General features: G+C 41.4%; 1 protein-coding gene across 1 annotated transcript; it reads left to right on the top strand.

Moving 5' to 3' along the window:
* The first annotated feature begins 11,300 nt into the window (after nucleotides 1–11,300).
* On the top strand, nucleotides 11,301–36,703 carry LOC109878055 (dual specificity protein phosphatase 7). Its single transcript, XM_020470280.2, has 3 exons — nucleotides 11,301–12,194; nucleotides 23,337–23,768; nucleotides 35,610–36,703. The coding sequence occupies exons 1-3, from the start codon at nucleotides 11,786–11,788 to the stop codon at nucleotides 35,918–35,920; spliced, it is 1,152 nt and encodes a 383-aa protein (XP_020325869.1). The 5' UTR covers nucleotides 11,301–11,785; the 3' UTR covers nucleotides 35,921–36,703.
* Nucleotides 36,704–69,016: the final 32,313 nt, after the last annotated feature.

Below are 69,016 nucleotides of genomic sequence, written 5' to 3'. Positions count from 1 at the left end.
GTCCGACCAGACCCCCGGACAGGGCACACCAGGCAGGATATAATCCCACCCACTTTGCCAAATCACAGCCCACACACCATTAGAAGGGTATCAACAGACAACCAACTTACTATCTTGAGACAGGCTGAGTATAGCCCACAAAGATCTCCCCCATCACACGAGCCCGTGGGGGCGCACGACCGAACAGGAAGTGACTTAAAACGTCTTATGGGCAGGTGGGACAGTAGCGTCCCACCGCGACAACATCTGGTGAAATTGCAGGGCGCAAAATTCAGAATACAGAAATACTCATAATAAACATAAACAGATTTAATTTAATTAAATAAACATTCATAAAACATACATTGGCTTAAAGATGAACTTCTTGTTAATCGCTGTGTCAGATTTCAAAATGTTACACATTAAATGTTTGTTTTGTTCGATTAAGTCCTTCTTTATATCCCCAAAAAAACGTTGTTTTGTTGGCGAGTTTTTGTTCAGTAATTAATCTACACGGACAAGTCTCTGTTTTTTGTTTTAGAAATCAGTTTGTCTCTGTGGATTGTTTGTCCTCTGACACATCCACGGTAAGTTTCCGGTGTTCCTCAAGGTTCTGTTGTAAAGTAACATCATAGTCAACACAGCTAATAGAACTAATGCGTTATTAAACCCGCTACAATCCTGCAGTAACATTACAGTGAACAGTCAGTAAATACACTGGGGGGCCCCGGTGGCAATAAGTTTGACTTCTTAAGGTATAGGGGGCAGCATTTGGGGGGCAGCACTCTGCATTTTCCCTGGCAATTGGCCAAGTGGGACATTTGCGTCCCCCTATCCCAGAGAGGTAAACCAAAAGCTTACCTTGACTTGGAAAAGTTTCTCTCTCTATGAGTCAACTACTCACCACATTTTATGCACTGCAGTGCTAGCTAGCTGTAGCTTATGCTTTCAGTACTAGAATAATTATCTGATCCTTTGATTGGGTGGACAACATGTCAGTTCATGCTGCAAGAGCTCTTATAGGTTGGAGGGCGTCCTCAAGTTGTCATAATTACTGTGTAAGTCTAGGGAATGGGGTGAGAACCATGAGCCTCCTAGGTTTGGTACTGAAGTCAATGTATCCAGAGGAGGACGGAAGCTAGCTGTCCTCCGGCTACACCATGGTGCTACCCTACAGAGTGCTGTTGAGGCTACTGTAGACATTCATTGCAAAATAGTGTGCTTTAATCATTTATTTCGTGAAGTGATTATATTTAATATAGTTTTATCTAAAAATACTTTTTAAATGTTTTAAAATGATAATTTTCATGAGATTCACTGAGGACGATGGTCCTCCTCTTCCTCCTCTGAGGAGCCTTCACTGAGGACGATGGTCCTCCTCTTCCTCCTCTGAGGAGCCTTCACTGAGGACGATGGTCCTCCTCTTCCTCCTCTGAGGAGCCTTCACTGAGGACGATGGTCCTCCTCTTCCTCCTCTGAGGAGCCTTCACTGAGGACGATGGTCCTCCCCTTCCTCCTCTGAGGAGCCTTCACTGAGGACGATGGTCCTCCTCTTCCTCCTCTGAGGAGCCTTCACTGAGGACGATGGTCCTCCCCTTCCTCCTCTGAGGAGCCTTCACTGAGGACGATGGTCCTCCCCTTCCTCCTCTGAGGAGCCTTCACTGAGGACGATGGTCCTCCCCCTTCCTCCTCTGAGGAGCCTTCACTGCTCTCTGTCCCTCTCTCTGTATCTCTTTCTCTCTCGCTCTTTCCCTCTCTCCTCGTGTCTCGGTCTTTTTCCTCTCTGACTTTTTTTTGACAATTGAGAGATAACTATGGAGGTGAGCTGGTTTCTAACACCATGTGGTTCCAAGGCTACAACTCAGCAGTATTGTGTATCTATAGCCTCCCTGCTACCAGTGATAGAAATGGACTGGGTCAACACTGTTATTCTCCTGCTCTTTCGTTTTTTGACAACAACGAAAACATCCTCACTAGACTAAAGACTAGAGAAAATGTTCTGTGTGGAATATGTTTCATGTCCGTTTAGTTTAAATGAACTGGGGTTGACCCCATCTGTCTCTGCTGCGTGATGACCAGCCCGGGCTCCATACACCAAGGAATACACCAAGGAATACACCAAGGAATACACCAAGGAATACACCAAGGAATACACCAAGGAATACACCAAGGAATGCACCAAGGAATGCACCAAGGAATACACCAAGGAATACACCAAGGAATACACCAAGGAATACACCAAGGAATGCACCAAGGAATACACCAAGGAATACACCAAGGAATACACCAAGGAATACACCAAGGAATACACCAAGGAATGCACCAAGGAATACACCAAGGAATGCACCAAGGAATACACCAAGGAATACACCAAGGAATACACCAAGGAATACACCAAGGAATGTTGTTTATGTAATGGAGGCTCTTCCTTCACTGGTGAAGTGGTCAGAGAAACGCATCACAAGTCTGCTCAGTATTACAATTCTGATATACAATCCCAACCTTCCCCTGGACCGGTCTCCCTCTCTCCATCCCTCTCTCCATCCCTCTCTCCACCCCCTCTCTCCATCCCTCTGTTCATCCCTCTCTCCATCCCTCTCTCCATCCCTCTCTCCATCCCTCTCTCCATCCCTCTGTTCATCCCTCTCTCCATCCCTCTCTCCATCCCTCTCTCCATCCCTCTCTCCCATCCCTCTGTTCATCCCTCTCTCCATCCCTCTCTCCATCCCTCTCTCCATCCCTCTCTCCATCCCTCTGTTCATCCCTCTCTCCATCCCTCTCTCCATCCCTCTCTCCATCCCTCTCTCCATCCCTCTGTTCATCCCTCTCTCCATCCCTCTCTCCATCCCTCTCTCCATCCCTCTCTCCATCCCTCTCTCCACCCCTCTCTCCACCCCTCTCTCCATCCCTCTCTCCATCCCTCTCTCCATCCCTCTCTCCATCCCTCTCTCCATCCCTCTCTCCATCCCTCTCTCCATCCCTCTCTCCTCCTCTGTCATCTATATCTATGGAGACCTGCTCAATGTATTTCCAGAGGAGTCTATGGCAGTTAGGACTAAAACCCCGCTGAAACTACCAACACATCCAGGGGGCCTTCACAGCCAGTCAGCTTGTCCTGGTGTACCAAGCATGTCGCCCGCTTTGTGTAAGGATTAGGTTTGGTTAGGTAAGGGTTAGGTTTTGGTTAGGTAAGGGTTAGGTTTGGTTAGGTAAGGGTTAGGTAAGGGTTAGGTTTGGTTAGGTAAGGGTTAGGTTTGGTTAGATAAGGGTTAGGTTAAGTTATTGTTAGGTTAGGCTTAGGTAACGGTTATGGTTAGATAAAGGTTAGGTTAGGGTTAGGTAACATTTAGGGTTAGGTAATTGTTAGGTAGGGGTTAGGTGAGGTGAGGTTATTAGGTTAGGGTTAGGTTATTGTTAGATTAGGTTAGGGTTAGGTATGGCTTAGTATGTAGTGACTATGACTGTGATATGTGGTTGTCTCACCCAGCTATCTGAAGATGAATGTACTAACAGAAATCGCTCTGGATAAATTACTAAAATGTAAAAATGTTAGGTAGGGATAAGGGAGGTTGAAATAATTGAATTATTTCACTACTCTAATAGTATCATGAAATTTTGTCAGATATAATAAATAATTAATTTAATAATAATTTAATAATAATTTATTATTGCGTAATTTGCGTAATTTAAATACATGTAATAATTGTTTTGCTTACGATTTTAACCTGAGCTCTGCTGCACAAGGGAGAGTGGCTCTCTATTTCTGTAGCTACAGATGGGCCATGTATGGGCCATGTAATCTCAGGGCAGACACTCTAACCACAAGGCCACTGTGTTGCGCTAGGCTGTAATCTCAGGGTAGACACAACTAACCACAAGGCCACTGTGTTGCGCTAGGCTGTAATCTCAGGGCAGACACTCTAACCACAAGGCCACTGTGTTGCGCTAGGCTGTAATCTCAGGGTAGACACAACTAACCACAAGGCCACTGTGTTGCGCTAGGCTGTAATCTCAGGGCAGACACTCTAACCACAAAGCCACTGAGTCGGTCTAGGCTGTAATCTCAGGGCAGACACTCTAGCCACAAGGCCACAAAGTTGGTTTAGGCTGTAATCTCAGGGCAGACACTCTAACCACAAGGCCACTGAGTCGGTCTAGGCTGTTTAGTTTAGTATTGTGTAGTTCCTTATTCTTTTTGTTCAGTTTAGTCACATGATATATCAATTTGAAGTACGTTTGCCAATCGGTTGTGCTGCCAGATTTATTTGCCTTTTGCCTCATCCCTCTCAACCATACCATTTTTCAATTCCTCATCAATCCACAGGGATTCAACAGTTTTTACAGTCATTTTCTTAATGGGAGCATGCTCATTATTAAATGGAATAAGAAATTTCATAAATGTATCAAGTGCAGCGTCTGGTTGCTCCTCATTACACATCACAGGCCAGCAGCGTCTGGTTGCTCCTCATTACAAACCACAGGCCAGCAGATAATATTTACAAAACATATTGTATGACCTCTTACACACATTATTAGGCCTTTGGAACTGTGGTTTTCCTAGATATGGTGATATATTGTGATGGATCTGGATGCTGCTTTAAAGCACATTTCTGCAGCATTAGTAAAGATGTGATCAATACATGATGATTTCATTCCTTCACACCAGAATGGGCTTTAGGTGAGGCAGATGAACCTGTAGCCATATTACTTCAACAGTATTTAACATGAGATCCTCTCTAATCTTTACAGGAATGTGGTTCTGAATATCCACCATAATTTGCAAATAAATTCATTAAAAATCCTACAACAATGTGATTTTCTGGATTTTTTTTTCTTCTAATTTTGTCTGTCATAGTTGAAGTGTACCTATGATGAAAATTGCAGGCCTCTCTCATCTTTTTAAGTGGGAGAACTTGCACAATTGGTGGCTGACTAAATACTGTTTTGCCCCAATTAGCCTATCTGAAGCTTCTAAAGCCATGACATCATTTTCTGGTATTTTCCAAGCTGTTCAAAGGCACAGTCAACTTAGTGTATGTAAACTTCTGACCCACTGGAATTGTGATACAGTGAATTATAAGTGAAATAATCTGTCTGTAAACAATTGTTGGAAAAATTACTTGTGTCATGCACAAAGTAGATGTCCTAACAGACTTGCCAAAACTATAGTTTGTTAACAAGAAATGTGTGGAGTGGTAGTTAGTTTTAATGACTCCAACCTAAGTGTGTGTAAACTTCCGACTTCAACTGTATCGAAGCAGCAATTGATTAGTAGGACTTCCTCAGTCCACAATTCCCAGATTTAACAGTATTTCAGAAAGACAACATTCACTAAATCAAGCAATCTCATGTTGAATGAGTATTCTGGGTCACGGAGAGAACAAAGTGCGACAAGGAAGATCATGGAAGTTCATTGTAACGTTCATTAAAATTGGAATAATTCCATACTATCTGATCACCGATTCACAGCGACTAAGTACTGCTTTTTCTTTGGACAAAACATGGACATAGATAATGATTAATAATGATACAACAAGGATAATAGATAATGATTAATAATGATACAACACGGATAATAGATAATGATTAATAATGATACAACAAGGATAATAGATCATGATTAATAATGATACAACACAGATAATAGATAATGATTCATAATGATACAACACGGATAATAGATAATGATTAATAATGACCAGAACAGACGCTCTGAGAAATGAAATCCCTGCCTGGTATTACAGCTCTTTAAAATACACTTAGAGTATATGTATTGCATACAGCACCCTATTGCCTATATAGTGCACTACTTTTGAACAGGGCCCATATGACTGGTCAAAAGTAGTGCACTACATAGGGAATAGGCTGACATTTTGGATCCAACCCTAAACTAGCCAGAAACTCACAGCCACTGTTGAATAATTCACATATGAACCCTGAATACTGGAAAATGCTGTGCTTGCTTCTTTTAATCTCTCTCTCTCTCTCTCTCTCTCTCTCTCTCTCTCTCTCTCTCTCTCTCTCTCTCTCTCTCTCTCTCTCTCTCTCTCTCTCTCTCTCTCTCTCTCTCTCTCTTTCTCTCTCTCTCTCTCTCTCTCTCTCTCTCTACCTCTCTCTCTCTACCTCTCTCTCTCTACCTCTCTACCTCTCTACCTCTCTCTCTCTACCTCTCTACCTCTCTACCTCTCTCTACCTCTCTCTACCTCTCTCTCTCTCTCTCTCTCTCTCTCTCTCTCTCTCTCTCTCTACCTCTCTCTCTCTACCTCTCTCTACCTCTCTCTACCTCTCTCTACCTCTCTCTACCTCTCTACCTCTCTCTACCTCTCTCTACCTCTCTCTACCTCTCTCTACCTCTCTACCTCTCTACCTCTCTACCTCTCTACCTCTCTACCTCTCTACCTCTCTACCTCTCTACCTCCCTACCTCTCTACCTCTCTACCTCTACCTCTACCTCTACCACTGAGGCAGCAGCATCAGTCTGGGACTATCCCTCAGTCCCCCTCCTAAGACATGCCTCATAATATAGAGTAAAAGGTTCAGATTTTAAACAATGTTTTCAAAATTCTTACTATCTCCGAAATAAAAATAGTAGCTATTTTTAATTAATAGGCGAAAGTGCATTTTTGCTATGGGATTTTTGGGGGCCGGTGGGGGGGGGAACAATTGGCTGGCTGCAATTTTATCTTTCTTCTTTTCATGAATTTATATTTTGCCAAAAGCCGACTATTACCTGCTAGCGGAAACCCTGACTCTCACACTGAAGTACACACACACACACACACACCACACACACACACACACACACACACACACACACACACACACACACACACACACACACACACACACACACACACGCACACACACGCACAGACACACACAGACACACACAGACACGCACACGCACACACGCACACACGCACAGACACACATACGCGCACCTGCGCACACGCGCACACACACACGCACAGACACACAGACACACAGACACACACACACATACACAGACACATACACAGACACATACACAGACACACACACACACACACACACTCAGAGCTATACACACAGGTCCATTCTGACCTGTTCACTGACATTTGCACCATATAAACCATACAACTCTCCTTCCGTGGCCTCCAACTGCTCTTAAACGCTAGCAAAACCAAATGCATGCTTTTCAACCGTTCGCTGCCCGCACCCGCCTGCTTGACTAGCATCACTACCCTGGACGGTTCTGACAGAATATGTGGACTACAAATACCTGGGTGTCTGGTTAGACAAATACCTGGTTAGACTGTAAACTGTCGTGGAAATGTCCTCTATTTACCAAATCATGAGAGCAAACCACACACAAGTCAGAGTTAGTTATCACAAAGTCCATCTTTAATTATATGAGCTCTATCACAACCCTGTGATTCTCAGATCAATTCAGTGTCTATCAATGAATTCTCTGAGAGAGTCCCTCACACAAAACTCTCCTTCCAGACCCACATTAAGCATCTCCAATCCAAAATCAAATCTAGATTTGGCATTCTATTTAGCAACAAACTCACTCACGCCGCAAAACTTACCCTCGTAAAACTGACTATCCTATCGATCCTCGACTTCGGCGATGTCATTTACAAAATAGCCTCCAACACTCAACTCAGCAAACTGGATGTAGTCTATCACAGTGCCATCCTCTTTGTTACTAAAGCACCTTATACCACCCACCACTGCGACCTGTATGCTCTAATCGGCTGGCCCTCGCTGCATATTCGTCGCGAGAACCACTAGCTCCAGGTCATCTATAAGTCTGTGCTATGTAAAGCTGCGCCTTATCTTAGCTCACTGGTCACCATAGCAACACACACCCGTAGCACGGGATCCAGCAGGTGTATCTCACTGGTCATCCCCAAAGCCAACACCTCATTTGGCCGCCTTTCCTTCCAGTTCTCTGCTGCCTGTGACTGAAACGAATTGCAAAAATCACTGAAGCTGGAGACTTACATTTCCCTCATCAACTTTAAACATCATCTATCTGAGCAGCTAACCAATCGCTGCAGCTGTACATAGTCCATCTGTAAATAGCCCAACCAATCGACCCACATCATCCCCATATTGTTTTTATTTACTTTGCTGCCCTTTTGCACACCAGTATTTCTACTTGCACATCATCATCTGCTCATCTATCACTCCAGTGTTAATGCTAAATTGTAATTACTTTGATACTATTGGCCTATTTATTGCCTTACCTCCTAATGCCATTTGCACACACTGTATATAGACATTTTTGTTTTCTATTGTACTATTGACTGTATGTTTGTTTATTCCATGTGTAACTCTGTGTTGTTGTTTCTGTCGCACTGCTTTGCTTTGTCTTGGCCAGGTTGCAGTTGTAAATGAGAACTTGTTCTCAACTAGCCTACCTGGTTAAATAAAGGTGTTCTCAACTGGCCTACCTGGTTAAATAAAGGTGACATATTTATTTTATTTTAAAAAGGTGATATAACAGTGGTGATTTTGACAATGAGGAATGCAGTAAACACACACACCATGAAGGGAATGTGTTCTTCTCAGAGCGTGGCCATGTCCTGTCCTGATTTAACCCCAATCTCAGATTACTTCTCAGCTACTCCTGACCCAACGTCTGGTTGTTCCTGATTAATCGGGAATTCCTGTTCTTTTGACATAATAATAATTTGTTTATTCATACATCATTGACATCATTGACATCATTGACACTGACAAACCAATACCTAACTTCTCCTGATTTTCTACACTCGCTGTCAAGGCATCGTCCTTCTGATCCTTTTCTTATTAAGCCTCTATCCATCTCTTCCTCCATCTCCTCCCCCATCTCCTCCTCCATCTCCTCCTCCATCTCCTCCTCCATCTCCTCCTCCATCTCCTCTTCCATCTCCTCCATCTCCTCCTCCATCTCCTCCTCCATCTCCTCCCCCATCTCCTCCCCCATCTCCTCCTCCATCTCCTCTCTCCTCCTCCATCTCCTCCCCCATCTCCTCTATCTCCTCCTCCATCTCCTCCTACGTCTCCTCCTCCGTCTCCTCCCCATCTCCTCCTCCATCTCCTCCCCCATCTCCTCTATCTCCTCCTCCATCTCCTCCTCCGTCTCCTCCTCCGTCTCCTCCCCATCTCCTCCTCCATCTCCTCCCCCATCTCCTCACCCGTCTCCTCCCCATCTCCTCCATCTCCTCCATCTCCTCCATCTCCTCCATCTCCTCCCCCATCTCCTCCCCCATCTCCTCCCCCATCTCCTCCCCCACCTCCTCCTCCATCTCCTCCCCCATCTCCTCCTCCATCTCCTCCCCCATCTCCTCACCCGTCTCCTCCTACGTCTCCTCCTCCGTCTCCTCCATCTCCTCCTCCATCTCCTCCATCTCCTCCTCCATATACTGTTAAATGGGATAGTCAGTCCAACTGCAGGGACTTTACTGTTAAATGGGATAGTCAGTCCAACTGCAGGGACTTCACTGTTAAAGGGTCTTGTCAGTCCAACTGCAGGGACTTCACTGTTAAATGGGATAGTCAGTCCAACTGCAGGGACTTCACTGTTAAATGGGATAGTCAGTCCAACTGCAGGGACTTCACTGTTAAAGGGTCTTGTCAGTCCAACTGCAGGGACTTCACTGTTAAATGGGATAGTCAGTCCAACTGCAGGGACTTCACTGTTAAATGGGATAGTCAGTCCAACTGCAGGGACTTCACTGTTAAAGGGGATAGTCAGTCCAACTGCAGGGACTTCAATGTTCAAGGGGATAGTCAGTCCAACTGCAGGGACTTCACTGTTAAAGGGTCTTGTCAGTCCAACTGCAGGGACTTCACTGTTAAATGGGATAGTCAGTCCAACTGCAGGGACTTCACTGTTCAAGGGGCTAGTCAGTCCAACTGTAGGGACTTTACTGTTGAAGGGGCTAGTCAGTCCAACTGTAGGGACTTTACTGTTGAAGGGGCTAGTCAGTCCAACTGCAGGCAGAGGAACTTCCAGTGAAGTTGTGGGATCTGTGTTTGGTTTTCTGTAGGGGTGTACATTAGTTAATGTATTACCCAAACCCAGATTTGTCTGTCAGACTGCCAGATGGTGAAGCGTGATTCGTCATTCCATCACGCGTTTCCACTGAGTCCACTGAGCTTTAAACCACTCCAGCCGACACTTGGTATTGCGCATGGTGATCTTAGGCTTGTGTGCGGCTGCTCGGCCATGGAAACCCATTTCATGAAGCTCCACGATGAAAAGTTATTGTGCTGGCGTTGCTTCCAGAGGCAGTTTGGAACTCAGTAGTGAGTGTTGCAACCGAGGACAGACATTTGTTATGAGCTACACGTTACAGCACTCGGTGAACAAGATTCTGTACAATTATTCTTGGTCTGTACATTTAGCCAGGGCTAAATCTGTAACTTACTGTTGAGATGCTAACAGTAGCTAGTAGCGAGAGGGGAGGGAGGGGGTGAGTGAGATGGGAGGGAGGGAGGGGGGTGAGAGAGAAAGCGGAGGGAGGGGTGAGTGAGAGGGGAGGGAGGGAGGGGTGAGAGAGAGAGGGGAGGGAGGGAGGGGTGAGAGAAAGGGGAGGGAGGGGGTGATAGAGAAAGGGGAAGTGAGGGGTGAGTGAGAGGGGAGGGAGGGGGTGAGAGAGAGAGAGAGGGGAGGGAGGGGGTGAGAGAGAGGGGAGGGAAGGGGTGAGAGTGAGGAGAGGGAGGGGGTGAGAGAGAGGGGAGGGAGGGGGTGTGAGAGAGGGGAGGGAGAGTGGTGTGAGAGAGAGGGGAGGGAGGGGGGAGAGAGATAGGGGGAGGGAGGGGGTGAGAGAGGGGAGGCAGGGGGTGAGAGACAGAGGGAGGGAGGGGGAGAGAGAGAGGGAGTGAGAGAGAGGGGGAGGGAGGGGTGAGAGAGAGAGGGCAGGGAGGGGGTGAGAGACCGAGGGAGGGAGGGGGTGAGAGATAGAGGGGAGGGGAGGGGGGGTGAGTCAATTACCCGTCCTTTGTTTCTAATCCCATTATTATAGGCCTATTGCAATCTGAAAGGCATGTATGTGAATGTTTAGAAGGGACAATCTTAGCTAATTGTATTGTTATGGTCCAGTGTCCAGCCTAACCAATCATGGATGGTACATTGGCATGGAATAATAGTCTCTGTGCCAGAGGTTGCCCGAAATGTTTCTCTACGCAATTATGCAAATTATGCATTTGGAGATCCCAAGAGACTTCTCCAGTTTCCCCGGAATCCGAACAGGTTGAATTAAGTATCAGTCACATATTTTAGGCCATTTTGTGTGTTATTCAAGTGGCGAGAGACATAGAGGGAACATGATGTCCGAAAAACTTTCCACTCCGCTCCGCTGTGCGCTGCGTCTTTAACTGTTCCCCAACTCCTCCTTCTCGTTCAGTGACATGCCCTCCGGTCTGCATACTCCTTTTACTTCGGTCTGCCTCTCATAGCGGTTACTGGAAATGACACACGGGAGGCGGTCGAAAGGCAAATTTCCAAAAATAATGTGCTGTAGTTATGATTCACCTGGAAGCCACATTTTGATCAGATTTATAAAACCAGACAACACTTAGCCTATAGGGTCTTTTCAGTAATGGGACGCAGTATCAAACGGTCTGAGAGAATATCGTTAATGTGTTGAAGCCTGGTGGTGTGTTGATTCCGTCTACCAGTCCGGGTGAGCTGCTGCTGTATCGTGGGACGACCGGGATCAGAGCGGACGGACGTGGTTCTGTCCATATCCACACGAGTAGAAGTTTAGCGCCGTGATTATTTTTTTTTGGCCCGCGCGTTAGTGCAAAGAGCCGCATCTATATTTCCCTAATGAAAATTACTCTTTGGAAGGGTTCCCGGGTCGTGACAGAGATGATGTCGAGTAAAAGTGTGGAATGGCTTCAAGAGGAACTTGAGTCCGGGCTCGGGGTGAGCTCGCTACTGCTGCTGGACTGCCGATCGCACGAGCTCTACGAATCTTCACACATAGAGTCGGCCATCAATCTGGCGATTCCCGGTTTGATGCTGCGGAGACTAAAGAAGGGGAATCTACCGATCCGGTCCATCATTCCCAACAACGAGGATAAGGAGAAATTCGTAAAGCGGTGCAAAACGGACATGATTCTTCTCTACGACGAGGCCACTACGGACTGGCAGGAGACCGGGCTGGTGAGCTCTGTCCTCGGCTTGCTGCTGCAAAAGCTCCGGGATGACGGCTCCAAGGCGTTTTACCTGGAAGGTGAGAGTTAGCTTCTTTGCTCTTTAATTGTGATATTTCCGTATTCTATTCTACACTCTTGGAAAAAAGGTGCAGTCTAGAACAAAATGATTTTTCGTTATTCCCAAAGGATAACCCTTTAGAGAATCCTTTTGGTTCCAGATAAATCCCCTTTGGGTTCCATGTTGAACCTTTTTTAAAGAGGGTTCTACATGGAAAGAAAAAGTGTTCTCCTATGGGGACAGCCAAATAACCCTTTTATAACCCTTTATGTTCTAAGAGTGTATAATATATTCTGTTCTAGACTACCTGTTAGCCTACGAATCCACTATAGCCCAAACTATGTTCTATTTCTCAGCCTGGTCTCATAGACTAGACGTAACATACTAAATTCAGTGTCTGGATTTACATTTCCTATGATATATTATGTTTGGTATGGTTACATAAGACAAGAGGTTGCTAAAGGCAAAAATGAACGGAGGGTGGTTGGTCGGGTAGATAACGTCTAGCAACCCAAAGGTTGTGTGTTCGAATCTCATCACATGCAATATTAGCTACTTTGCAACTTCTTAGCGTGTTAGCTAACCTTTCTCCTAACTCTAACCTTAACCCTTTTAGTTAACCCTAACCCTAACCCTTTAACCTAATTCCTAACCTTTGTCTTAAATAACCAGGGATGCAAACTAGTCAACTTTCAGTGAAATTCGCCATTTTGAACCCAAAATAGGTGACCTACGTGATTTGTGTAGATCCAATGATAACACTTTTGGGGTAGGGGGCGGAGCAATACTGTCTGTGTCCAAGGCTCAGCCAATCGTTCACATAACAACAGAATGCAGCGCAGCTGAAGAAAGAAGAGGCAACCAACTGACTAGTTACAGCATCAGCGAGCCTCTGGAAAGGCAGCTTGTCAGTTACAACAGCGCGTCCCCTGAACGATAACAACGAGGTAACGTTAGGTGAGAAGGTTACAACAGCACGTCCCCTGAACGATAATGAACAGGTAACGTTAGGTGAGAAGGTTACAACAGCGCGTCCCCTGAACGATAATGAACAGGTAACGTTAGGTGAGAAGGTTACAACAGCGCGTCCCCTGAACGATAATGAACAGGTAACGTTAGGTGAGAAGGTTACAACAGCGCGTCCCCTGAACGATAATGAACAGGTAACGTTAGGGGAGAAGGTTACAACAGCGCGTCCCCTGAACGATAATGAACAGGTAACGTTAGGTGAGAAGGTTACAACAGCGCGTCCCCTGAACGATAATGAACAGGTAACGTTAGGTGAGAAGGTTACAACAGCGCGTCCCCTGAACGATAATGAACAGGTAACGTTAGGGGAGAAGGTTACAACAGCGCGTCCCCTGAACGATAATGAACAGGTAACGTTAGGTGAGAAGGTTACAACAGCGCGTCCCCTGAACGATAATGAACAGGTAACGTTAGGTGAGAAGGTTACAACAGCGCGTCCCCTGAACGATAATGAACAGGTAACGTTAGGGGAGAAGGTTACAACAGCGCGTCCCCTGAACGATAATGAACAGGTAACGTTAGGTGAGAAGGTTACAACACCGCGTCCCCTGAACGATAATGAACAGGTAACGTTAGGTGAGAAGGTTACAACAGCGCGTCCCCTGAACGATAATGAACAGGTAACGTTAGGTGAGAAGGTTACAACAGCGCGTCCCCTGAACGATAACGACGAGGTAACCGTAGAGGAGAAGCCAGACCACGGAGACGGGGGTGAGAAGGTGATGATGCGTACTTCATGAGCTGTAACCGAAAAACAACTGACATCTGGAAAGTTTGAGGTGAGGGAGAAAGTGTGGTGGAACGAGTATTTTAAGTATCTTGCTAGCTGGATCAAATTCTCCGCTAGCTAGCCAGAGAAATGTTGAGCAACATTAGCCAACTTTACTGATCAAATAATTGAGTTTATGGTGTGAAAATTTGCTTGCTAATAAAGTCCGACAGCTAATGTTAGCTAGCTAACGTTACAACATGAAATGAGCAAACATTAGTAACCTAACTAATTTTCCATAGTATTAACTGGTAAATGACTCCTTGCCGTTCCTCAAGTTATAACACGTTAATTGCTTACTAAACCCCGGCAATCTGTGTGAAAATAAGAATTTGTTCTTAACTGCCTAGTTAAATAAAGGTAAAAAAATATATATATTGTTAACTAATGTTTTCCCTCTACACTATGTGGTTTATTTTCAGAATGAGAGAATTAGGTGAAAATGAGGCGTTGCTTGTTAAACAGGTGGATTAAGGGACCAAGTGTAGCTGGAGCCTCGCCTGGTTTAAGCTGGATGCCTCTATAGAGGTGAATGGAACAACACACACGTTCCCTCTTTCTCACTTCTTCAATACAGTGGATAAAAGGGTTGTCAGGTGTTACTCTCTGCCTGAAAGAGATCAATTATGCCAACAAAGGGTCTTATGCTCTGCTGGCACATTGTAGAACAGATGTCCACAGGCAGAAATTGTACAATGTAATAATGTGTAGCCCAAAGATATTGCTTTTGTTGTGTTGAAATTGACAGTAACACGTGTGTGTTTGTGTGTGTGTGTGTGTGTGTGTGTGTGTGTGTGTGTGTGTGTGTGTGTGTGTGTGTGTGTGTGTGTGTGTGTGTGTGTGTGTGTGTGTGTGTGTGTGAGGGCGAGGGGGAGATTATTAAAAAAAAAATACTCAGTGAATGTTATTTTTGCACACATGTAGCCTTGCTCAATGTCTACTATAGTGGCCACTATAATAGAGTAACAATAGAAAGCCAGTTTGTTTCATTATATTTCTACTTTAAGATGGTTTTTCCCCTCCAAGTGCAATATCTAGATGTGTGTGGTCACAAGCGTTCTATTATAAAGGCTGTCATGGTAACTCCAATATTAGTGGATTGTATTTTCTCAAGACTTGTGTCATTTGCAGTAAAGTTTAGGCAACAAATAACATTGGATTGCTTTCTTTACATGTTTTAGCTGTGAGTTCGGTTCACATTAACCACTTTATATTTTACACACAGAGACGGATCATGTAGATTATATTCTGTGTTTAATTAGTTAACCTGCATTTCCCCCTAGCAGGGATTTACATGTTTTAGCTGTGAGTTCGGTTCACATTAACCACTTTATATTTTACACACAGAGACGGATCATGTAGATTATATTCTGTGTTTAATTAGTTAACCTGCATTTCCCCCTAGCAGGGATTTACATGTTTTAGCTGTGAGTTCGGTTCACATTAACCACTTTATATTTTACACACAGAGACGGATCATGTAGATTATATTCTGTGTTTAATTAGTTAACCTGCATTTCCCCCTAGCAGGGATTTACATGTTTTAGCTGTGAGTTCGGTTCACATTAACCACTTTATATTTTACACACAGAGACGGATCATGTAGATTATATTCTGTGTTTAATTAGTTAACCTGCATTTCCCCCTAGCAGGGATTTACATGTTTTAGCTGTGAGTTCGGTTCACATTAACCACTTTATATTTTACACACAGAGACGGATCATGTAGATTATATTCTGTGTTTAATTAGTTAAAACCTGCATTTCCCCCTAGCAGGGATTTACATGTTTTAGCTGTGAGTTCGGTTCACATTAACCACTTTATATTTTACACACAGAGACGGATCATGTAGATTATATTCTGTGTTTAATTAGTTAACCTGCATTTCCCCCTAGCAGGGATTTACATGTTTTAGCTGTGAGTTCGGTTCACATTAACCACTTTATATTTTACACACAGAGACGGATCATGTAGATTATATTCTGTGTTTAATTAGTTAACCTGCATTTCCCCCTAGCAGGGATTTACATGTTTTAGCTGTGAGTTCGGTTCACATTAACCACTTTATATTTTACACACAGAGACGGATCATGTAGATTATATTCTGTGTTTAATTAGTTAACCTGCATTTCCCCCTAGCAGGGATTTACATGTTTTAGCTGTGAGTTCGGTTCACATTAACCACTTTATATTTTACACACAGAGACGGATCATGTAGATTATATTCTGTGTTTAATTAGTTAACCTGCATTTCCCCCTAGCAGGGATTTACATGTTTTAGCTGTGAGTTCGGTTCACATTAACCACTTTATATTTTACACACAGAGACGGATCATGTAGATTATATTCTGTGTTTAATTAGTTAAAACCTGCATTTCCCCCTAGCAGGGATTTACATGTTTTAGCTGTGAGTTCGGTTCACATTAACCACTTTATATTTTACACACAGAGACGGATCATGTAGATTATATTCTGTGTTTAATTAGTTAAAACCTGCATTTCCCCCTAGCAGGGATTTACATGTTTTAGCTGTGAGTTCGGTTCACATTAACCACTTTATATTTTACACACAGAGACGGATCATGTAGATTATATTCTGTGTTTAATTAGTTAACCTGCATTTCCCCCTAGCAGGGATTTACATGTTTTAGCTGTGAGTTCGGTTCACATTAACCACTTTATATTTTACACACAGAGACGGATCATGTAGATTATATTCTGTGTTTAATTAGTTAACCTGCATTTCCCCCTAGCAGGGATTTACATGTTTTAGCTGTGAGTTCGGTTCACATTAACCACTTTATATTTTACACACAGAGACTGATCATGTAGATTATATTCTGTGTTTAATTAGTTAACCTGCATTTCCCCCTAGCAGGGATTTACATGTTTTAGCTGTGAGTTCGGTTCACATTAACCACTTTATATTTTACACACAGAGACGGATCATGTAGATTATATTCTGTGTTTAATTAGTTAACCTGCATTTCCCCCTAGCAGGGATTTACATGTTTTAGCTGTGAGTTCGGTTCACATTAACCACTTTATATTTTACACACAGAGACGGATCATGTAGATTATATTCTGTGTTTAATTAGTTAAAACCTGCATTTCCCCCTAGCAGGGATTTACATGTTTTAGCTGTGAGTTCGGTTCACATTAACCACTTTATATTTTACACACAGAGACGGATCATGTAGATTATATTCTGTGTTTAATTAGTTAAAACCTGCATTTCCCCCTAGCAGGGATTTACATGTTTTAGCTGTGAGTTCGGTTCACATTAACCACTTTATATTTTACACACAGAGACGGATCATGTAGATTATATTCTGTGTTTAATTAGTTAACCTGCATTTCCCCCTAGCAGGGATTTACATGTTTTAGCTGTGAGTTCGGTTCACATTAACCACTTTATATTTTACACACAGAGACGGATCATGTAGATTATATTCTGTGTTTAATTAGTTAAAACCTGCATTTCCCCCTAGCAGGGATTTACATGTTTTAGCTGTGAGTTCGGTTCACATTAACCACTTTATATTTTACACACAGAGACGGATCATGTAGATTATATTCTGTGTTTAATTAGTTAAAACCTGCATTTCCCCCTAGCAGGGATTTACATGTTTTAGCTGTGAGTTCGGTTCACATTAACCACTTTATATTTTACACACAGAGACGGATCATGTAGATTATATTCTGTGTTTAATTAGTTAACCTGCATTTCCCCCTAGCAGGGATTTACATGTTTTAGCTGTGAGTTCGGTTCACATTAACCACTTTATATTTTACACACAGAGACGGATCATGTAGATTATATTCTGTGTTTAATTAGTTAACCTGCATTTCCCCCTAGCAGGGATTTACATGTTTTAGCTGTGAGTTCGGTTCACATTAACCACTTTATATTTTACACACAGAGACGGATCATGTAGATTATATTCTGTGTTTAATTAGTTAAAACCTGCATTTCCCCCTAGCAGGGATTTACATGTTTTAGCTGTGAGTTCGGTTCACATTAACCACTTTATATTTTACACACAGAGACGGATCATGTAGATTATATTCTGTGTTTAATTAGTTAACCTGCATTTCCCCCTAGCAGGGATTTACATGTTTTAGCTGTGAGTTCGGTTCACATTAACCACTTTATATTTTACACACAGAGACGGATCATGTAGATTATATTCTGTGTTTAATTAGTTAACCTGCATTTCCCCCTAGCAGGGATTTACATGTTTTAGCTGTGAGTTCGGTTCACATTAACCACTTTATATTTCACACACATAGACTGATCATGTAGGTTATATATATTTGTTGTTTAATTAGTTAAAACCTGTATTTCCCCCTAGCAGGGATTTATTGTATGTTTCAGTGCAACAAAAAAGTGTCACCTTTCTGGGCCCTCAGCAGTTGGCATCCCTGCCTAACACCTAGACTAGCTAACGTTAGCAACAACTAATTGGAATTCGTAACATATCATACGTTCTCCAAATCCGTAACATAGTGTACAAGTTGCAATTCGTAACATATCATACGTTCTCCAAATCCGTTACATAGTGTACGAGTTGCAATTCGTAACATATCATACGTTCTCCAAATCCGTTACATAGTGTACGAGTTGCAATTCGTAACATATCATACGTTCTCCAAATCCGTTACATAGTGTACAAGTTGCAATTCGTAACATATCATACGTTCTCCAAATCCGTTACATAGTGTACGAGTTGCAATTCGTAACATATCATACGTTCTCCAAATCCGTTACATAGTGTACGAGTTGCAATTCGTAACATATCATACGTTCTCCAAATCCGTTACATAGTGTACGAGTTGCAATTCGTAACATATCATACGTTCTCCAAATCCGTTACATAGTGTACGAGTTGCAATTCGTAACATATCATACGTTCTCCAAATCCGTTACATAGTGTACGAGTTGCAATTCGTAACATACTGTATCATATGAATTGTAATTGGTAACATATCATACGAATTGGATGATGGACATCCACAAATTAATACATACCATAAAAAACGTAACATATCGTACTAAATGGAGTGTTATGTAATTTACATACAGAATAATACGAAATGCTGTGAAACCAGGTTGCAGCCATTCCTAAGGGGCGGTAGGTATAGCCTAGTGGTTTGAGCGTTGGAATCCCCGAGCAGACGAGGTACGAAAATCTGCCGTTCTGCCATTGAACAAGGCAGTTAACCCACTGTTCCTAGGCCGTTCTGCCATTGAACAAGGCAGTTAATCCACTGTTCCTAGGCCGTTCTGCCATTGAACAAGGCAGTTAACCCACTGTTCCTAGGCCGTTCTGCCATTGAACAAGGCAGTTAATCGACTGTTCCTAGGCCGTTCTGCCATTGAACAAGGCAGTTAACCCACTGTTCCTAGGCCGTCATTGTAATTAAGAATCTGTTCTTAACTGACTTGCCTCGTTAAATAAAGGTAAAATAAAATGAATAAAACTAATGTTACCACTGGATTACAGCCCAAGTTATATAGTCGCTAAATCAACTGTATGATACTAATCATCTATTTGTTTCCCTTTCAACAAGTTACACTATTCTTTTCCATTCTAGTCTGTATCATATTAAAGTTGTAAAATAATTGTTGTCTGAATGAAAAGTCAATGGATGGCAGCCATGTTTCCTCTGCCATAATATACAGTATTAGGATATTTAAAAAATACTGCTCTTTATTTTCTCAAACGCTTCAAAATAAACCAGTTATATTTTGATTTAGTGGTTGGTTTAGTTTTTGTATTATCTAGCTGTTTAACCTGTCTAGGGTTTTTGTATATCTATGGGGTTTTGGTCATGTCTAGGTATATGTAGGTCTATGGTGGCCTGATTGGAATCAATCTGTAGGCAGTGTTGGGAATGATCCATTCTTCTTCTATTGTCTTAATAGACGCTTATTTCTTACTCTGTCAAAGTAGTAAGAATCACAATGGTTCAAGCCCTTTAAACTTTCGACTGTTAGACCAATCTAATCGAGTAAACATGTTATATGTGTCACTTCCTGTCCTTAGTTATCTTTGTTTTCTTTATTATGTTGGTTAGGTCAGGATGTGACATGGGTGGTTGGTTTGGTTTTTGAATTGTCTAGGGTTTTTGAATATCTATGGGGTTTGGGTCATGTCTAGGTATATGTAGGTCTATGTTGGCCTGAATTGGTTCCCAATCAGAGACAGCTGTTTATCGTGGTCTCTGATTGGGGATCCAATTTAGGTTGCCATTTTCCATTTGGGTTTTGTGGGTTATTGTCTATGTGTAGTTGTCTGGCAGCACTCGTGTTATTAGTGCACGGTCGTTTTGTATAGTTTGTTCAGTGTTTATTCTTCATTTAAAGAAGTATGTATTCATCTCATGCTGCGCCTTGGTCTCATCGTTATGACGAACGTGACAATATTAATTATTTAAGGGTTTTGGAAAGAATGTGGAATGAACCAAATATGTTTTCTATTAATGGTCTAAAATGGTTCACGAAAGTACTTTCATTTCATAAATTCATAGGGCCTCGTCTCCGAGTTGGGATGTAGGTCTAACTTAAAGGATTCTGATGAGCCACACCCATTGCTGACAGGTCTATAAAATCCTGCACAAAGCCATGCAATCTCCATGGACAAACATTGGCAGTAGAATGGCCTTCCTGAATAGCTCAGTGACTTTCAACGTGGCACCGTCAAAGGATGTCACCTTTCCAACACGTCAGCACGTAAAATTTCTGCCTTGCTAGAGCTTCCCCGGTCGACTGTAAGGGCTGTTATTGTGAAGTGGAAACTTCTAGGAGCAACAACAGCTCAACCGCGAAGTGGTAGGCCACAGAAGCTCACCCCCGAGTGCTGAAGCGCGTAAAAATTGTCTGTCCTCTGTTGCAACACTCACTACTGAGTTCCAAACTGCCTCTGGAAGCAACCTCAGTAAACTAGCTGTTTGTTGGGAGCTTCATGAAATGGGTTTACATGGCCGAGCAGTCGCACACAAGCCTAAGATCACCATGGGCCATGCCAAGTGTCGGCTGAAGTGGTGTAAAGCCCGTCGCCATTGGACTCTGGAGCAGTAGATGTGCATTCTTTGGAGTGATGAATCACGCTTCACCATCTGGCAGTCCGATGGACAAATCTGGGTTTTGGTGGATGCCAGGAGAACACTACCTGCCCCAATGCATAGTGCCAACTGTAAAGTTTGGTGGATGAGGAATAATTGTTTGGGGCTGTTTTTCATGGTTCGGGCTAACACTATTGCATACAATGACATTGTAGACGATTCTGTGCTTCCAACTTGGTAGCAACAGTTTGGAGAAGGCCCTTACCTGTTTCAGCATGACAATGCCCCCTGTGCACAAAGCGAGGTCCATACAGAAGTGGTTTGTCGAGATCGGTGTGGAAGAACTTGACTGGCCTGCACAGAGTCCTGACTTTAACCCTATTGAACACCTTTGGGATGAATTGGAACGTTGACTGTGAGTCAGGACTTATCACCCAACATCAGTGCCCGACCTCACAATTACTTGTGGTTGAATGGAAGCAAGTGCCCCCCCAGCATTGTTCCAACATCTAGTGGAAAGCCTTCTCAGAAGAGTGGAGGCTGTTATAGCAGCAAAGGGGGGACCAACTCCATATTAAAGCCTTCTCAGAAGAGTGGAGGCTGTTATAGGGGGGGACCAACTCCATATTAAAGCCTTCCTAGAAGAGTGGAGGCTGTTATAGCAGCAAAGGGGGGACCAACTCCATATTAAAGCCTTCCCAGAAGAGTGGAGGCTGTTATAGCAGCAAAGGGGGGGACCAACCCCATAATAATGCCTATGATTCCATCGGCAGGTGCCCACATTCTTTTGGTTATGTAGACAGCACACAGTGTAGAAGTAGTTCCATATCTTGGCCCCGTTTCCCAGGGCGATGGAATGTAGGCTCATTGGTGTTTTTAACGATGCTTCTTTCGTACGACGACCGAATATGTAACATGCGTTTCTCAAAACACCGTTCAGAAAGAACATTCGTCAAAGCTGTATCGTTGAGGCACGTTGTTTTAATAGTGATAGAATCGATAGAAAGACAGCTCTGCTCTCGGATCAGTTTTCTCCATTTAAATCTTACCGTAACATTATAATTATTCCACAATACTGACGACGGATCAGTTCCTAGAAAGATATTATCACGTATGATTGCATATATTCATGCGGCTTATTCTAATGCTTACCCTATAATAATGAAAATAAAATCTAAATTTGGCACATTATTGCGCACGTTAGGCTAAATTTTCATAAAATATATTGAGACAAATTACAGACAGTAGCCTACAAGTAGCAATGTAGAACTCAATTGATTTAACATGCAATGTAATTCAATATGATTTAAATGTATAGGCCTATAGCCTACTGTATTTACATGTTAATGCTTTCATCTCAGGTCTATTCATTTGAAGCATCCTTTTTATACGTGGCTTGTTTGTATTAATTGCAAAGACTTGGGCAACTTTCAATTGGTTGTCAACTTTGTTCTAAAGTTATGGCGGTCATAGCGGATAAACCGTGTGATTCCACGTTTAGCTGAGATGTTCCGTGTATTAAGTGACGCGCGGCGGAGATACATTTTAACGATACATTTAGCTGTTCTACCAGAGGTCTGACGCGGGCGTTAGATTACGAGCGTTTTCAAGTGCAACGTTAATAACCAGGCTTTTTGGGAAACAGCTCGGAGATTTAACGATGCTCCTACGAACTTTCTAACGATTAACTTAACCTTAAGATGTTTTTAGGGAACCGGGCCTATGAAATGTGGAAGGAGTGGAAACATGGGATGTATAGTAATCCCATTCCCAAAACATCAGTGTTTGAGATGGGTTTATTATTGTGTTATAGGGTTTAATGTGCTAACGTATCAGTATACATTTATTTTACCGTCATGTAGGAAGTAGGCCCGTTTCCGTTTCCTGTCTAGCACATATAAATAGTATCTGGTTGTTCTTGGAGTTTGTTTCGCCATTTTGAATTGGTACATGCTGTTCACACCTTTCGCTCAGTATTCTGGTAGATCTCTGTTCATGCTATCATTTATCACACACACAGACGATATTCCAATTTGCACATTGGACAATAAAGCTATAATCTATTCTAATTTCTCTGTATTGTATTTATAGAATCGCTGGAATGACGTGTCACAGAACCTTTCTCATATTGTGATTCTGACCCATCTGTGTTCCTGTTCTTTCCAGCAGTTCTCTTCTGTTCTATTTGATTATATTATATTTGATTATATTCTAAAACGTCTCTTTTGTTCTTTCCAGCAGTTCTCTTCTGTTTTATTTGATTCTATTCTAAAACGCCTCCATTGTTGTTTCCAGGTGGATTCAACAAGTTCCAGACAGACTACCCAGAACACTGTGAGATCAACCTTGACTGTTCCTGCCCCAGCAGTTCCCCGCCTGCGTCTGTCCTGGGGCTGGGGGGGCTGAGGATCAGCTCTGACTGTTCTGATGGGGAGTCATCGGACAGAGAACCGGTCAGCGCCACCGAGTCCGAGGGCAGCCCTCTCCCCAACAACCAGCCTGCCTTCCCGGTCCAGATCTTACCGTACCTCTACCTGGGCTGTGCCAAAGACTCCACCAATCTGGACATCCTGGGGAAGTATAATATTAAGTACATCCTGAACGTCACGCCCAACCTGCCCAACATGTTTGAACACGACGGAGACTTCAAGTACAAACAGATCCCCATCTCCGATCACTGGAGCCAAAACCTCTCGCAGTTTTTCCCAGAGGCCATTTCTTTCATTGGTGAGTTGTGGCAGTAGCCTGCTCATTTGAATGTTGTTCAATCACAGATCAGTTGGAGTTCAGAGTCTTTTCATTCTTGTCTCGTGTTGTAATGTTCGTTTGCGTAATGTTTTATGAACCCAGGTCAGAGTTGATTCATTTGAAAAATTGTTTCCTCAGCTCATCCCACCAGCATTCAGGTTATATAACTATAAAACTAAATTAGGCAGCGATAGATTCATTAAGTTGTTGGCTGAGTCAAACGAGCTGTCTTTTTGCTTAAAACATTTATTTATAAGTACAATAACAAAGCTTATAACTCAAAACATATATAGTAGGCCAGGTCATTTAGAGAAGCACTGTGAATGAAGTAGGCCAGGTCATTTAGAGAACCACTGTGAATGAAGTAGACGTATGAGTCAGCAACTTCAGCTAACAAGCCTCAGATGCATCATCCTTTAACAAACAACTCTGATTGATCTCTTTCTGAGCGGTTTGTGGTATTTCCTGCTACACGCCTCATTTCACACCACGAACGCTATGAGTCATGACTTGATCTGAGTCGCTCTAGCGTTGGAGGGATTATATCATCAAATCACAGTGTGGGCCTTTAATTAACTCATCAAAGTTGGCCAACAGGTTTCTAGCACACTCATTATACAACAGAAGGGAATCTGTGAATGAAGTAGGCCAGGTCATTTAGAGAAGCACTGTGAATGAAGTAGGCCAGGTCATTTAGAGAACCACTGTGAATGAGGTAGGCCAGGTCATTTAGAGAAGCACTGTGAATGAAGTAGACCAGGTCATTTAGAGAAGCACTGTGAATGAAGTAGGCCAGGTCATTTAGAGAACCACTGTGAATGAGGTAGGCCAGGTCATTTAGAGAACCACTGTGAATGAGGTAGGCCAGGACATTTAGAGAACCACTGTGAATGAAGTAGGCCAGGTCATTTAGAGAACCACTGTGAATGATGTAGGCCAGGACATTTAGAGAACCACTGTGAATGAAGTAGGCCAGGACATTTAGAGAACCACTGTGAATGAGGTAGGCCAGGTCATTTAGAGAACCACTGTGAATGAAGTAGGCCAGGTCATTTAGAGAACCACTGTGAATGAAGTAGGCCAGGTCATTTAGAGAACCACTGTGAATGAAGTAGGCCAGGTCATTTAGAGAACCACTGTGAATGAAGTAGGCCAGGTCATTTAGAGAACCACTGTGAATGAAGTAGGCCAGGTCATTTAGAGAGACATTGAGAATTAAGTAGGACAGGTCATCTTGAACACTGTGAAGACTGAAGAATGAAGGATAGACTTACTTGTTGACCACACCACCCACCCACTACCGCCCTCGCATGTGCGAGCGTTGCAAAATTAACACAAACGTTATTCTATTCGATTTGAAAAAACACAAAAAATACACCTTATGGAACAGCAGAATTGTGAAGCAACACAAACATAGACATAGACACATGCATACAAACACACGATAACATACACACATGGATCTTGTGTAATAGATATGTGGTAGTAGAGTAGAGGCCCGAGGGCACACACTTAGTCTGTTAGGAATGTAATGTTATTGATCTGCCTTAATTTTGCTGGATCCCAGGAAGAGTAGCTGCTGCCTTGGCAGGAACTAAAGTAGATCCATAATAAACCCCAGGAAGAGTAGCTGCTGCCTGGCAGGAACTAATGGGGATCCATAAACCCCAGGAAGAGTAGCTGCTGCCTTGGCAGGAACTAATGGGGATCCAAAATAAACCACAGGAAGAGTAGCTGCTGCCTTGGCAGGAACTAATGGGGATCCATAATAAACCCCAGGAAGAGTAGCTGTTGCTTTGGCAGGAACTAATGGGAATCCATAATAAACCCCAGGAACTAATGGGGATCCATAATAAACCCCAGGAAGAGTAGCTGCTGCCTTGGCAGGAACTAATGGGGATCCATAATAAACCACAGGAAGAGTAGCTGCTTCCTTGGCAGGAACTAATGGGGATCCATAATAAACCCCAGGAAGAGAAGCTGCTGCCTTGGCAGGAACTAATGGGGATCCCTAATAAACCACAGGATGAATAGCTGCTGCCTTGGCAGGAACTAATGGCGATCCATAATTAATACAATTGTTACACCCACGCTACTCGCATGCGTCAACGAGCGTCTACTTAGCCAGGCGCAAAAATAGAAATGTGTTCTATTTGTGACGCTTGGAGCGCTGCAAGTCCCGCCTGTCCCATCTCCTCATTGGTTTTTAGCAGCGTATACCTACGTGGGTGATTGAAAGATAAACTGAGGTCCACTCCAGTTGGTGGTGGTAATGCACCTTAATGTTGGTTGCCAACCGCCATATAAAGTCCACAGAAGAAGAAGAAGCCTGAAGGAGGAGAGATTACTAGAAACAAACTAGGTTGACCCTTTTATCTGTGGATTAATTGTCGGAGTAGAGGACCTTGTGCATTTCAGGTAAAATAACAACCCAATGTTTATATCCCAGGACAAATTAGCTAGCAACAGCACGCTAGCTAAATTCCAATCAATGTTTAATACTTATCGACCTGTCCCCAAATTAATATAGTTGGTTCAGAGTTCATTTTGACATTTCAACCTGCGTGTCCTGATCTCGTCTGGGTGGACAAAGTCGGCGCGCGATGGCAGACGCACGTTCTCAGTCTGGTCTGCATGTTAGTTTGTAATGAATGATGGATAACTAGGGTTGTTTGGCTGATTAATGATGGATGGCTAGGGGTTCATAGCGTTGGGCTAGTAACTGAAAGGTTGCTGGTTCGATTCACTGAGGTAACTCCTGGAAAAGTCTGTCTGTACCCTTAAGCAAGGCACTTAGCCCTAATTGCTCATGTAATTCGCTCTGGATAAGAGCGTCAGCTCGATAACTAAAATATAAATGCAAGATAAAAACGTCCGGGGAAACTGAAGAAATACAGTTTAACCTTTAATTAGTTTAACCTCCATGACTTGAAAAGTAGTGCACTATATAGGGCTCTGGTATAAAGTAGTGCCCTATATAGGGAATAGGGCTCTGGTGTAAAGTAGTGCCCTATATAGGGAATAGGGCTCTGGTATAAAATAGTGCACTATATAGGGAATAGGGCTCTGGTATAAAGTAATGCACTATATAGGGAATAGGGTTCTGGTATAAAATAGTCCACTATATAGGGATTAGGGCTCTGGTATAAAATAGTCCACTATATAGGGAATAGGGCTCTGGTATAAAATAGTGCACTATATAGGGAATAGGGTCTATAGTAGTACCACTATATAGGGAATAGGGCTCTGGTATAAAGTAATGCACTATATAGGGAATAGGGCTCTGGTATAAAGTAATGCACTGTTACGATCAATTAGGAGTGGTGGTGGGTGGAATCAGGCGCAGAGAGCAGGCTTCAGTCTTTCCTTCAAATTTATTCCCCAGTGCAACAAAAACAGTCACGCCAACACACAGGGCGTATAATAGGTTGCCGGTCCAAACAACAGGACAAAATAGTCAGGAGAATAAATGTACAATTAACTCACACCGTCAAACACAGAGTAACACAAACAAGCCCGCACAAATACCCAGCAGGCCTAGTGCCCTTAAATACCATACAAACAAACCCTAATACAAAACAGGTGTACCCAATTACCCAATAACCAAAAACAAACGGAAAGGAAATCGATGGCAGCTAATAGGCCGGCGACAACGACCGCCGAGCACCGCCCGAACAGGAAGAGGCACCGTCTTCGGCAAGGTTCGTGACATGCACTATATAGGGAATAGGGCTCTGGTATAAAGTAATGCACTATATAGGGAATAGGGCTCTGGTATAAAGTAATGCACTATATAGGGAATAGGGCTCTGGTATAAAGTAATGCACTATATAGGGAATAGGGCTCTGGTATAAAGTAATGCACTATATAGGGAATAGGGCTCTGGTATAAAAAAGTCCACTATATAGGGAATAGGGCTCTGGTATAAAGTAGTGAAAGAATTATAACAGAGATGTTTGTTTTGTGATATTTATTTAGGACTATTTCAGTAATTCAGACCAGACTATTTGACGATAGTTTCAATATTTTAGATCAGACTATTTGTGGTTAGTTTCAGTATTTAATTAATCAGCCTACAACTAGATGAATACCCAGGGTATTCCCCTCATCAGCTTCATGGGAATGTGGAATTTCGGTTTGGCTCTGGAATATATCCTGAGCCGTGTTTGTTTTGAAAGTGCCACAGTTAAGAAACCCACTATGACATGTGAAAGGTTTCGAGTCAGAGTTTGAGGGTCTTGGTCAATCGCTGGAATGTGTGGTAGCAGGGATTGCTGCTCCACTTTCAGGGAAATATGTAAAGCTACTGTAGTTAGTTAGGGCCTGTTAATTAGTTACTTTGGGCCTGTTAGTTACTTTGGGCATGTTAGTTACTTTGGGCCTGTTAGTTACTTTGGGCATGTTAGTTACTTTGGGCCTGTTAGTTACTTTGGGCATGTTAGTTACTTTGGGCCTGTTAGTTGCTTTGGGCCTGTTAGTTACTTTGGGCCTGTTAGTTACTTTGGACCTGTTAGTTGCTTTGGGCCTGTTAGTTACTTTGGGCCTGTTAGTTTGTTAGGGCCTGTTAGTTAGTTAGGGCCTGTTTGTTAGTTAGTTAGTTAGGGACAGTTAGCTACACTCAAATCAAATGTATTTGTCACATACACATGGTTAGCAGATGTTAATGCGAGTGTAGCGAAATGCTTGTGCTTCTAGTTCCGACCGTGCAGTAATATCTAACAAGTGATCTAACAATTTCACAACATCTACCTAATACACACAAGTGTAAAGGAATGAATACGAATATGTACATAAAAATATATGAATGAGTGATGGCCGAACGGCATAGGCAAGATGCAGTAGATGGTATAGAGTATAGTATATACATATGAGATGAGTAATGTAGGGTATATAAACATTATATAATATAAAGTGGCTAGTGATAAATTGATTACATACATTTTTCCATTATTAAAGTGGCTAGAGATCTGAGTCAGTATGTTGGCAGCAGCCACTCAATGTTAGTGATGGCTGTTTAACAGTCTGATGGCCTTGAGCTAGAAGCTGTTTTTCAGTCTCTCAGTCTCTGCTTTGATGCACCTGTACTGACCTCGCCTTCTGGATGATAGCAGGGTGAACAGGCAGTGGCTCGGGTGGTTGTTGTCCTTGATGATCTTTATGGCCTTCCTGTGACATCGGGTGTTGTAGGTGTCCTGGAGGGCAGGTAGTTTGCACCCAGTGATGCGTTGTGCAGACCTCACTACCCTCTGGAGAGCCTTACGGTTGTGGGCGGAGCAGTTGCCGTACCAGGCGGTGATACAGCCCGACAGGATGCACTCGATTGTGCATCTGTAAAAGCTTGTGAGTGTTTTTGGTGACAAGCCGATTTTCTTCAGCCTCCTGAGGTTGAAGAGGCGCTGCTACGCCTTCTTCACCATGCTGTCTGTGTGGGTGGACCATTTCAGTTTGTCCGTGATGTGTACGCCGAGGAACTTAAAACTCTCCACCCTCTCCATTCTGTCCCGTCAATGTAGATAGGGGGCTGCTCCCTCTTTTGTTTCCTGAAGTCCACGATCATCTCCTTTGTTTCGTTGACATTGAGTGTGAGGTTATTTTCCTGACACCACACTCCGAGGGCCCTCACCTCCTCCCTGTAGGCCGTCTCGTCGTTGTTGGTAAACAAGCCTACCACTGTAGTGTCGTCGGCAAACTTGATGATTGTGGCATGCATGGCCACGCAGTCGTGGGTGAACAGGGAGTACAGGAGAGGGCTCAGAACGCACCCTTGTGGGGCCCCAGTGTTGAGGATCAGCGCGGGTGGAGATGTTGTTACCTACCCTCACCACCTTGGGGTAGGTAACCTACCCTCACCAACTGGGTCCTGGCCCGTCAGGAAGTCCAGGACCCAGTTGCACAGGGCGGGGTCGAGACCCAGGGTAATGATGAGGGTACTATGGTGTTAAATGCTGCACTGTAATCGATGAACAGCATTCTTACATAGGTATTCCTCTTGTCCAGATTGGATAGGGCAGTGTGCAGTGTGATGGCGATTGCGTCGTCAGTGAACCTATTGGGGCGGTTAGACACTAGAAGGAACCAGAGTTTAAACATCTAGCTCCTAGTTATACACTAGAAGGAACCAGAGTTTAAACCTCCAGGTCTTAGTTAGACACTAGAAGGAATCAGAGTTTAAACATCTAGCTCCTAGTTATACACTATAAGGAACCAGAGTTTAAACATCTAACTCCTAGTTATACACTAGAAGGAACCAGAGTTTAAACATCTAGCTCCTAGTTATACACTAGAAGGAACCAGAGTTTAAACATCTAGCTCCTAGTTATACACTAGAAGGAACCAGAGTTTAAACCTCCAGGTCTTAGTTAGACACCTGAAGGAACCAGAGTTTAAACATCTAGCTCCTAGTTATACACTAGAAGGAACCAGAGTTTAAACATCTAGCTCCTAGTTATACACTAGAAGGAACCAGAGTTTAAACATCTAGCTCCTAGTTATACACTAGAAGGAACCAGAGTTTAAACATCTAGCTCCTAGTTATACACTAGAAGGAACCAGAGTTTAAACATCTAGCTCCTATTTATACACTAGAAGGAACCAGAGTTTAAACATCTAGCTCCTAGTTATACACTAGAAGGAACCAGAGTTTAAACATATAGCTCCTATTTATACACTAGAAGGAACCCAAGTTTAAACATCTAGCTCCTAGTTATACACTAAAATGAACCAGAGTTTTTCCTGACTAGACTCCATTAGTTCTACTGTCTGTATTTGTCTAGACACACTAGAGTTAATTTATATACACTATATATACAAAAGTATCGGGACACCCCTTCAAATGAGTGGATTTGGCTATTTCAGCCACATCCGTTGCTGATAGGTGTATAAAATCGAGCACACCGCCATGCAATCTCCATAGACACACATTGGCAGTAGAATGACCTTTTCTGAAGAGCTCAGTGACTTTCAATGTGGCACCATCATAGGGTAGCACTTTTCCAACAAGTCAATTTGCCAAATGTCTTCCCTGCTGGAGCTGCCCCGGTTAACTCTAAGTGCTGTTATTGTGAAGTGGAAACGTCTCGGAGCAACAACGGCTCAGCCACGAAGTGGTAGGCCACACAAGCTCACAGAACGGGGCCACTGAGTGCTGAAACGTGTAGCTCGTAACAAATGTCTGTCCTCGGTTGCAACACTCGCTACCGAGTTCCAAACTGCCTCTGGAAGCAACGTCAGCGCAATAACTGTTTGTCAGGAGCTTCATGAGATGGGTTTCCAAGGCCGAGCAGCCGCACACAAGCCTAAGATCACCATGCGCAATGCCAAGCGTCATCTGGAGTGGTGTAAATCCCACCACCATTGGACTCTGGAGCAGTGGAAACGCGTTCTCTGGAGTGATGAATCACTCTTCACCAACTGTCAGTCCAACGGACAAATCTGAGTTTGGTGGATGAGGACTAATGGTCTGGGGAGGCAGGGAGGGGAGGGAAGGAAGGAGTAGGGGTTGAAAGAGAGTAGGACTGACTTACTTTGCGGTATCCTTTTAAGCACTAATGGCTTGATAGTGTAGAGTGTTGCACCAGACAAAACCCAGGAACATCATCTAGGTTGTGAATAATGGATCATCTATATCAATGACTATGTCCCAAATGCACTACATTTAAAAATGGGCCCTGGACAAAATTTGTATACACATTTTTTATATGGGCCTGGTGTCTTGAGATGTTGCTTCAATATATCCACATAATTTCCTCCCTCATGATAAAATCTATTTTGTGAAGTGCACCAGTCCCTCCTGCAGCAAAGCACCCCCACAATATGATGCTGCATCCCCGTGCTTCACGGTTGGGATGGTGTTCTTCGGCTTGCAAGCCTCCCCCTTATCCTCCTAACATAACGATGGTCATTATGGCCGAACAGTTCTATTTTTGTTTCATCAGACCAGAGGACATTTCTCCAAAAAGTACAATCTTTGCCCCTATGTGCAGTTGCAAACCGTAGTCTGGCTTTTATATGGCTGTTTTGGAGCAGTGGCTTCTTCCTTGCTGAGCGGCCTTTAAAGTTATGTCAATATAGGACTCGTTTTACTGTGGATATAGATACTTTTGTACCTGTTTCCTCCAGCATCTTCACAAGGTCCTTTGCTGTTGTTCTGGGATTGATTTGCACTTTTTGCACCAAAGTACGTTCATCTCTAGGGGACAGAAAGCTTCTCCTTCCTGAGCGGTATGACGGCTGCGTGGTCCCATGGTGTTTATACTTGTGTACTATTTTTTGTACAGATGAACGTGGTACCTTCAGGCATTTGAAAAAAGATTTTCCCATGATGTCAAGCAAAGAGGCACTGAGTTTGAAGGTAGGCCTTGAAATACATCCACAAGTTCAACTCCAATTGACTCAAATGATGTCAGTTAGCCTATCAGAAGCTTCTAAAACCATGACATCATTTTCTGGCATTTTCCAAGTTGTTTAAAGGCACAGTCAATTTAGTGTATGTAAACTTCTGAACCACTGGAATTGTGATACAGTGAAATAATCTGTCTGTAAACAATTGTTGGAAACATTACTTGTGTCATGCACAAAGTAGATGTCCTAACCGACTTGCCAAAACTATAGTTTGTTAACAAGAAATGCGTGGAGTGGTTGAAAAGCGAGTTTTCATGACTCCAACCTGAGTGTAAGTAAACCTCCGACTGTCGTTTTGAATATAGGCAATTTATTTCTGAATAAGGGTCATTTCGTTCTGAATATAGTTTTAATTTAGTTCTGAACGTGGGTCATTTAGTTCTGAACGTGGGTCATTTAGTTCTGAATATAGGTAATGTAGTTCTGAACGTGGGTCATTTAGTTCTGCATATAGGTAATGTAGTTCTGAACGTGGGTCATTTAGTTCTGCATATAGGTAATGCAGTTCTGAACGTGGGTCATTTAGTTCTGAATATAGGTCATTTAGTTCTGAACGTGGGTCATTTAGTTCTGAATATAGGTCATTTTGTTTTGAACGTGGGTCATTTAATTCTGAACGTGGGCGATTTAGCTCTGAAAGTGGGTCATTTAGTTCTGAACGTGGGCGATTTAGCTCTGAAAGTGGGTCATTTAGTTCTGAACGTGGGTCATTTAGTTCTGAACGGGTGTAATTTAGTCCTGATCGTGGGTCATTTAGTTCTGAAAGGGGGTCATTTAGTTCTGAACATGGGTAATTTAGTTCTGAATGTGGGTCATTTAGTTCTGAACGTGGGCGATTTAGTTCTGAAAGTGGGTAATTTAGTTCTGAACGTGGGCGATTTAGTTCTGAAAGTCGGTCATTTAGTTCTGAATATAGTTCATTTAGTTCTGAATATAGTTAATTTAGTTCTGAATGGGGGTCATTTAGTTCTGAACGTGGGTCATTTAGTTCCTTCAGAAAATATTCACACTTTTTCCACATGTTGTGTTATAGCCTGAATTTAAATTTGATTAAATATAGATTTGTGTCACAGGCCTAAACACATTACCCCATAATGACAAAGTGGAATAATTGTTTTTCGAAATCTTTACAAATAAATAAAAAATGAAAAGCTGAAATGTCTTGAGTCAATAAGTATTCAACCCCTTTGTTTTAAGTAAAAAGCTCCAGTGTTTAACATGAGTTTTGAATGACTACCTCATCTCTGTAACCCACACATACAATTATCTGTAAGGTCCTTCAGTTGAGAAGTGAATTTCAAACACCTATTCAACCACAAAGACCAGGGAGGTTTTCAAATTCCTTGCCAAGAAGGGCACCTACAGTGGCTTGCGAAAGTATTCACCCCCCTTGGCATTTTTCCTATTTTTGTGGGGTTTGTATAATTTGATTTATGCAACATGCCTACCACTTTGAAGATGCAAAGTATTTTTTATTGTGAAACAAACAAGAAATAAGACAAAAAAACAAAGAACTTAAACGTTCATAACTATTCACCCCCCAAAGTCAATACTTTGTAGAGCCACCTTTCACAGCAATTACAGCTGTAAGTCTCTTGGGTTTTTGCCCATCCTTCAAGGAAAAACTGCTCCAGCTCCTTCAAGTTGGATGGGTTCCGCTGATGTACAGCAATCTTTAAGTTATACCACAGATTCTCAATTGGATTGAGGTCTGGGCTTTGACTAGGCCATTCCAAGACATGTTTCCCTTTAAACCACTCAAGTGTTGCTTTAGCAGTATGCTTAGGGTCATTGTCCTGCTGGAAGGTGAACCTCCGTCCCAGTCTCAAATCTCTGGAAAACTGAAACAGGTTTCCTTCAAGAATTTCCCTGTATTTAGCACCATCCATCATTCCTTCATTTCTGACCAGTTTCCCAGTCCCTGCAGATGAAAAACATCCCCACAGCACGATGCTGCCACCACCATGCTTCACTCTGGGGATGGTGTTCTCGGCATAATGAGAGGTGTTGGGTTTGCGCCAGACATAGCATTTTCCTTGATGGCCAAAAAGCTACATTTTAGTCTCATCTGACCAGAGTACCTTCTTCCATCTGTTTGGGGAGTCTCCCACATGCCTTTTGATGAACACCAAAAGTGTTTGCTTATTTTTTTCTTTAAGCAATGGATTTTTTCCTGCCTCTCTTCCGTAAAGCCCAGCTCTGTGGAGTGTACAGCTTAAAGTGGTCCTATAGACAGATACTCCAATCTCCGCTGTGGAGCTTTACAGCTCCTTCAGGGTTATCTTTGGTCTCTTTGTTGCCTCTCTGATTAATGCCCTCCTTGCCTGGTCTGTGAGTTTTGGTGGGCGGGCCTCTCTTGGCAGGTTTGTTGTGGTGCCATATTCTTCCCATTTTTTAATAAGGGATTTAATGGTGCTCCGGGTGATGTTCAAAGTTTCTGATATTTTTTTATAACCCAACCCTGATCTGTCCTTCTCCACAACTTCGTCCTTGACCTGGTCTTCATGGTGCCGCTTGCTTGGTGGTGTTGCAGACTCTGGGGCCTTTCAGAACATGTGTATATATACTGAGATCATGTGACACTTAAATAAAGTCCACCTGTGTGCAATCTAACTAATTCTGTGACTTCTGAAGGTAATTGGTTGCACCAGATCTTACTCAGGGGCTTCATAGCAACGTGTGAATACATATGCAGGAACCACCTTTCCATTATTTATTTATTTTTTAAACAAGTTATTTTTTTCATTTCACTTCACCAATTTTGACTATTGTGTGTATGTCCATTACATGAAATCAACAACATTGTAGTTACTTCACAATACTAACCTAAATGACAGAGTGAAAAGAAGGAAGCTTGTACAGAATAAAAATATTCCAAAACATGCATCCTGCTTGCAACAAGGCACTAAAGTAACACTGATAAAAATGTGGTAAAGCAATTACCTTCTTGTCCTGAGGCAAATCCAATACAACAAATTACTGAGTACCACTCTCCATATTTTAAAGCATAGTGCTGGCTGTATCATGTTATGGGTATGCTTGTAATCGTTAAGGACTGGAGAGTTTTTCAGGATAAAAAAGAAATGGAATGGAGCAAGGCACAGGCAAGATCCTAGAGGAAAACCTGGTTCAGTCTGCTTTCATCCTGACACTGGGAGATGAATTCACCTTTCAGCAAGACAATAACCTAAAAAGTTGTTGTAGCTATTCTCTCATTATAAACTCCTGAAACCAGAGGTGGAGTTGTTGTAGCTGTTCTCTCATTATAAACTCTAGAAACCAGACAGGTGGAGTTGTAGCTGTTCCCTTTAAATATTTCTGAACACTCAACGGCTTCACACAAGTTCAATAAAGTAAGTAAAACTAATTTATGTTGCATTAAAAAACACCTCAAACTCATCTTTACCTTCTCTCTTCCAGATGAAGCTCGTTCCAAAAAGTGTGGTATCCTGGTGCACTGCCTGGCAGGGATCAGTCGCTCGGTAACGGTCACCGTGGCATACCTGATGCAGAAGCTTAACCTGTCGCTCAACGACGCCTACGACTTCGTCAAACGCAAGAAGTCCAACATCTCTCCCAACTTCAACTTCATGGGTCAGCTTCTGGACTTTGAGAGAACGTTAGGGCTCAATAGCCCATGTGACAACCACACCTCCACCAATGACCAGCTGTTCTTCACCACGCCAACCAATCATAACGTGTTCCAGCTCGACACGCTGGAATCTACATGAAAAGGAGGAGGGGCGAGACTTGAGCGGCCAACTTGGATGTGAATGTTTATCTTCTGATCGTCAGAGGCTGGCTGGCTTTGACAGCGGATAGTCTGGGATGGTGGATGGACATGGGAAGAGGACAGGGGCAGAACAGATGCCAAATGGAAGTCTGTTTGACTTGTTGAATCATTGGTCTCTCAGAGAGGAAGAGGAGGAAGCCTGTTCTTCTGTTTCATCTCCACAGTGGTTTGGGAAGCGCCTTATCTTGTCATCTTTTTGACCAGCCTGTTATTTTATGTCTAAGGAAGGAAGAAGTCCTAGATGTAGACTGATTCATGCTGCAGTACAGAACTGTACAGAGAATCATACAAAGATGGGTAACGCAGATAGATGGATTTGCTACAGTCATTCATTGATTCATTGTCGTCCTCTTGGACAAGCTCCTCATCAACAACGTCTTGATGATGATGATGTGTTGGAGGGTCTTGGATTCACCCGTATGGAGCTGGTCTCCCTCTATTGAATGTTGGTCAAATTTTTTTACAAACTTAAGTTATTATTAAAACATTACACAAATCTGTTCAAGTGATGCTAATAACAATGTAATTACAAGTACGTATTATCAGTATGAATGTATGTATGTATGCATTTGTATATTTGAATATATTTACACACAAATGTATGTCTACTACTACTACTACTACTACTATACTCTTACCTGTACAAAAACACACTGACAGCTGAAGGAGATATTATAACTAAAGAGAAAACAGACCAACAGAAAGTAACCTTTTGATAATATTCTGGTTGTTTTTGTCATTTCTTTTCTATGTTTGTAAAGATGACCTAATGCAGTTTGCACAGTGAAGCCTATCGTTTCTTGGCACTTGCGAGAGAGAGAGACATTGAGAGAGAGAGACATTGAGAGAGAGAGACATTGAGAGAGAGAGACATTGAGAGAGAGAGAGAGAGAGAGAGAGAGAGACATTGAAAGAGTGAGAGAGAGAGAGAGAGAGAGAGAGACATTGTGTGAGAGAGAGAGACATTGAAAGAGTGAGAGAGAGAGAGAGAGAGACATTGAGAGAGAGAGCGAGAGATTCAGAGAGGAACATTCAGAGATTGAGGGACATTCAGAGATTCAGAGATTCAGAGAGGGACATTCAGAGATTCAGAGATTCAGAGAGGGACATTCAGAGATTTAGAGAGGGACATTCAGAGATTGAGAGATTCAGAGAGGGACATTCAGAGATTGAGAGACATTCAGAGATTCAGAGATTCAGAGAGGGACATTCAGAGATTTAGAGAGGGACATTCAGAGATTGAGAGATTCAGAGAGGAACATTTAGTGATTGAGAGAAGAAGAGGGACATTTAGTAATTGAGAGAAGAAGAGGGACATTCAGAGATTGAGAGAAGAAGAGAGGGACATTCAGAGATTAACAGAAGAGGGACATTACGAGATTGAGAGAAAGAGATTGTCATTCAGACATTGAGAGAAGAAAAGGGACATTCAGACATTGAGAGAAGAAAAGGGACATTCAGAGATTGAGCTGGGTGAAGCACTTAATTGAAAGCTTAGTTCCTTAATTGTATATGAAAGATAGCATGCATCCCAAATGTACCCCCTACTCCCTACATCAGGGATATTCAACTCCTACCCTACGAGGTCCGGAGCCTGCTAGTTTTTTGTTCTATCTGATAACGAATTGCACACCTGGTGTCCCAGGACTAAATCATTCCCTGATTAGAGGGAAACAATGAAAAAATGCAATGGAACTGTCTTCCAGAGTTGAGTTGGAGAGCCCTACGTAGTGCACTACAGAGGGAATAGGGTGCCATTTGGAACGTAGATTCATTATTTTGGTTTAAGCAAAGATCCCAACATCCCCGAAATAGTTTTAATCTTGGGAACAATCACCCTGCAAGCCATGGCTATATTATACATATTATATTACTGTAAATTATTATATTATATTAGGAATAATATATTAGCTCAATTCTCTACATGAGCATGCTACTGTGTGCTCTCTACCCGTGGGGTGGTGGGTGACTACACAGGGAAAGAGTTGGTTGTGAATAGGTTTGAAAATGTTTTCTAAATTTCCAGGTTTTCCCCAAAAAATCCTGGTTTGGAGATTTCCATATTGAGACAACAAGCAGAACATCCAGGAATCTTTCTTCAAGGTTTTATGGAAAACCTGGGAATTGTAGAAAACGACTGTAATTTTGCAACCCTAGTTGGGAGGTGGTCGGTTGTTTATTTACCAGTTGGAAGACGGACGATGACAGCAGTTTTTTTCTTACTACTATTACTGCTGTCTGTCTGCCTGTCATGTATAGACCCTGTTCACATCGACGACTCTATTACATCTGTAATCTGTATAGCTGAAGGTTGTGCAACCTAAATGAAAGGTCCCATTGAGCCGACATATGGAGTCTCTGCTAACACAACATTGCCTTTAGATTTCAATCACGCTGAACTTCAGCCATACAGATGGAACCCAGACCTTAGGTTGCACAACTGATGTACAACGCATTTGGTACAACGGTTGTGATACAATTTATATATTTTACTAATACTTCATGCTGAAAAATCCTCTGTTGTATCACAACCGTTGTACCAAATGTGTTGTACACCAGTTGTACGACTCGAGTGTGGGGTCATATAGAGGAGAAGAAGGTTGTTAGCATTAGCTATTATAAGAGGTTATAAGCTGTAGCATTAGCTATTATAAGAGGTTATAAGATATAGCTGTTGGAAGAGGTTATAAGCTCTAGCTGTTGGAAGAGGTTATAAGATATAGCTGTTGGAAGAGGTTATAAGCTCTAGCTGTTGGAAGAGGTTATAAGCTCTAGCTGTTGGAAGAGGTTATAAGCTCTAGCTGTTGGAAGAGGTTATAAGCTCTAGCTGTTGGAAGAGGTTATAAGATATTGCTGTTGGAAGAGGTTATAAGCTCTAGCTGTTGGAAGAGGTTATAAGATATAGCTGTTGGAAGAGGCTATAAGCTCTAGCTGTTGGAAGAGGTTATAAGATATAGCTGTTGGAAGAGGCTATAAGCTCTAGCTGTTGGAAGAGGCTATAAGCTCTAGCTGTTGGAAGAGGTTATAAGCTCTAGCTGTTGGAAGAGGTTATAAGATATAGCTGTTGGAAGAGGTTATAAGCTCTAGCTGTTGGAAGAGGTTATAAGCTCTAGCTCATCACATACCGCAGTATACGGTATATGGCCAGGAGGGTTTCTACAGCCTAATTCATACCGTACACAAAAACACAACGCAAGAACACAATTAGTTACTCAGAATCCTGCATATTGTGTCGAGTTACTCCAGAGCTGAGCACATTTGCATATTTTTGCTATGCAAGTACACAGAACAGCCATTTTGCAAATATGATGATATTATTGTGTATGGTCCACATCAGGCTCAACACAGAGTCATGTGACTGGTCCAAAGGAAGAAGATCAGGTAGCATGCTAGCAGATACCCATAGACCTCCAGTCATCGCGCTAACACTAGTTAGCATTGGCTCACCAAACTACCTCTTAACTTCCTTCACACTGGACACAGAGACATTACAATGGTGTCCATGAGTTCGTCTGACTCCGGGGAAGTAGATAAAGGGTCTTAATGCCAAAATCCCCAAGTATCCCTATAATAATAATGTAAATCAAAACAAACATGTTAATGACGAGCAACTAGTTGGCTGAAATAGCACACTGTTCCCTATAAAGTGCACTACCTCTACTTTAGTGCTCTATTGTGGTCCTAAATAGTGCGTTATATAGGGGAACAGGGTGCCATTCGGCAACGAATGAATTGTTTCTTAACTGGTTTTCAGACTAGGTGGTTTTTCTTACTTTGCAATATATCAACAAACACCTTTTGCAGTGTTTTCAACATCTATCTATCATGTCTTATTGCTCATCTGTTCAAGACGTCTCCTGTTTTCAGAGAACAATTCTGGACATCAATACAGAATACAGCTATAGAATTCTAGACATCAATACAGAATACAGCTATAGAATTCTAGACATCAATACAGAATACAGCTATAGAATTCTAGACATCAGTGTAGAATACAGCTATAGAATTCTAGACATCAGTACAGAATACAGCTATAGAATTCTAGACATCAGTGTAGAATACAGCTATAGAATTCTAGACATCAGTGTAGAATACAGCTATAGAATTCTAGACATCAGTACAGAATACAGCTATAGAATTCTAGACATCGATACAGAATACAGCTATAGAATTCTAGACATCAGTACAGAATACAGCTATAGAATTCTAGACATCAATACAGAATACAGCTATAGAATTCTAGACATCAGTGTAGAATACAGCTATAGAATTCTAGACATCAGTACAGAATACAGCTATAGAATTCTAGACATCAGTGTAGAATACAGCTATAGAATTCTAGACATCAGTACAGAATACAGCTATAGAATTCTAGACATCAGTGTAGAATACAGCTATAGAATTCTAGACATCAGTACAGAATACAGCTATAGAATTCTAGACATCAGTACAGAATACAGCCATAGAATTCTAGACATCAGTGTAGAATACAGCTATAGAATTCTAGACATCAGTATAGAATACAGCTATAGAATTCTAGACATCAATACAGAATACCGCTATAGAATTCTAGACATCAATACAGAATACAGCTATAGAATTCTAGACATCAGTACAGAATACAGCTATAGAATTCTAGACATCAGTGTAGAATACAGCTATAGAATTCTAGACATCAATACAGAATACAGCTATAGAATTCTAGACATCAGTACAGAATACAGCTATAGAATTCTAGACATCAGTGTAGAATACAGCTATAGAATTCTAGACATCAGTACAGAATACAGCTATAGAATTCTAGACATCGATACAGAATACAGCTATAGAATTCTAGACATCAGTACAGAATACAGCTATAGAATTCTAGACATCCATACAGAATACAGCTATAGAATTCTAGACATCAATACAGAATACAGCTATAGAATTCTAGACATCAGTACAGAATACAGCTATAGAATTCTAGACATCAGTACAGAATACAGCCATAGAATTCTAGACATCAGTGTAGAATACAGCTATAGAATTCTAGACATCAGTACAGAATACAGCTATAGAATTCTAGACATCAATACAGAATACAGCTATAGCTCTGACGGCTCTGCTTATTTGTTGGGTCAAGTTGCCCCTAAATACTGGTCTTGGGCAGTTTTGCTAGCCTGGGTCCCACGTCTCTGTGTTATCTTGCTAACTCCCAGCTGTGTGAGGAAGGAAGCTATACAGTTAAGCAAGCACAGTGAAACCTATTACACCTACTCCATTGCTAACTCTCATTGTCAAGCCATTTTGTGTGGGATGTCAATTCCATAATGAGTTGTCAAGAGAGCACAAACAGACTGGCACCCAGGCTAGGTGATATACTAGGTATTAGCCTGGGTGCCAGTCTGTTTGTGCTCTCTTGACAACTCATTATGGAATTGACATCCCACACAAAATGGCTTGACAATGAGAGTCTGGTTGTGCTAACATTTCCACACCTTGTAGTGTGTTGTCATATGTTTGGCTGTGGCAAGGTATATGATGGCACAAACTGATCTGGGACCAGGCCTACCAAAAGACTTAAGAAGTGGGTGACAACCTGCACCTATATCTGGATCTATCACAGATCATTACACCCTTACATTGAAATGTCTTTCTTCTTCAGTGATTTTTGTTGTTGTTGGTTTTGATAGCGTGCTCTATCCTATTGGTCTAGTCATGTGGCTTTTCTCAGTATATTAAGCTGATATGCAAAGTTGTTTCTCCTAAATATAATAAATATTTTCTTTTTTCGATGATGGTGGTTATTTTACATCTTTGAAAGAAGTTTAATAGTAAAGAGTTTGAACAATAAAGAAATATGAGACTCCAGTCAAATTAGTGTAATATATATATATAGGGGAAGATTTGGGACAAACGTTTACATTACACCCTTAGGGTTGAAATGTATTTAAGTACAGAGCTTTTTTAAATGTTCTGCCTGTCAAAATGGAAACAGCCATCCACTGTAACCTCACAATGCACACTTCAAAACAAATCAGAGCGAGAGGGAATGAAGGAAGGATAGAGGTAGGAAAGGAGTATATGGTATGGACTTGTACACATCAATATCATAGAGATGTTACTAGATGACATCACATGCATAGATGAATATTAACAATTTACCTTACTGAAATTACCTTACTGAAAATCTTTGATTTCAAGCTGCTTCCTGTGTTTGTGTCTTTGTAACGATGAAAGATAAAACCTTCCGTTTTTTCTCTGTTTGTATATTTGACGGGAACACAGGAACAATGTAACTGAGTTTGCATCCAACATAGCAACCTATTCCCTATGTAGTGCCCTAGTTATGACAGGCTCTGGTCTAAAGTAGGGCACTAATATATGGTGAATAGGGTGCCGATTGGGACACAAGAGAGAACGTGACCGATCATCATCTTTACCTCACTGAGGGAATTTTCAGGGATTGTTTTGACAATGCATCTTCATACCCGTTCAATACCTGTTTAACACCTGTTCATCACTCCTTCAATACCTGTTTAATACCTGTTCATCACTCCTTCAATACCTGTTTAATACCTGTTCATCACTCCTTCAATACCTGTTTAATACCTGTTCATCACTCCTTCAATACCTGTTTAATACCTGTTTAATACCTGTTTAACACCTGTTCATCACTCCTTCAATACCTGTTTAATACCTGTTCATCACTCCTTCAATACCTGTTTAATACCTGTTCATCACTCCTTCAATACCTGTTTAATACCTGTTCATCACTCCTTCAATACCTGTTTAATACCTGTTTAATACCTGTTCAACACCTGTTCATCACTCCGTCAATACCTGTTTAATACCTGTTTAATACCTGTTCAACACCTGTTCATCACTCCGTCAATACCTGTTTAATACCTGTTTAATACCTGTTCATCACTCCTTCAATACCTGTTTATTACCTGTTTAATACCTGTTTAATACCTGTTCATCACTCCTTCAATACCTGTTTAACACCTGTTCATCACTCCTTCAATACCTGTTTAATACCTGTTTATTACCTGTTTAATACCTGTTTAATACCTGTTCATCACTCCGTCAATACCTGTTTAATACCTGTTTAATACCTGTTCATCACTCCTTCAATACCTGTTCAATACCTGTTTAATACCTGTTTATTACCTGTTTAATACCTGTTTAATACCTGTTCATCACTCCGTCAATACCTGTTTAATACCTGTTCATCACTCCTTCAATACCTGTTTAATACCTGTTCATCACTCCTTCAATACCTGTTTAATACCTGTTCATCACTCCTTCAATACCTGTTTAATACCTGTTTAATACCTGTTTAATACCTGTTTAATACCTGTTTATTACCTGTTTAATACCTGTTTAATACCTGTTTAATACCTGTTTAATACCTGTTCATCACTCCGTCAATACCTGTTTAATACCTGTTCATCACTCCTTCAATACCTGTTTAACACCTGTTCATCACTCCTTCAATACCTGTTTAATACCTGTTTATTACCTGTTTAATACCTGTTTAATACCTGTTCATCACTCCGTCAATACCTGTTTAATACCTGTTCATCACTCCTTCAATACCTGTTTAATACCTGTTTATTACCTGTTTAATACCTGTTTAATACCTGTTCATCACTCCTTCAATACCTGTTTAATACCTGTTTAATACCTGTTTAATACCTGTTCATCACTCCGTCAATACCTGTTTAATACCTGTTCATCACTCCTTCAATACCTGTTTAATACCTGTTCATCACTCCTTCAATACCTGTTCAATACCTGTTTAATACCTGTTTATTACCTGTTTAATACCTGTTCAACACTCCTTCAATACCTGTTTAATACCTGTTCAACACCTGTTCATCACTCCGTCAATACCTGTTTATTACCTGTTTAATACCTGTTTAATACCTGTTCATCACTCCTTCAATACCTGTTCAATACCTGTTTATTACCTGTTTATTACCTGTTTAATACCTGTTTAATACCTGTTCATCACTCCTTCAATACCTGTTCAATACCTGTTTATTACCTGTTTATTACCTGTTTAATACCTGTTCAACACTCCTTCAATACCTGTTTAATACCTGTTCATCACTCCTTCAATACCTGTTTAATACCTGTTTAATACCTGTTTAATACCTGTTTATTACCTGTTTAATACCTGTTTAACACCTGTTCATCACTCCTTCAATACCTGTTTAATACCTGTTCATCACTCCTTCAATACCTGTTCAATACCTGTTTAATACCTGTTCATCACTCCTTCAATACCTGTTCAATACCTGTTCAATACCTGTTTAATACCTGTTCATCACTCCTTCAATACCTGTTCAATACCTGTTTAATACCTGTTCAATACCTGTTTAATACCTGTTCATCACTCCTTCAATACCTGTTTAATACCTGTTCATCACTCCTTCAATACCTGTTTAATACCTGTTCAACACTCCTTCAATACCTGTTCAATACCTGTTCATCACTCCTTCAATACCTGTTCAATACCTGTTTAATACCTGTTCATCACTCCTTCAATACCTGTTTAATACCTGTTCATCACTCCTTCAATACCTGTTCAATACCTGTTCAATACCTGTTCAATACCTGTTTAATACCTGTTCATCACTCCTTCAATACCTGTTCAATACCTGTTCAATACCTGTTTAATACCTGTTTAATACCTGTTCATCACTCCGTCAATACCTGTTTAATACCTGTTTAATACCTGTTTAACACCTGTTTAATACCTGTTCAATACCTGTTCAATACCTGTTCAATACCTGTTTAATACCTGTTCATCACTCCTTCAATACCTGTTCAATACCTGTTCAATACCTGTTTAATACCTGTTTAATACCTGTTCATCACTCCTTCAATACCTGTTTAATACCTGTTTAATACCTGTTTAATACCTGTTCAATACCTGTTCAATACCTGTTCAATACCTGTTCAATACCTGTTCATCACTCCTTCAATACCTGTTCAATACCTGTTCAATACCTGTTTAATACCTGTTTATTACCTGTTTATTACCTGTTTAATACCTGTTTAATACCTGTTCATCACTCCGTCAATACCTGTTTAATACCTGTTCATCACTCCTTCAATACCTGTTTAATACCTGTTCATCACTCCTTCAATACCTGTTTAATACCTGTTTATTACCTGTTTAATACCTGTTTAATACCTGTTCATCACTCCTTCAATACCTGTTTAATACCTGTTTAATACCTGTTTAATACCTGTTCATCACTCCGTCAATACCTGTTTAATACCTGTTCATCACTCCTTCAATACCTGTTTAATACCTGTTCATCACTCCTTCAATACCTGTTCAATACCTGTTTAATACCTGTTTAATACCTGTTTAATACCTGTTTATTACCTGTTTAATACCTGTTTAACACCTGTTCATCACTCCTTCAATACCTGTTTAATACCTGTTTAACACCTGTTCATCACTCCTTCAATACCTGTTTAATACCTGTTCATCACTCCTTCAATACCTGTTTATTACCTGTTTATTACCTGTTTAATACCTGTTCATCACTCCGTCAATACCTGTTTAATACCTGTTCATCACTCCTTCAATACCTGTTTAATACCTGTTCATCACTCCTTCAATACCTGTTCAATACCTGTTTAATACCTGTTTAATACCTGTTTAATACCTGTTTATTACCTGTTTAATACCTGTTTAACACCTGTTCATCACTCCTTCAATACCTGTTTAATACCTGTTTAACACCTGTTCATCACTCCTTCAATACCTGTTTAATACCTGTTTAATACCTGTTTATTACCTGTTTATTACCTGTTTAACACCTGTTCATCACTCCTTCAATACCTGTTTAATACCTGTTCATCACTCCTTCAATACCTGTTCAATACCTGTTTAATACCTGTTCATCACTCCTTCAATACCTGTTCAATACCTGTTCAATACCTGTTTAATACCTGTTCATCACTCCTTCAATACCTGTTCAATACCTGTTTAATACCTGTTCAATACCTGTTTAATACCTGTTCATCACTCCTTCAATACCTGTTTAATACCTGTTCATCACTCCTTCAATACCTGTTTAATACCTGTTCAACACTCCTTCAATACCTGTTCAATACCTGTTCATCACTCCTTCAATACCTGTTCAATACCTGTTTAATACCTGTTCATCACTCCTTCAATACCTGTTTAATACCTGTTCATCACTCCTTCAATACCTGTTCAATACCTGTTCAATACCTGTTCAATACCTGTTTAATACCTGTTCATCACTCCTTCAATACCTGTTCAATACCTGTTCAATACCTGTTTAATACCTGTTTAATACCTGTTCATCACTCCGTCAATACCTGTTTAATACCTGTTTAATACCTGTTTAACACCTGTTTAATACCTGTTCAATACCTGTTCAATACCTGTTCAATACCTGTTTAATACCTGTTCATCACTCCTTCAATACCTGTTCAATACCTGTTCAATACCTGTTTAATACCTGTTTAATACCTGTTCATCACTCCTTCAATACCTGTTTAATACCTGTTTAATACCTGTTTAATACCTGTTCAATACCTGTTCAATACCTGTTCAATACCTGTTCATCACTCCTTCAATACCTGTTCAATACCTGTTCAATACCTGTTTAATACCTGTTTAATACCTGTTCATCACTCCTTCAATACCTGTTTATTACCTGTTCAATACCTGTTTAATACCTGTTTAATACCTGTTCATCACTCCTTCAATACCTGTTTAATACCTGTTCATCACTCCTTCAATACCTGTTCAATACCTGTTCAATACCTGTTCAATACCTGTTTAATACCTGTTCATCACTCCTTCAATACCTGTTCAATACCTGTTTAATACCTGTTTAATACCTGTTCAATACCTGTTCAATACCTGTTCAATACCTGTTCAATACCTGTTTAATACCTGTTCATCACTCCTTCAATACCTGTTCAATACCTGTTCAATACCTGTTCAATACCTGTTTAATACCTGTTTAATACCTGTTCATCACTCCTTCAATACCTGTTTAATACCTGTTTAATACCTGTTTAATACCTGTTCATCACTCCTTCAATACCTGTTCAATACCTGTTCAATACCTGTTTAATACCTGTTTAATACCTGTTCATCACTCCTTCAATACCTGTTTAATACCTGTTTAATACCTGTTTAATACCTGTTCAACACTCCTTCAATACCTGTTTAACGTGTGGAAACATTTTGAACACGATGCCATCTATAAATGATGTGTAGAAAACTGTCAACAGGGCAGTTGATTCTTCCTGATGTTAAAGGACGTTGACCGTATGTATTGTATAGTTAAATGGAAACATGTTTATACGACAAAATAAATATTGAATAATCATTTTCTTTAACATGTGTAATCTGCTCTTATGTGGGTTAATGTATGGTGATAACATGTTTATGTGCTGAAACAGGTTTACTGTAGGTGAGACCACATCGGGACTGTGGTTCACATGTATTTCACATGGTCACATGGTTTCAGAGTCATGTGATGGTGCTACATCCTATGACTCTTTCCATGTACCCCATCTAGTTCATGTTATAGACATGCTGATGTACCCCATCTAGTTCATGTTATAGACATGCTGATGTACTCCATCTAGTTCATGTTATTGACATGCTGATGTACCCCATCTAGTTCATGTTATTGACATGCTGATGTACCCCATCTAGTTAATGTTATTGACGTGCTGATGTACCCCATCTACTTCATATTATTGACATGCTGATGTACCCCATCTAGTTCATATTATTAACGTGCTGATATACCCCATCTAGTTCTAGACATGCTGATATACCCATCTAGTTCTAGACATGCTGATGTACCCCATTTAGTTCATATTATTGACATGCTGATATACCCCATCTAGTTCATATTATTGACATGCTGATATAACCCATCTAGTTCATGCTATAGACATGCTGATATACCCCATCTAGTTCATGTTCTAGGCATGCTGATGTACCCTATCTAGTTCATGCTATAGACATGCTGAATTACACCATCTAGTTCTAGACATGCTGATGTACCCCATCTAGTTCATGCTATAGACATGCTGTTCTACCCCATCTAGTTCTAGACATGCTGATGTTCTACCCCATCTAGTTCATATTATTGACATGCTGATATACCCCATCTAGTTCATATTATTGACATGCTGATATAACCCATCTAGTTCATGCTATAGACATGCTGATATACCCCATCTAGTTCATGTTCTAGGCATGCTGATGTACCCCATCTAGTTCATGCTATAGACATGCTGAATTACACCATCTAGTTCTAGACATGCTGATGTACTCCATCTAGTTCATGCTATAGACATGCTGTTCTACCCCATCTAGTTCTAGACATGCTGATGTTCTACCCCATCTAGTTCATATTATTGACATGCTGATATACCCCATCTAGTTCATATTATTGACATGCTGATATACCCCATCTAGTTCATGTTCTAGACATGCTGATATACCCCATCTAATTCATGCTATAGACATGCTGATATACCCCATCTAGTTCTAGACATGCTGATATACCCCATCTAGTTCATGCTATAGACATGCTGAAATACCCCATCTAGTTCATGATATAGACATGCTGAATTACACCATCTAGTTCTAGACATGCTGATGTACCCCATCTAGTTCATGCTATAGACATGCTGTTCTACCCCATCTAGTTCTAGACATGCTGATGTTCTACCCCATCTAGTTCATATTATTGACATGCTGATATACCCCATCTAGTTCATAATATTGACATGCTGATATACCCCATCTAGTTCATGTTCTAGACATGCTGATATACCCCATCTAGTTCATGCTATAGACATGCTGAATTACACCATCTAGTTCTAGACATGCTGATGTACCCCATCTAGTTCTAGACATGCTGATGTACCCCATCTAGTTCATGCTATAGACATGCTGATATACCCCATCTAGTTCATGCTATAGACATGCTGAATTACACCATCTAGTTCTAGACATGCTGATGTACCCCATCTAGTTCATGCTATAGACATGCTGATATACCCCATCTAATTCATGCTATAGACATGCTGATATACCCCATCTAGTTCATGCTATAGACATGCTGAATTACACCATCGAGTTCTAGACATGCTGATGTACCCCATCTAGTTCTAGACATGCTGATGTACCCCATCTAGTTCATGCTTAGACATGCTGATATACCCCATCTAGTTCATGCTATAGACATGCTGAATTACACCATCTAGTTCTAGACATGCTGATGTACCCCATCTAGTTCATGCTATAGACATGCTGATATACCCCATCTAATTCATGCTATAGACATGCTGATATACCCCATCTAGTTCATGCTATAGACATGCTGATATACCCCATCTAGTTCTTGCTATAGATATGCTGAATTACACCATCTAGTTCATGCTATAGACATGCTGATATACCCCATCTAATTCATGCTATAGACATGCTGATATACCCCATCTAGTTCTAGACATGCTGATATACCCCATCTAGTTCATGCTATAGACATGCTGAAATACCCCATCTAGTTCATGATATAGACATGCTGATGTACCCCATCTAGTTCATGCTATAGACATGCTGAATTACACCATCTAGTTCTAGACATGCTGATGTACCCCATCTAGTTCATGCTATAGACATGCTGATATACCCCATCTAATTCATGCTATAGACATGCTGATATACCCCATCTAGTTCATGCTATAGACATGCTGATATACCCCATCTAGTTCATGCTATAGACATGCTGAATTACACCATCTAGTTCTAGACATGCTGATGTACCCCATCTAGTTCTAGACATGCTGATGTACCCCATCTAGTTCTTGCTATAGATATGCTGAATTACACCATCTAGTTCATGCTATAGACATGCTGATATACCCCATCTAGTTCTAGACATGCTGATGTTCTACCCCATCTAGTTCATATTATTGACATGCTGATATACCCCATCTAGTTCATGTTCTAGACATGCTGATATACCCCATCTAATTCATGCTATAGACATGCTGATATACCCCATCTAGTTCTAGACATGCTGATATACCCCATCTAGTTCATGCTATAGACATGCTGAAATACCCCATCTAGTTCATGATATAGACATGCTGAATTACACCATCTAGTTCTAGACATGCTGATGTACCCCATCTAGTTCATGCTATAGACATGCTGTTCTACCCCATCTAGTTCTAGACATGCTGATGTTCTACCCCATCTAGTTCATATTATTGACATGCTGATATACCCCATCTAGTTCATAATATTGACATGCTGATATACCCCATCTAGTTCATGTTCTAGACATGCTGATATACCCCATCTAGTTCATGCTATAGACATGCTGAATTACACCATCTAGTTCTAGACATGCTGATGTACCCCATCTAGTTCTAGACATGCTGATGTACCCCATCTAGTTCATGCTATAGACATGCTGATATACCCCATCTAGTTCATGCTATAGACATGCTGAATTACCCCATCTAGTTCTAGACATGCTGATGTTCTACCCCATCTAGTTCATATTATTGACATGCTGATATACCCCATCTAGTTCATATTATTGACATGCTGATATACCCCATCTAGTTCATGTTCTAGACATGCTGATATACCCCATCTAATTCATGCTATAGACATGCTGATATACCCCATCTAGTTCTAGACATGCTGATATACCCCATCTAGTTCATGCTATAGACATGCTGAAATACCCCATCTAGTTCATGATATAGACATGCTGAATTACACCATCTAGTTCTAGACATGCTGATATACCCCATCTAGTTCATGTTCTAGACATGCTGATATACCCCATCTAGTTCATGCTATAGACATGCTGAATTACACCATCTAGTTCTAGACATGCTGATGTACCCCATCTAGTTCTAGACATGCTGATGTACCCCATCTAGTTCATGCTATAGACATGCTGATATACCCCATCTAGTTCATGCTATAGACATGCTGAATTACACCATCTAGTTCTAGACATGCTGATGTACCCCATCTAGTTCATGCTATAGACATGCTGATATACCCCATCTAATTCATGCTATAGACATGCTGATATACCCCATCTAGTTCATGCTATAGACATGCTGATATACCCCATCTAGTTCTTGCTATAGATATGCTGAATTACACCATCTAGTTCATGCTATAGACATGCTGATATACCCCATCTAATTCATGCTATAGACATGCTGATATACCCCATCTAGTTCTAGACATGCTGATATACCCCATCTAGTTCATGCTATAGACATGCTGAAATACCCCATCTAGTTCATGATATAGACATGCTGATGTACCCCATCTAGTTCATGCTATAGACATGCTGAATTACACCATCTAGTTCTAGACATGCTGATGTACCCCATCTAGTTCATGCTATAGACATGCTGATATACCCCATCTAATTCATGCTATAGACATGCTGATATACCCCATCTAGTTCATGCTATAGACATGCTGAATTACACCATCTAGTTCTAGACATGCTGATGTACCCCATCTAGTTCTAGACATGCTGATGTACCCCATCTAGTTCTTGCTATAGATATGCTGAATTACACCATCTAGTTCATGCTATAGACATGCTGATATACCCCATCTAGTTCATGCTATAGACATGCTGTTCTACCCCATCTAGTTCTAGACATGCTGATATACCCCATCTAATTCATGCTATAGACATGCTGAAATACCCCATCTAGTTCATGATATAGACATGCTGATGTACCCCATCTAGTTCATGCTATAGACATGCTGAATTACACCATCTAGTTCTAGACATGCTGATGTACCCCATCTAGTTCATGCTATAGACATGCTGATATACCCCATCTAATTCATGCTATAGACATGCTGATATACCCCATCTAGTTCATGCTATAGACATGCTGATATACCCCATCTAATTCATGCTAGACATGCTGATATACCCCATCTAGTTCTAGACATGCTGATATACCCCATCTAGTTCATGCTATAGACATGCTGAAATACCCCATCTAGTTCATGATATAGACATGCTGATATAACCCATCTAGTTCATGCTATAGACATGCTGATATACCCCATCTAGTTCATGTTCTAGGCATGCTGATGTACCCCATCTAGTTCATGCTATAGACATGCTGAAATACCCCATCTAGTTCATGATATAGACATGCTGATGTACCCCATCTAGTTCATGCTATAGACATGCTGAATTACACCATCTAGTTCTAGACATGCTGATGTACCCCATCTAGTTCATGCTATAGACATGCTGATGTACCCCATCTAGTTCATGCTATAGACATGCTGAATTACACCATCTAGTTCTAGACATGCTGATGTACACCATCTAGTTCATGCTATAGACATGCTGATATACCCCATCTAATTCATGCTATAGACATGCTGATATACCCCATCTAGTTCTAGACATGCTGATATACCCCATCTAGTTCATGCTATAGACATGCTGAAATACCCCATCTAGTTCATGATATAGACATGCTGATGTACCCCATCTAGTTCATGCTATAGACATGCTGAATTACACCATCTAGTTCTAGACATGCTGATGTACCCCATCTAGTTCATGCTATAGACATGCTGATATACCCCATCTAATTCATGCTATAGACATGCTGATATACCCCATCTAGTTCATGCTATAGACATGCTGAATTACACCATCTAGTTCTAGACATGCTGATGTACCCCATCTAGTTCTAGACATGCTGATGTACCCCATCTAGTTCATGCTATAGACATGCTGATATACCCCATCTAGTTCATGCTATAGACATGCTGAATTACACCATCTAGTTCTAGACATGCTGATGTACCCCATCTAGTTCTAGACATGCTGATGTACCCCATCTAGTTCATGCTATAGACATGCTGATATACCCCATCTAGTTCATGCTATAGACATGCTGAATTACACCATCTAGTTCTAGACATGCTGATGTACCCCATCTAGTTCATGCTATAGACATGCTGATATACCCCATCTAATTCATGCTATAGACATGCTGATATACCCCATCTAGTTCATGCTATAGACATGCTGAATTACACCATCTAGTTCTAGACATGCTGATGTACCCCATCTAGTTCTAGACATGCTGATGTACCCCATCTAGTTCATGCTATAGACATGCTGATATACCCCATCTAGTTCATGCTATAGACATGCTGAATTACACCATCTAGTTCTAGACATGCTGATGTACCCCATCTAGTTCATGCTATAGACATGCTGATATACCCCATCTAATTCATGCTATAGACATGCTGATATACCCCATCTAGTTCATGCTATAGACATGCTGATATACCCCATCTAGTTCTTGCTATAGATATGCTGAATTACACCATCTAGTTCATGCTATAGACATGCTGATATACCCCATCTAATTCATGCTATAGACATGCTGATATACCCCATCTAGTTCTAGACATGCTGATATACCCCATCTAGTTCATGCTATAGACATGCTGAATTACACCATCTAGTTCTAGACATGCTGATGTACCCCATCTAGTTCATGCTATAGACATGCTGATATACCCCATCTAATTCATGCTATAGACATGCTGATATACCCCATCTAGTTCATGCTATAGACATGCTGATATACCCCATCTAGTTCATGCTATAGACATGCTGAATTACACCATCTAGTTCTAGACATGCTGATGTACCCCATCTAGTTCTAGACATGCTGATGTACCCCATCTAGTTCTTGCTATAGATATGCTGAATTACACCATCTAGTTCATGCTATAGACATGCTGATATACCCCATCTAATTCATGCTATAGACATGCTGATATACCCCATCTAGTTCTAGACATGCTGATATACCCCATCTAGTTCATGCTATAGACATGCTGAAATACCCCATCTAGTTCATGATATAGACATGCTGATATACCCCATCTAGTTCTAGACATGCTGATATACCCCATCTAGTTCATATTATTGACATGCTGATATACCCCATCTAGTTCATGTTCTAGACATGCTGATATACCCCATCTAGTTCATATTATTGACATGCTGATATACCCCATCTAGTTCTAGACATGCTGATATACCCCATCTAGTTCTAGACATGCTGATATACCCATCTAGTTCTAGACATGCTGATGTACCCCATTTAGTTCATGCTATAGATATGCTGAATTACACCATCTAGTTCTAGACATGCTGATGTACCCCATCTAGTTCTAGACATGCTGATATACCCATCTAGTTCTAGACATGCTGATGTACCCCATCTAGTTCATGCTATAGACATGCTGTTCTACCCCATCTAGTTCAAGACATGCTGATGTTCTACCCCATCTAGTTCATATTATTGACATGCTGATATACCCCATCTAGTTCATATTATTGACATGCTGATATAACCCATCTAGTTCATGCTATAGACATGCTGATATACCCCATCTAGTTCATGTTCTAGACAAGCTGATGTACCCCATCTAGTTCTAGACATGCTGATGTACCCCATCTAGTTCTTGCTATAGATATGCTGAATTACACCATCTAGTTCATGCTATAGACATGCTGATATACCCCATCTAATTCATGCTATAGGCATGCTGATATACCCCATCTAGTTCTAGACATGCTGATATACCCCATCTAGTTCATGCTATAGACATGCTGAAATACCCCATCTAGTTCATGATATAGACATGCTGATGTACCCCATCTAGTTCATGCTATAGACATGCTGAATTACACCATCTAGTTCTAGACATGCTGATGTACCCCATCTAGTTCATGCTATAGACATGCTGATATACCCCATCTAATTCATGCTATAGACATGCTGATATACCCCATCTAGTTCATGCTATAGACATGCTGATATACCCCATCTAGTTCATGCTATAGACATGCTGAATTACACCATCTAGTTCTAGACATGCTGATGTACCCCATCTAGTTCTAGACATGCTGATGTACCCCATCTAGTTCTTGCTATAGATATGCTGAATTACACCATCTAGTTCATGCTATAGACATGCTGATATACCCCATCTAATTCATGCTAGACATGCTGATATACCCCATCTAGTTCTAGACATGCTGATATACCCCATCTAGTTCATGCTATAGACATGCTGAAATACCCCATCTAGTTCATGATATAGACATGCTGATATAACCCATCTAGTTCATGCTATAGACATGCTGATATACCCCATCTAGTTCATGTTCTAGGCATGCTGATGTACCCCATCTAGTTCATGCTATAGACATGCTGAAATACCCCATCTAGTTCATGATATAGACATGCTGATGTACCCCATCTAGTTCATGCTATAGACATGCTGAATTACACCATCTAGTTCTAGACATGCTGATGTACCCCATCTAGTTCATGCTATAGACATGCTGATGTACCCCATCTAGTTCATGCTATAGACATGCTGAATTACACCATCTAGTTCTAGACATGCTGATGTACACCATCTAGTTCATGCTATAGACATGCTGATATACCCCATCTAATTCATGCTATAGACATGCTGATATACCCCATCTAGTTCTAGACATGCTGATATACCCCATCTAGTTCATGCTATAGACATGCTGAATTACACCATCTAGTTCTAGACATGCTGATGTACCCCATCTAGTTCATGCTATAGACATGCTGATATACCCCATCTAATTCATGCTATAGACATTCTGATATACCCCATCTAGTTCATGCTATAGACATGCTGAATTACACCATCTAGTTCTAGACATGCTGATGTACCCCATCTAGTTCTAGACATGCTGATGTACCCCATCTAGTTCTTGCTATAGATATGCTGAAATACCCCATCTAGTTCATGATATAGACATGCTGATATAACCCATCTAGTTCATGCTATAGACATGCTGATATACCCCATCTAGTTCATGTTCTAGGCATGCTGATGTACCCCATCTAGTTCATGCTATAGACATGCTGAAATACCCCATCTAGTTCATGCTATAGACATGCTGATATACCCCATCTAATTCATGCTATAGACATGCTGATATACCCCATCTAGTTCATGCTATAGACATGCTGAATTACACCATCTAGTTCTAGACATGCTGATGTACCCCATCTAGTTCTAGACATGCTGATATACCCCATCTAGTTCTAGACATGCTGATGTACCCCATCTAGTTCTAGACATGCTGATGTACCCGATCTAGTTCATGCTATAGACATGCTGATATACCCCATCTAGTTCAAGCTATAGACATGCTGAATTACACCATCTAGTTCTAGACATGCTGATGTACCCCATCTAGTTCTAGACATGCTGATGTACCCCATCTAGTTCACTCTATAGACATGCTGATGTACCCCATCTAGTTCATGTTCTAGACATGCTGATGTACCCCATCTAGTTCATGCTATAGACATGCTGATATACCCCATCTAGATCATGTTATTGACATGCTGTTCTACCCCATCTAGTTATAGACATGCTGATGTCCCCCATCTATTTCACTCTATAGACATGCTGATATACCCCATCTAGTTCATGCTATAGACATGCTGAATTACACCATCTAGTTCTAGACATGCTGATGTACCCCATCTAGTTCTAGACATGCTGATGTACCCCATCTAGTTCATGCTATAGACATGCTGATATACCCCATCTAGTTCATGCTATAGACATGCTGAATTACACCATCTAGTTCTAGACATGCTGATGTACCCCATCTAGTTCATGCTATAGACATGCTGATATACCCCATCTAATTCATGCTATAGACATGCTGATATACCCCATCTAGTTCATGCTATAGACATGCTGATATACCCCATCTAGTTCTTGCTATAGATATGCTGAATTACACCATCTAGTTCATGCTATAGACATGCTGATATACCCCATCTAATTCATGCTATAGACATGCTGATATACCCCATCTAGTTCTAGACATGCTGATATACCCCATCTAGTTCATGCTATAGACATGCTGAATTACACCATCTAGTTCTAGACATGCTGATGTACCCCATCTAGTTCATGCTATAGACATGCTGATATACCCCATCTAATTCATGCTATAGACATGCTGATATACCCCATCTAGTTCATGCTATAGACATGCTGATATACCCCATCTAGTTCATGCTATAGACATGCTGAATTACACCATCTAGTTCTAGACATGCTGATGTACCCCATCTAGTTCTAGACATGCTGATGTACCCCATCTAGTTCTTGCTATAGATATGCTGAATTACACCATCTAGTTCATGCTATAGACATGCTGATATACCCCATCTAATTCATGCTATAGACATGCTGATATACCCCATCTAGTTCTAGACATGCTGATATACCCCATCTAGTTCATGCTATAGACATGCTGAAATACCCCATCTAGTTCATGATATAGACATGCTGATATACCCCATCTAGTTCATGCTATAGACATGCTGAATTACACCATCTAGTTCTAGACATGCTGATATACCCCATCTAGTTCATGCTATAGACATGCTGAAATACCCCATCTAGTTCATGATATAGACATGCTGATATACCCCATCTAGTTCATGCTATAGACATGCTGAAATACCCCATCTAGTTCATGATATAGACATGCTGATATACCCCATCTAGTTCATATTATTGACATGCTGAAATACCCCATCTAGTTCATGATATAGACATGCTGATATACCCCATCTAGTTCATATTATTGACATGCTGAAATACCCCATCTAGTTCATGTTCTAGACATGCTGATATACCCCATCTAGTTCATATTATTGACATGCTGATATACCCCATCTAGTTCTAGACATGCTGATATACCCCATCTAGTTCTAGACATGCTGATATACCCATCTAGTTCTAGACATGCTGATGTACCCCATTTAGTTCATGCTATAGATATGCTGAATTACACCATCTAGTTCTAGACATGCTGATGTACCCCATCTAGTTCTAGACATGCTGATATACCCATCTAGTTCTAGACATGCTGATGTACCCCATCTAGTTCATGCTATAGACATGCTGTTCTACCCCATCTAGTTCTAGACATGCTGATGTTCTACCCCATCTAGTTCATATTATTGACATGCTGATATACCCCATCTAGTTCATATTATTGACATGCTGATATAACCCATCTAGTTCATGCTATAGACATGCTGATATACCCCATCTAGTTCATGTTCTAGACAAGCTGATGTACCCCATCTAGTTCTAGACATGCTGATGTACCCCATCTAGTTCTTGCTATAGATATGCTGAATTACACCATCTAGTTCTAGACATGCTGATGTACCCCATCTAGTTCTAGACATGCTGATATACCCATCTAGTTCTAGACATGCTGATGTACCCCATCTAGTTCATGCTATAGACATGCTGTTCTACCCCATCTAGTTCTAGACATGCTGATGTTCTACCCCATCTAGTTCATATTATTGACATGCTGATATACCCCATCTAGTTCATATTATTGACATGCTGATATAACCCATCTAGTTCATGCTATAGACATGCTGATATACCCCATCTAGTTCATGTTCTAGACAAGCTGATGTACCCCATCTAGTTCTAGACATGCTGATGTACCCCATCTAGTTCTTGCTATAGATATGCTGAATTACACCATCTAGTTCATGCTATAGACATGCTGATATACCCCATCTAATTCATGCTATAGGCATGCTGATATACCCCATCTAGTTCTAGACATGCTGATATACCCCATCTAGTTCATGCTATAGACATGCTGAAATACCCCATCTAGTTCATGATATAGACATGCTGATGTACCCCATCTAGTTCATGCTATAGACATGCTGAATTACACCATCTAGTTCTAGACATGCTGATGTACCCCATCTAGTTCATGCTATAGACATGCTGATATACCCCATCTAATTCATGCTATAGACATGCTGATATACCCCATCTAGTTCATGCTATAGACATGCTGATATACCCCATCTAGATCATGTTATTGACATGCTGTTCTACCCCATCTAGTTATAGACATGCTGATGTCCCCCATCTATTTCACTCTATAGACATGCTGATATACCCCATCTAGTTCATGCTATAGACATGCTGAATTACACCATCTAGTTCTAGACATGCTGATGTACCCCATCTAGTTCTAGACATGCTGATGTACCCCATCTAGTTCATGCTATAGACATGCTGATATACCCCATCTAGTTCATGCTATAGACATGCTGAATTACACCATCTAGTTCTAGACATGCTGATGTACCCCATCTAGTTCATGCTATAGACATGCTGATATACCCCATCTATTTCATGCTATAGACATGCTGATGTACCCCATCTAGTTCATGCTATAGACATGCTGAATTACACCATCTAGTTCTAGACATGCTGATGTACCCCATCTAGTTCTAGACATGCTGATGTACCCCATCTAGTTCTTGCTATAGATATGCTGAATTACACCATCTAGTTCATGCTATAGACATGCTGATATACCCCATCTAATTCATGCTAGACATGCTGATATACCCCATCTAGTTCTAGACATGCTGATATACCCCATCTAGTTCATGCTATAGACATGCTGAAATACCCCATCTAGTTCATGATATAGACATGCTGATATAACCCATCTAGTTCATGCTATAGACATGCTGATATACCCCATCTAGTTCATGTTCTAGGCATGCTGATGTACCCCATCTAGTTCATGCTATAGACATGCTGAAATACCCCATCTAGTTCATGATATAGACATGCTGATGTACCCCATCTAGTTCATGCTATAGACATGCTGAATTACACCATCTAGTTCTAGACATGCTGATGTACCCCATCTAGTTCATGCTATAGACATGCTGATGTACCCCATCTAGTTCATGCTATAGACATGCTGAATTACACCATCTAGTTCTAGACATGCTGATGTACACCATCTAGTTCATGCTATAGACATGCTGATATACCCCATCTAATTCATGCTATAGACATGCTGATATACCCCATCTAGTTCTAGACATGCTGATATACCCCATCTAGTTCATGCTATAGACATGCTGAATTACACCATCTAGTTCTAGACATGCTGATGTACCCCATCTAGTTCATGCTATAGACATGCTGATATACCCCATCTAATTCATGCTATAGACATGCTGATATACCCCATCTAGTTCATGCTATAGACATGCTGAATTACACCATCTAGTTCTAGACATGCTGATGTACCCCATCTAGTTCTAGACATGCTGATGTACCCCATCTAGTTCTTGCTATAGATATGCTGATATACCCCATCTAGTTCATGTTCTAGGCATGCTGATGTACCCCATCTAGTTCATGCTATAGACATGCTGAAATACCCCATCTAGTTCATGCTATAGACATGCTGATATACCCCATCTAATTCATGCTATAGACATGCTGATATACCCCATCTAGTTCATGCTATAGACATGCTGAATTACACCATCTAGTTCTAGACATGCTGATGTACCCCATCTAGTTCTAGACATGCTGATATACCCCATCTAGTTCTAGACATGCTGATGTACCCCATCTAGTTCTAGACATGCTGATGTACCCGATCTAGTTCATGCTATAGACATGCTGATAAACCCCATCTAGTTCATGCTATAGACATGCTGAATTACACCATCTAGTTCTAGACATGCTGATGTACCCCATCTAGTTCTAGACATGCTGATGTACCCCATCTAGTTCTTGCTATAGATATGCTGATATACCCCATCTAGTTCATGTTCTAGGCATGCTGATGTACCCCATCTAGTTCATGCTATAGACATGCTGAAATACCCCATCTAGTTCATGCTATAGACATGCTGATATACCCCATCTAATTCATGCTATAGACATGCTGATATACCCCATCTAGTTCATGCTATAGACATGCTGAATTACACCATCTAGTTCTAGACATGCTGATGTACCCCATCTAGTTCTAGACATGCTGATATACCCCATCTAGTTCTAGACATGCTGATGTACCCCATCTAGTTCTAGACATGCTGATGTACCCGATCTAGTTCATGCTATAGACATGCTGATAAACCCCATCTAGTTCATGCTATAGACATGCTGAATTACACCATCTAGTTCTAGACATGCTGATGTACCCCATCTAGTTCTAGACATGCTGATGTACCCCATCTAGTTCACTCTATAGACATGCTGATGTACCCCATCTAGTTCATGTTCTAGACATGCTGATGTACCCCATCTAGTTCATGCTATAGACATGCTGATATACCCCATCTAGATCATGTTATTGACATGCTGTTCTACCCCATCTAGTTATAGACATGCTGATGTCCCCCATCTATTTCACTCTATAGACATGCTGATATACCCCATCTAGTTCATGCTATAGACATGCTGAATTACACCATCTAGTTCTAGACATGCTGATGTACCCCATCTAGTTCTAGACATGCTGATGTACCCCATCTAGTTCATGCTATAGACATGCTGATATACCCCATCTAGTTCATGCTATAGACATGCTGAATTACACCATCTAGTTCTAGACATGCTGATGTACCCCATCTAGTTCATGCTATAGACATGCTGATATACCCCATCTATTTCATGCTATAGACATGCTGATGTACCCCATCTAGTTCTAGACATGCTGATGTACCCCATCTAGTTCATGCTATAGACATGCTGATATACCCCATCTAGTTCATGCTATAGACATGCTGAATTACACCATCTAGTTCTAGACATGCTGATGTACCCCATCTAGTTCTAGACATGCTGATGTACCCCATCTAGTTCTTGCTATAGATATGCTGAATTACACCATCTAGTTCATGCTATAGACATGCTGATATACCCCATCTAATTCATGCTATAGACATGCTGATATACCCCATCTAGTTCTAGACATGTTGATGTACCCCATCTAGTTCTAGACATGCTGATATACCCCATCTAGTTCTAGACATGCTGATGTACCCCATCTAGTTCTAGACATGCTGATGTACCCGATCTAGTTCATGCTATAGACATGCTGATATACCCCATCTATTTCATGCTATAGACATGCTGATGTACCCCATCTAGTTCATGCTATAGACATGCTGAATTACACCATCTAGTTCTAGACATGCTGATGTACCCCATCTAGTTCTAGACATGCTGATGTACCCCATCTAGTTCTTGCTATAGATATGCTGAATTACACCATCTAGTTCATGCTATAGACATGCTGATATACCCCATCTAATTCATGCTATAGACATGCTGATATACCCCATCTAGTTCTAGACATGTTGATGTACCCCATCTAGTTCATGCTATAGACATGCTGATATACCCCATCTAATTCATGCTATAGACATGCTGATATACCCCATCTAGTTCATGCTATAGACATGCTGAATTACACCATCTAGTTCTAGACATGCTGATGTACCCCATCTAGTTCTAGACATGCTGATATACCCCATCTAGTTCTAGACATGCTGATGTACCCCATCTAGTTCTAGACATGCTGATGTACCCGATCTAGTTCATGCTATAGACATGCTGATATACCCCATCTAGTTCATGCTATAGACATGCTGAATTACACCATCTAGTTCTAGACATGCTGATGTACCCCATCTAGTTCATGCTATAGACATGCTGATATACCCCATCTAATTCATGCTATAGACATGCTGATGTACCCCATCTAGTTCATGCTATAGACATGCTGAATTACACCATCTAGTTCTAGACATGCTGATGTACCCCATCTAGTTCTAGACATGCTGATGTACCCCATCTAGTTCTTGCTATAGATATGCTGATGTACCCCATCTAGTTCTTGCTATAGATATGCTGAATTACACCATCTAGTTCATGCTATAGACATGCTGATATACCCCATCTAATTCATGCTATAGACATGCTGATATACACCATCTAGTTCTAGACATGCTGATGTACCCCATCTAGTTATAGACATGCTTCTGTCCCCCATCTAGTTCACTCTATAGACATGCTGATATACCCCATCTAGATCATGTTATTGACATGCTGTTCTACCCCATCTAGTTCTAGACATGCTGATGTACCCCATCTAGTTCATATTATTGACATGCTGATATACCCCATCTAGTTCATGCTATAGACATGCTGATATACCCCATCTAGTTCATGCTATAGACATGCTGAATTACACCATCTAGTTCTAGACATGCTGATGTACCCCATCTAGTTCTAGACATGCTGATATACCCCATCTAGTTCTAGACATGCTGATGTACCCCATCTAGTTCTAGACATGCTGATGTACCCGATCTAGTTCATGCTATAGACATGCTGATATACCCCATCTAGTTCATGCTATAGACATGCTGAATTACACCATCTAGTTCTAGACATGCTGATGTACCCCATCTAGTTCATGCTATAGACATGCTGATATACCCCATCTAATTCATGCTATAGACATGCTGATGTACCCCATCTAGTTCATGCTATAGACATGCTGAATTACACCATCTAGTTCTAGACATGCTGATGTACCCCATCTAGTTCTAGACATGCTGATGTACCCCATCTAGTTCTTGCTATAGATATGCTGATGTACCCCATCTAGTTCTTGCTATAGATATGCTGAATTACACCATCTAGTTCATGCTATAGACATGCTGATATACCCCATCTAATTCATGCTATAGACATGCTGATATACACCATCTAGTTCTAGACATGCTGATGTACCCCATCTAGTTATAGACATGCTTCTGTCCCCCATCTAGTTCACTCTATAGACATGCTGATATACCCCATCTAGATCATGTTATTGACATGCTGTTCTACCCCATCTAGTTCTAGACATGCTGATGTACCCCATCTAGTTCATATTATTGACATGCTGATATACCCCATCTAGTTCATGCTATAGACATGCTGATATACCCCATCTAGTTCATGCTATAGACATGCTGAATTACACCATCTAGTTCTAGACATGCTGATGTACCCCATCTAGTTCTAGACATGCTGATATACCCCATCTAGTTCTAGACATGCTGATGTACCCCATCTAGTTCTAGACATGCTGATGTACCCGATCTAGTTCATGCTATAGACATGCTGATATACCCCATCTAGTTCATGCTATAGACATGCTGAATTACACCATCTAGTTCTAGACATGCTGATGTACCCCATCTAGTTCATGCTATAGACATGCTGATATACCCCATCTAATTCATGCTATAGACATGCTGATGTACCCCATCTAGTTCATGCTATAGACATGCTGAATTACACCATCTAGTTCTAGACATGCTGATGTACCCCATCTAGTTCTAGACATGCTGATGTACCCCATCTAGTTCTTGCTATAGATATGCTGATGTACCCCATCTAGTTCTTGCTATAGATATGCTGAATTACACCATCTAGTTCATGCTATAGACATGCTGATATACCCCATCTAAATCATGCTATAGACATGCTGATATACACCATCTAGTTCTAGACATGCTGATGTACCCCATCTAGTTATAGACATGCTTCTGTCCCCCATCTAGTTCACTCTATAGACATGCTGATATACCCCATCTAGATCATGTTATTGACATGCTGTTCTACCCCATCTAGTTCTAGACATGCTGATGTACCCCATCTAGTTCATATTATTGACATGCTGATATACCCCATCTAGTTCATATTATTGACATGCTGATATACCCCATCTAGTTCATGTTCTAGACATGCTGATATACCCCATCTAGTTCATATTATTGACATGCTGATATACCCCATCTAGTTCATATTATTAACGTGCTGATATACCCCATCTAGTTCTAGACATGCTGATATACCCCATCTAGTTCTAGACATGCTGATATACCCATCTAGTTCATACTATATTCATGCTGATGTACCCCATCTAGTTATAGACATGCTGATGTACCCCAGCTAGTTATAGACATGCTGATGTACCCCATCTAGCTATAGACATGCTGATGTACCCCATCTAGTTCATGCTATAGATATGCTGATGTACCCCATCTAGTTCATGCTATAGATATGCTGATATACCCCATCTAGTTCATGCTATAGACATGCTGATATACCCCATCTAGTTCATACTATATTCATGCTGATGTACCCCATCTAGTTATAGACATGCTGATGTACCCCAGCTAGTTATAGACATGCTGATGTACCCCATCTAGCTATAGACATGCTGATGTACCCCATCTAGTTCATGCTATAGACATGCTGATATACCCCATCTAATTCATGCTATAGACATGCTGATGTACCCCATCTAGTTCATGCTATAGACATGCTGAATTACACCATCTAGTTCTAGACATGCTGATGTACCCCATCTAGTTATAGACATGCTGATGTACCCCATCTAGTTCTTGCTATAGATATGCTGATGTACCCCATCTAGTTCTTGCTATAGATATGCTGAATTACACCATCTAGTTCATGCTATAGACATGCTGATATACCCCATCTAAATCATGCTATAGACATGCTGATATACACCATCTAGTTCTAGACATGCTGATATACCCCATCTAGTTCATGCTATAGACATGCTGATATACCCCATCTAGTTCATACTATATTCATGCTGATGTACCCCATCTAGTTATAGACATGCTGATGTACCCCATCTAGTTCTAGACATGCTGATGTACCCCATCTAGTTATAGACATGCTGATGTACCCCATCTAGTTCACTCTATAGACATGCTGATGTACCCCATCTAGTTCATGCTATAGACACGCTGATGTACCCCATCTAGTTCATGCTATAGACATGCTGATATACCCCATCTAGTTCATACTATATTCATGCTGATGTACCCCATCTAGCTATAGACATGCTGATGTACCCCATCTAGCTATAGACATGCTGATGTACCCCATCTAGCTATAGACATGCTGATGTACCCTGTCTAGCTATAGACATGCTGATGTACCCCATCTAGTTCACTCTATAGACATGCTGATGTACCCCATCTAGTTCTTGCTATAGACATGCTGATATACCCCATCTAGTTCATACTATATTCATGCTGATGTACCCCATCTAGTTATAGACATGCTGATGTACCCCATCTAGTTATAGACATGCTGATGTACCCCATCTAGCTATAGACATGCTGATGTACCCCATCTAGCTATAGACATGCTGATGTACCCTGTCTAGCTATAGACATGCTGATGTACCCCATCTAGCTATAGACATGCTGATGTACCCCATCTAGTTCACTCTATAGACATGCTGATGTACCCCATCTAGTTCATGTTCTAGACATGCTGATGTACCCCATCTAGTTCATGCTATAGACACGCTGATGTACCCCATCTAGTTCATGCTATAGATATGCTGATGTACCCCATCTAGTTCATGCTATAGATATGCTGATGTACCCCATCTAGTTCATGCTATAGACATGCTGATATACCCCATCTAGTTCATGCTATAGACATGCTGAATTACCCCATCTAGTTCTTGCTATAGATATGCTGAATTACACCATCTAGTTCATGCTATAGACATGCTGATATACCCCATCTAGTTCATGCTATAGACATGCTGATATACCCCATCTAGTTCATACTATATTCATGCTGATGTACCCCATCTAGTTATAGACATGCTGATGTACCCCATCTAGTTATAGACATGCTGATGTACCCCATCTAGCTATAGACATGCTGATGTACCCCATCTAGCTATAGACATGCTGATGTACCCCATCTAGCTATAGACATGCTGATGTACCCCATAGTGTAATATACAGTGCATTCTGAAATTCTTCAGACCCCTTGATTCTCTCCACATTTTGTTACATTACAGCCTTATTCTAAAATGAATCAAATAAAATAAAAATCCTCATTAATCTACACACAATACCCCATTGTGACAGGTTTATAGTCATTTTTGCAAATGTATAAATTTTTTTTACAGATACCTTAGTTACATAAGTATACAGATCCTTTGCTATTGAGCTCAGGTGCATCCTGTTTCCATTGATCATCCTTGAGATGTTCCAGAGTATGGTACCTTTATCTCATATTGACTGTGAGGTATTGTATTGACTGTTAGTCAATACAATACTCACAGTCAATACAATACCTATGTGAGGTGAGGCTGTGGGGAGCGTGAAGGTTATCACAGTGTCTTGTGTTACAGTGCCTTGCGAAAGTATTCGGCCCCCTTGAACTTTGCGACCTTTTGCCACATTTCAGGCTTCAAACATAAAGATATAAAACTGTATTGTTTTGTGAAGAATCAACAACAAGTGGGACAAAATCATGAAGTGGAACGACATTTATGACATTTACACAGAGGGAAAGACGGAGGAGCTTTTTGTATCTTCTCTGTGCGCTGGCCTACTCTCACCATCGGTCTGTAAATCAAGCATCTGAGAGACTTAGGGTTACTGTAATATTGTCTGGGCCAGTACATGTGCCTCCTACCTACACAAATTACTCATCATGCAAAATACATTTACAAGACTAGCTGCCTCATCTAATTACCTGGCTCCATATGCACAGACTGACAGCTCTGGCTGCTCCATGCAGGCTGGCAGCTCTGGCTGCTCCATGCAGGCTGGCAGCTCTGGCTGCTCCATGCAGGCTGGCAGCTCTGGCTGCGCTAAACAGGCAGGAGACTCCGACAGCACAGGAGAGGAGGAAGGCTCTGGCAGCGCTAAACAGGCGGGAGACTCCGACAGCACAGGAGAGGAGGAAGGCTCTGGCAGCGCTGGAGAGGCGAGGTGCACTTTAGGCCTGATGCATGGTGCTGGCACTGGTGGTACTGGACCGAGAACACGCACAGGAAGCCTGGTGCGGGGAGCTGCTACCGGAGGGCTGGGGTGTGGAGGTGGTACTGGATAGACCGGATCGTGCAGGCGCACTGGAGCTCTTGAGCACGGAGCCTGCCCAACCTTACCTGGTTGAATACTCTCAGTCGCTCTGCCAGTGCGGCAAGGTGGAATAGCCCGCACTGGGCTATGCAGGCGAACCGGGGACACCGTGCGCAAGGCTGGTGCCATGTAAGCAGGCCCAAGGAGACGCACTGGGGACCAGATGCGTAGAGCCGGCTTCATGGCATTTGGCTCGAAGCTCAATCTAGCCCGGCCGATACACATTCCGCACTGGGCTATGCACCCGCACTGGGGACACCGTGCGCACCACTGCATAACACGGTGCCTGCCCGGTCTCTCTAGCCCCCCCGGTAAGCACAGGGATTTTGCGCAGGTCTCCTACCTGGCATAGCCATACTCCCTGTGAGCCCCCCCAAGAAATGTTTGGGGCTGACTCTCAGGCTTCCATCTGCGTCGCTGTGCTGCCTCCTCATACCAGCGCCTCTGCTTTTCGCCGCCTCCAGTTCTTCCTTGGGACGGCGATATTCTCCAGGCTGAGCCCAGGGTCCTTCACCGTCCAGTTCGTCCTCCCATGTCCAGTCCTTCTCTTGCTGCACCTTGGGGCGGCTACACTCCCCTGGTTTAGCCCAGGGTCCTCTCCCGTCGAGTATTTCCTCCCAAGTCCAGAAATTCTTGTCACGCTGCTCCTGCTGCTGCTGTTGCCTGGTACCACGCCACTTGGTCCTGTTGTGGTGGGTGATTCTGTAACGGTTCTCTTGTGGTGAAGGAGAGTCGGACCAAAATGCGGCGTGTAGATTGCGATCCATGTTTAATAAACAAACGTAAAAACACGAATCAATACAAACACTACAAAACAAAGAACGTAAATGAACGTAACGAAAACCGAAACAGTCCTATCTGGTGCAAACACAGAGACAGGAACAATCACCCACAAACACACAGTGAAACCCAGGCTACCTAAATATGGTTCCCAATCAGAGACAATGACTAACACCTGCCTCTGATTGAGAACCATATCAGGCCAGACATAGAAATAGACAAACTAGACATGAAACATAGAATG

Source organism: Oncorhynchus kisutch, linkage group LG1, assembly GCF_002021735.2.
Source record: "Oncorhynchus kisutch isolate 150728-3 linkage group LG1, Okis_V2, whole genome shotgun sequence".
Taxonomy (NCBI): Eukaryota; Metazoa; Chordata; class Actinopteri; order Salmoniformes; family Salmonidae; genus Oncorhynchus; species Oncorhynchus kisutch.
The sequence above is the reverse complement of the archived record's forward strand: the minus strand, read 5'-3'. Positions and strand labels throughout refer to the sequence as shown.

Excerpts from the sequence above, each read along its gene's own strand:
- LOC109878055 (XM_020470280.2), top strand. The coding sequence starts at position 11,786 with ATGAAAATTACTCTTTGGAAGGGTTCCCGGGTCGTGACAGAGATGATG. Across the intron at positions 12,195-23,336 it reads CAAGGCGTTTTACCTGGAAG|GTGGATTCAACAAGTTCCAG; the intron begins GTGAGAGTTAGC and ends TGTTGTTTCCAG. Across the intron at positions 23,769-35,609 it reads AGAGGCCATTTCTTTCATTG|ATGAAGCTCGTTCCAAAAAG; the intron begins GTGAGTTGTGGC and ends TCTCTCTTCCAG.